This window comes from Chanodichthys erythropterus, chromosome 12, assembly GCF_024489055.1.
Source record: "Chanodichthys erythropterus isolate Z2021 chromosome 12, ASM2448905v1, whole genome shotgun sequence".
In the NCBI taxonomy this organism is placed as follows: domain Eukaryota; kingdom Metazoa; phylum Chordata; class Actinopteri; order Cypriniformes; family Xenocyprididae; genus Chanodichthys; species Chanodichthys erythropterus.
In genome coordinates, this window is record NC_090232.1 from 55,516,938 (window position 1) to 55,589,026 (window position 72,089).

At 40.2% G+C, this 72,089-nt stretch overlaps 5 protein-coding genes and 1 pseudogene across 8 annotated transcripts in view; 4 read left to right on the plus strand and 2 right to left on the minus strand.

Moving 5' to 3' along the window:
* The window catches only part of LOC137031997 (uncharacterized), a 932-nt gene extending 547 nt beyond the window's left edge, over positions 1–385 (plus strand). The window contains exon 2 of the mRNA XM_067403429.1: positions 1–385. This exon is cut by the window's left edge and continues 300 nt beyond it. Coding sequence (XP_067259530.1) covers positions 1–369 — 369 coding nt within the window. The 3' untranslated portion in view covers positions 370–385.
* A 7,758-nt stretch (positions 386–8,143) lies between these two features.
* Positions 8,144–13,626, plus strand: LOC137032490 (F-box only protein 44-like; annotated as a pseudogene).
* Positions 13,627–25,736: 12,110 nt separating this feature from the next.
* LOC137031993 (protein GPR108) lies at positions 25,737–36,923 on the plus strand. The gene is made up of 18 exons (XM_067403421.1): positions 25,737–25,977; positions 26,467–26,583; positions 26,660–26,710; positions 26,787–26,872; positions 27,958–28,040; positions 28,110–28,246; positions 28,408–28,470; positions 28,554–28,655; positions 28,725–28,858; positions 32,053–32,128; positions 32,483–32,556; positions 32,651–32,768; positions 32,851–32,981; positions 33,063–33,106; positions 34,739–34,788; positions 34,879–34,962; positions 35,320–35,441; positions 35,519–36,923. The coding sequence occupies exons 1-18, from the start codon at positions 25,885–25,887 to the stop codon at positions 35,604–35,606; spliced, it is 1,653 nt and encodes a 550-aa protein (XP_067259522.1). The 5' UTR covers positions 25,737–25,884; the 3' UTR covers positions 35,607–36,923.
* Positions 36,924–38,298: 1,375 nt separating this feature from the next.
* Positions 38,299–43,093, plus strand: soul5l (heme-binding protein soul5, like). Its single transcript, XM_067404252.1, has 8 exons — positions 38,299–38,348; positions 40,029–40,265; positions 40,342–40,426; positions 40,497–40,617; positions 40,701–40,840; positions 42,413–42,576; positions 42,819–42,913; positions 42,998–43,093. The coding sequence occupies exons 1-7, from the start codon at positions 38,299–38,301 to the stop codon at positions 42,907–42,909; spliced, it is 888 nt and encodes a 295-aa protein (XP_067260353.1). The 3' UTR covers positions 42,910–42,913; positions 42,998–43,093.
* Positions 43,094–43,230: 137 nt separating this feature from the next.
* Positions 43,231–49,075, minus strand: wu:fk65c09 (keratin, type I cytoskeletal 47 kDa). Of its 2 annotated transcripts, XM_067403423.1 has the most exons (8): positions 48,100–49,075; positions 47,818–47,900; positions 47,517–47,673; positions 47,243–47,404; positions 47,044–47,169; positions 45,719–45,986; positions 44,156–44,343; positions 43,231–43,342 (listed from the first exon to the last, which is right to left on the minus strand). In XM_067403423.1, exons 1-8 carry the CDS (start codon positions 48,658–48,660, stop codon positions 43,337–43,339), a joined length of 1,551 nt encoding a protein of 516 aa, XP_067259524.1. In that variant the 5' UTR covers positions 48,661–49,075; the 3' UTR covers positions 43,231–43,336. The 2 variants fall into 2 exon arrangements, with proteins under 2 accessions (XP_067259524.1, XP_067259523.1); XM_067403422.1 differs by lacking the exon at positions 43,231–43,342 and having other exon boundaries at positions 43,375–44,343.
* A 12,820-nt stretch (positions 49,076–61,895) lies between these two features.
* Positions 61,896–71,374, minus strand: LOC137031992 (calmodulin-regulated spectrin-associated protein 3). Of its 3 annotated transcripts, XM_067403418.1 has the most exons (13): positions 69,161–71,374; positions 68,713–68,852; positions 68,443–68,536; positions 68,310–68,355; positions 68,172–68,230; positions 67,885–67,915; positions 65,866–67,726; positions 65,572–65,690; positions 65,195–65,493; positions 64,881–64,932; positions 64,667–64,785; positions 63,735–63,853; positions 61,896–63,651 (listed from the first exon to the last, which is right to left on the minus strand). In XM_067403418.1, exons 2-13 carry the CDS (start codon positions 68,830–68,832, stop codon positions 63,349–63,351), a joined length of 3,222 nt encoding a protein of 1,073 aa, XP_067259519.1. In that variant the 5' UTR covers positions 68,833–68,852; positions 69,161–71,374; the 3' UTR covers positions 61,896–63,348. The 3 variants fall into 3 exon arrangements, with proteins under 3 accessions (XP_067259519.1, XP_067259521.1, XP_067259520.1); XM_067403420.1 differs by lacking the exons at positions 68,310–68,355; positions 68,443–68,536; positions 68,713–68,852; positions 69,161–71,374 and having other exon boundaries at positions 68,121–68,222; XM_067403419.1 differs by lacking the exons at positions 68,310–68,355; positions 68,443–68,536; positions 68,713–68,852; positions 69,161–71,374 and having other exon boundaries at positions 68,133–68,210.
* Positions 71,375–72,089: the final 715 nt, after the last annotated feature.

Consider the following 72,089-nt stretch of genomic DNA (forward strand, 5'->3'; position numbering starts at 1 on the left):
CAAAGAAACCGGTACGTTGTAGTATGGGACAACGTGAGCTTTCATCGTGCAGCCCCAGTCCAAAACTGGTTTGCTGACCACCCAACATTTCTCGTGCAATACCTCCCACCATACTCACCATTTCTGAACCCCATAGAAGAATTCTTTTCGGCATGGCGGTGGAAGGTATACGACCGGCAGCCCTTTGTGCGCATGCCTCTTGTGCAGGCCATGGAAGAGGCATGTGATGAGATTGATGTGGGTGCAATTCAGGGATGGATAAGGCACTCAAGGCGCTTCTTCCCTCGATGTCTGGCAAGGGAAGATATTGCCTGTGATGTTGACGAGGCGTTGTGGCCAGACCCGGCTGTGCGGCAAGATGCTGCCTAATTATTTTTCTTGCCTTTTTTTTTTTTTTGTTTTTTTTTACTGTAATATATTTTTTTCAGAAATTTTCTTTTTCAGTTTACTTTTTTTGTAAGAATATTTTTGTTCAGTCCCATGTCAATATATCTGCTGTGCTTATGTTGTACTGACTTGTTTACTGTAGTGAGGGGAAAAAAATAAAAATGTTGCAACAGCATGTGTGTGTATCTGCAAATATTTCTGTGCATGTGAACAATCTGATACATATTTTAGTATTATGGCAAAGCATACTAAAGATGGGGGTGCTTTTCATTATGCCCAACAGTGTGTAGGTGGTTAGGCAAAAATCTGGTAATATGAATGAAGTGTGTGCCATTTCATGCAAAAGTTTGATTTTGATAATGCTCTGTGTAGTTTCGGTTGCAGTGCTTCATTTTGCAGGATATATGAGGTATTTTGCAGTTTGGGTGTGTGGTTTTGTGAATTGTGTTAAGTGTTTTGATAAAACCAGACTAGTTTGAAAAATTGTGTGTTAGCAATTGGAAAAAACTGTAAAGTCCCAGTGCCACTGCTGTTAGTTTTAAACAAAAATACTGTCTGTATAAGAGGCTAATCATGATATTGATTACAGCACAAAATTGTAGCTTAATTTGACAGTTTTGTTCATTTATTTATTGTCATTATTTTAATTAGTATTATTCATTCACATTAAAGTCCCAGTGCAATGCACTTAAAAATTGTTTGAGTAATTACACATCAAATATAAACATTGTTATAAATCAAAATACAACCATGCACCATTTAGAAAAAAAAGAGAAAGCTTAAATATCTAAATGCCAAACCATGTGCCAAACACTTGTGTGAACTTCCTGTTCCTGATTATTTTCAGACTGAACCCTGTCGGAGAGCTAGAAGAAGGAAACGTCTTTCAAACCAAAAATAGAGTCGATTCCAATGAGAAGAACATTTATATATTTCGAATTAAAACTGTAATTTGTCTTAAAAAAAACGGTCACAACTTTCACATAACGGTAAGTGCATTAATGGGCTTCTGATATCATATTATTGTACAGTTTTCATGTCGCTCTCATGTTAAACTCAGCGGACATTTTATGGAGTTGTGATGCCCTTAAAATTTAACAAAACAAGTTCATCTTCCGGATTATAACGATATCGAGCTCCTGGGATTCTGCTTTTAGTTGAGATTAATGTAAGGATTCTTTACACTCTGAAGTTTACAAAGATCCCAGCGAACAGAATTTTGTTATAAGAACATTCTCTAAATATTCAGTGTTGGTTCTGGGAACATTAAAAACATCCAGTTTTCTTGACGTTAAAGGAACGTTTTTATAAGGTATAATGTTCCTCAAACGTTCTTTCAACTTAATTTTGATCTAAAATTCAACATTGTAGGAACGTTGATTTATAACATTACTAGAACATGAAAATGTTCAGTTTCCTTAACACTCTGAGGTCTAAAAACGCGTCGGCGCGTTTTGCAGTTTTTTTTTCACATTGCAGCAAAACAGACTTCAAATACTCCGTCATTTTTTGTCATAGAGACATAAGTAATATATCAATTGAAACTATAGAATGTCTTCTTTTATTTATATACACTCAAAGTAAAAACAAAATGTTGTGCTTTTTGTAAAATAAAGAAAACTAACATGATGCGTGATCTCTCCTCTCCCTCTGAACGAAATCCAATCTGATAATTCTCAGAAAATGAACTGTAACTTACTGAATACTAATCACAGAAAAATTAAACTTATGTCTAAAAAAACGTTAAGATGTCAGGTTTTAAATCATGTAAGTCAAATCGAAAACAAACCTTCTGTGTTTATGTAATCTGTATGAAAAGAGAGCCATGTCAGAAGACTGTGATTCAGCTCATTATCCGCTAATGCGGCCACGCCCACGGAGCCAGCGCTATTCAGACGCAAATTCAGAGGCAATACATGCATTCATCATCTCAATCGTGTTTTTATTGTCTTGAAAAGTGTTTATATGGATGTAAAAGTCATGGTTAGCGATCTCTAGAAGACATGCAGTTACTTCCTGTTTACTTTTCTTCTATGGATGAATTTTAGATGAGTTTTTGTTTCTTTAGCGCCCTCCTGCTGCTGTATGAATTGGAAACTCCATTCATGGAATAGCCTCTTCTTCTTTTAGATGAATTTGTGGACTAAAAATGCACAGAGCGCCCTCCGACTTCAAGGATGAATTGAAAACACCAGCGCTCATAGTAATGACAGTGAATATTAAATAAAAATAACTCCTCTGTATAGAAAATTGACATAAACATATGAGAATCCAATGTTTCTCCAAGTGTGCATGCTTTTAAACTAAAAGCCTATATTCAGACTCTTTGCATCACAGAAATACATTATATTTTAAAGTATAATATAAAACTATTACTTTATATTGTAATAATATTTTTCTGTATCATATAGCATGATGAGCTTGAGACATTACAGAAGGTTTTTTTTCACAGCCTACCTGACTGAAAGGACTCATTAATATGCAAGTCATTTCAGCTCATTACTATCCAATTCTTTTGTCTTCTCAGGTGAGAATGGCCCATTTTCAGTGGTGATTCACGCCTCCTCGCATACTGTGTTTCTTGGCAAAAAGTGTCTTACAAAAACTAAATCAATATATTGTTTTATATGAAGGAATAGGCAGCATAATTTTTACGTAATTTTGAAGCAAAAACTCTAGTCTACAACCTCAAATACCCTAAAGTATTGTAAACACAGATTTACTATACTTTTTTTGGCCTTATTTCAGTGACTTAAGTTTTTTGTTTTTTCAATTACCACGCATAAACATTATTCCTTCAAAAACACAAACATGTACATACATGTTCCTCACATATTATTGTAGCGTAGTTTGTGCTGAAAACAGTGTAATGACACTTTTGTCATTAATATGTTAATGAACAACTGAAAAAAGCACAAATGTCAGAGCATGTCAAAACTTCTCCAAGCCCCAAATCAGCCTCAGACTCCAGAGGGTTAATGTTAGTAGAATGTTATTTAAAGGTTAGTATGATGTTCCTGAAACCTTCTTTCAATCATTCAAACACCTGCTGTGAACAAACACTGAAAGAAAGAGAAATAAGAACACAAACTACAACTTTCTTCAGCCACAGCCTTAGATGAACTGAAGATAAAAGACATTAAATCTCTGAAGATCTGATTCAACAACTCCACAAACAGCATTACCAGCTTCACTTATTACTAACCAGACTGACTTTATTTCTGTCACACGTCTACAGAAGATCTTATTGAGAATTAACTGAAGTTTAGATGTTTCGTTTGGGGTCACCATCACGGAGATCAGTGTTTGTTTTAGTTGAGCTCTTGACCCTTGACTGTTATAGAGTTGCATGTTTTCTAGAAAACATTTCTGCATTGATAAAGAAGATCAACATGTCTGTTTTAATAACAGACAAATTAATGCATTAAAGTGGTTTAATCAACTGCTTTATTTTGTAGTTTTGCTTTTTTTTTGGAATTGAAATTTTGTGAGAAAAACTCAAATGATGTGATTAAAACATTTGTAACACTGAAGTGATTTGTGTAATATTATCCAAAACTATTTAAAAGTGAAAATCGTCACACTTAGACATCGATCGATGAATAGAAGATCGATGATGACACAGAGATGTATTTTTGATGGCTACAAAAACTCTATACACTCCTGTCAAAGTTTGTGATATTTAAAGGATGAAGCCTTTAATAATACCTCATGTGAAAAAATACTAGTGTTTTTGACCCATAGTAAAATATTTGAACTTATTTGTTGTGGTAATTGTATAGTTTCTGTAATACACTGTTAAACCTTGCTGTAAGAAACCACCAAATTCTGACAGTAAACAATTTTCCATTAAAACACTAATGTAGAAAACAATGTATTCTGGGGAATATTTGACGTTTTCCTACATAAGTTCACTAATAGAGTGAATGAAAACACGTGTGAATGAATTCAGACACTGATGAACATCCCATAGAATATTTAATATATTATAGACTGATTAAATAGTCTATAATATTATTACAATAATCAGAGGAGCACCTGCACCTTTTTCACATAAAAAAAGAAAGAAAGAATGAATGTGTTGGAATAATATGATTAGGGGACTTTCTCAGTTTGTGTAAATCTACTTAGGGTTCAGAGAATTTATTTTGCTCCATATTCATTTCACACAAATATGTGGCTTTGTTTCATTAATACAGTATATGCTTTTTTCTTTATTTACCCTGAAAGAAGGGAAGTGAAATGTGACAACATGCCCCATAGGTGGGGTACATTGTAACATGACCATATGACACTTTAAAAATGTTATGAAAAATATACAAACAAACTAAAATATTTTGTCAATAAAAGACAATTATTATTTTTTTATTAAAATACTAGCATTTTTTTAGAAATGCAAATTTAAATAACTTTGTAGTTTGACAATGAATACACAGCACTAGTCAAAACAATAAACAGATGAAGAAACATTCAGACATTTAGAAAAATACAGAGCTGAAGAAAACACTCCCACACAGACTCACACACGTTTCTTGAAATATGTTCTAAATGTTCAGGTTCTTCCTCAGTTTTTATTGCCCTTCTTTCGCCACAATTGAGGCTTTTAATTTTGTTTTATATAACAGGTGCTTGCTATAGACCTTGGTCAGGATAGACACCATATTGTATTGTATGTGCATGAAAACAAAGCTGTGAGGGACAGACCGACAGTCTTTACAATGATGTGTGTGTATAATGGTCATAGATCGCATGTAAGTTTCAAAACTGTTTAATGGAGTTTTTGTCTACTGAAAGTTTTTTGGTTTTATGTATGATTTGTTTTGTCTGTTTCTGTATGCAGGTTTAAAGTCAGTGACTCATTATGGAGAGTGAAGGGAGCAGTGAGGGATTTTCTTCTTCAGAACCCAATCGTGCGTCTCTGAAGAGTGATCAATCCATAACTCCTCATAATTTCAGTGATGAACCATAGACCTTTGACCCCAGGTGAGGATAAACATGTGTGATTTAACAATGTGAGACAAAAACACATTGAGTGCACACAGAGAGATGAGATGATTTTTTTGTATTTTTTCATATCTGCAAACAAAAGAAAATGAACACTGATTGCTTTTACAGCTTAACACTAGAAGTCCCAGAGATTTGTAACCCTCCTTTAGCCAAGTGGATGCTAACTGGCTAGTCTTTTGGCTATCATTAGCATCAATTCATGTGTAAATATGGTCATTACCTTAGCAATCTGCAGGGGGGTTGGGGGTGTGTGTGTGAATGGTTGCTGGTGGCTTGTTTGTATGTGTGGGGGAGGGAGGGCTGCTAAAAGCAGAGAACTTGATTGACCATGGGCCGGTTTCAGAAAGGAGGCACTGCAAAAAATGCTGTTCTTACTTAGAATTTTTGTCTTGTTTTTAGTCAAAATATTCTTAAATCAAGAAGCATTTTCTTGACAAGTACAAATTATTTTCTTGTTCTCAGGAAAAATAAATCAAAATTGAGTACTTTTTCCTTAAAACAAGCAAAATAATCTGCCAATGGGGTAAGCAAAATAATCTGAGTCCAAACTGAAAACAAGATTATTTAGCTTATTCTTGGTTTGAAATAAGATTATTTTGCTTACCCCATTGGCAGATTATTTTGCTTGTTTTAAGGAAAGACTTACTTAATTTTGACTTATTTTTCCTGAAAACAAGAAAATTATTTTTACTTGTCAAGAAAATGCGTCTTGATTTAAGAACTTTAAGATATTTTGACTAGAAACAAGACAAAAAATCTAAGTAAGAACAGCATTTTTTGCAGTGGGTTAAGTGAAAACTCTGAGTATGTTAACCCTGAAATGAGGGAGTGCAAGTGATGTTTAAAAAGTTAACTCACTCATTCACACTGCAAAAATGCTTTTCATACTAAGTATTTTTTTATCCTATTTCAAGTAAATTAAAAAAAAAAAATCTTAAATCAAGATGGATTTTCTATATGAGAAAATTATATATGATATTTAGTCTTGTTTCCTGGGGGGATCTAAATTAAGTGCATTTTACTTAAGTAAAATGATCAATATCTGCCAGTGTGGTAATAAAAATAATCTTAATCCAAACGGAAAGTGTTGGAGTGTCTACCCAGGTGAAAAAAAAAGTGCAGTAAAATACACTTTATTTTAGTACACTTTTACACTTCCATAATGTACAGTGCTCTATTTCCGTGCACTTATTTTGTACTTAATATACTTAAAGCTCTTCTTTAGTACTTCTTAAGATAGTCTTAAGAAAATCTAAGTGTACTCAACTGTGCTATTTTGAGACACCATGAATTTGAACTAAAATGTGCTTTTAACATACTATCTCTGTATAGAAAAATTTATTTAGTTACCACTTGTAGTACACTTGAAGCCATCTTTCAAACACTTTTAAAAATGGACTTATGATGTATTTCAAATATAAGATTAATATATAATGAATATATACAAAATGTATTTATAATATATTGCCAGGCAGTGCCAGGATTGTGAGTGATTGCTGGAATGTACTCACTCACTTTTTAATATTATTTGTAAATATGTGTACAAATGGTTGGTTTCTTTATTTTATTTTGTATATTTTTTATCAATAGATCTCAGCAACAAAGGAAAAAAAAAACAACATGTGTGTTGATTTCTCCCTAAGATGGCAAAGTGAAACACAAATTTCCTTGAAGTGGCTCAGCATGGCCCCACATTGTTTACATAACAAAAGCAACTGTTCACAGCTGATTAAGGATATTAGCCTAAAGACTTCCAGCCCATCGGCTGTCCTGCGGGTTTTATAGGTAGAAAAGCCAAATGGCTGCTCTCTGGGACTTCTAGTGTTAAGTAAATTCAGTATTGATTCATTCGGTTGTAAAAATCAATAATTAGTTAATGTATTTATTTATCAGCACTGGAGTAAACGGTGATGTCATCATCCAGATCAGTTCAATTCTCATACAATGGAGTCAATGCAGTCAGATCAAAACACTGAATATCAAGTGTCCCCGACTAAGCAAGCCAAAGGCGACAGAGGCAAGAAGCCAACTGCATGATTATGATTCAGGTCATAACCCATGTAGAAGGCGATGTTCTCGTGACCCTGCGCAATGTTCCCTAAAGGTTCTCTAAAGGCGACAAACATTCAGAACCTTTACAGAACATTCAGGACGTTCTAAAACATCTTTTGGTACTGAAAGTGCTGCAGTTCAAGGTTCCTTTATATTTATATGTAAATATACATTTACATATATATATCTTCCAAGGGGTTTTTTCCCTCCTAGGACTTTTTTCCCAGTGCTAGCACGCTGGGTTTTTCTCCTAGGGGGTTTTTTCCACCCCTGGAAGTCAGCCGACATTGGCTTAATGTAGCACCATCTTGTATATGTTACATATTACCACGCTTGTTTGTACAGTTTTAACCACTTCCCTTTTTTTCTGTGCTTCTAATATGTAAAGCTGCTTTGAAACAATTACCAATTGTAAAAGCGCTATATAAATAAATTTGACTTGACTTGACTTGACTTTAGGGGAACTTTCCATTTTGGTTATTTTATGGTCACATAAGAACGTTAAAAAGACAACATTTGGGAAATTAACAGAATGTTCCCACACTGTGCTCTGTTGGTCACTTAATAACATTCCTTATGTGAGTTTCAGGGGACGTTCTATTTTGGTTATTTTATGGTCGCGCGCGAATGTTACAAAGAGGACATTTGGGAAGTTAACAGAACGTCCTATAGTAATAGTGCCCTAAACATTCCCAGAATGTCCCGAATGTTTCCTGAAGGTCCACCAAATAACATCACCCAAACCTTCAAAGAACTCCACATCGTGACCGTCTCTGATGTCAGGTGACGTCCTTGACACCATGCCCTTGTCAAACAATCCTAAACGATTCCAGAAAGAAGGTTTCTAATTAGAATTTCTATAACATTTTGGAACCATTCCTATATTATTCCTACTCAGAACTTGTCTCAAAGACATAAATATAATTTCTGGGAAAGTGTTCGAAGGATTTGGTTCTTACTCTGTTCATTTTCTTTGCAGCATCTTGTTTACTGAGGCACTGTACACCGTAAAAAATAAATAAATAAATAAATTTAAAAAAAGAATCTTTAAAAGAAAGGATGAAATGCATGAAATTAAAGATCTTTCTTTTTATTTATTCAGAACAACTTTTGATAAATCCTTCAGATTATATTGATAAATCTGATCTTCTGCTGTAGAATCACAGTGCTGATGTAATCAATAATGTCAATCTAACTCAGAGATTGGGCTCTAAATGAGTTCAGTGATTCAGATCAAATAATGATTATGTGAAAACATAACCAACACCACCTGATCATCATTTCCATTTGATTGTCTGGATGTTATAACTCAGTTACAGCAGCCAAACAAAATTTAACATTATAAAGTCAAGGGTCAAGAGTAACTAAAGCAAACACCGATCCCCATGATGGTGAAAATTGTGATTTTCTCCTTTGATTCTGCTTGTTATCATCAGGTATCTTCAATAATGCTCAATCATCACTTAATTATCTCATTAACTTTAACACCGCTTCAGTGGGTGGAATAAAAAATATGGCAGGACTTTTACTTTCTGACCCCTGGACTATACACCTCTGCATTTAGGCTATTTTCTGGAAAATGACTAATATTACCCAGAATGCACTGTTTTCTACAGAATAATACTGTTTTCATGGAAAATGGTATGTTATTGTCAGAATTTGGCCATTTTTTACAGCAAGGTTTAACAGTGTAATTTTAAGCATATTAGTTAAAATGACTGCATATTTTTAGATATTTAGAGTATATTTAGTGTTGGAGCCATTTTAAAGTGGAACATGCACCAAAGAGCTCACCTCTTCACACTTACATGTACTGTATATATATGTAGGCACATAATGAAACAAAACTTTAAAGAATGAAAAAGTTAACGTCAGCCTGTAGTGAGATTATTTGTGTCTCAGTTGGTTTATCATCAGAATATGTAATGTAACTTCTCTGTTTCCACCCACAGGTTCAACTTGCTAAAAAATCCTAGAGCCGAAGGTGATTCACATAATTAAGTTTGTTCATTAAGTGTCACTATTTAATGAATGAATTTTTGCTTCAGATAATGTCTCTTTTTTGATGTTCTTATCAGATGGACTCCGAGGATGGGAGATTGTAGAAAATGGAGGTGATGGCTGGGTGACAGAAAACAGCAGGAAACCACATCCAGACGACAGGGTCACCAAATGTTTTATAACATCTTACTGGTATGTTTGATATTTTAGATCCTTCAAGAAAATTTTGAGCCTGTTTCTGTTCAGTCCATGTTAAAATATGAAACTGAATCGGTCATCAAGCCAATCCACACATGATAACTTTGTCCTCAGGTTATGTTTGAAGCGACAGCTGATTGATTTGAAGAAAGAAGGCTACGGTGATGCTTTCATGGATCTGCAACCTCATATCAGAATATCAGACTGGTGAGTGTTTGCTGAAACTCCATTTAACTCTACAGTATCAGGTGGTGAACTTTTATAGTGCTGCACGATATTGGAAAATAAATCTTTTTGTGATATTTTGTTTTTGTAGTATGTAGTGGTTAAACGGATCACTGTTGATCCGTGATCCGTTCGGATCAAGCCCTACGGTTCGGGACGCATGTGATTCACGGATCATTTGCAAGTTTCAGCGCAATAGAGTGAACAGGTTATCATATGAATGTGTTTTGTATTGCTAGTTTACACATTAAATAGATATAAAACCATTCAAGAGCGTGAAGAGACAAAAGAGGATTTAATCCGGTATCGCACGCCACGCTGTCAGAGAGAGAGAGAGAGAGGCGTGTTCCAGATAGCTCGCAAACTCTAAATTGATTTCTCTTTCGCGTCCTCAATGCACTTGGATGGTCACATACACGCATTATGTCAGTCAAAATTAGTGATGGCCCATTTCGAAACACATGCTTCATGAAGCTCCGAAGCTTCATGAATCATTTGTTTCGAATCAGTGATTCGGAGCGTGTATCAAACTGCCAAAGTCACGTGATTTTAGTAAACGAGGCTTCATTATGTCCTCACTGTTTCGAAACATTTCAAAACAGTTCGAAATTTCAGTGGTTCACCGGTAGAGGGCGATGATAAAGTTAACCCATGAATCATGCAGATTCACTGAGAAGCATTGAACAAGTGTCTATGGGTTTTACCTGATCTCTGATCAGTTTTATAAATTTGTAGATGTTTTAATTAGACATTAGAATAATTAAAATGAATAATGGTAGTTATTAATCTCTTATTGGCCTGTTTAGCTTGAGCCATGGAACAGAGAAACAAGCCTTAAAAATTGATAAAAGAACAGATATACAGTCACTCTATATGTAGCCTAATCTTATTAGAGAATTAGTTAATTGCATTTAATAGATTTTACTTTCAATAAAACATTTGCAATAGATTTGTAAAAGGTGTTTTTACTGCATGTTTAGTTTGAGTTTTGTTGCATTTACACTCTTTTGACCACTAGGGGTCACCGTGGAGTCAAGTGTCAGATTGTTTCGAAGCCTCGAATCATCACAGCACATTTGATTCAACTGCTTCAGTGTTTCACGAAGCCTCGCTCTGCCCATCACTAGTCAAAATACCCCTCTCGACAAGTATTCTCGTGAACACATTCGGTTATGTCTTAATTGAACAAGGTGAGAATTCAGATGTGTATCTATCGGATGTGTGCGTGCATGTCTTACTCTTAAAGTGACAGCAACATAAATACCTGCTGTTGTCTGTCATGTAAATCAAACAACAAAACACAGCATTAACAAAGATTAATCTATATTACATTTACACAGTGAACGGTTTCATTTTATATTTAATTATTACATTTCTGTACATGAAAATTAATACTACAGTTAGAACTTATACTTCATTTGTAACTTTATGTTGTATTTATCTATGCTTGTAATTGGTGTACAGTATTTGTTCTTTTTACAGTCTATTCACTTGCCTTTAATGATGTATCAGTTAGGCTAGTAGTTTTTGCTGTGGAATCAGATTAGTTAAAGTGGGCCAAGTAATACATGCAAAGTTAAGTTACCCTCAAACCCCTAATTTTTTTTTTTTTTTTTTTTTTTGTGCTGATCCGAAAAATGATCTGATCCGAGACTTCATAACCGTGATGTGATACGAACCGTGAGTTTTGTAATCCATTGAACCACTAGTAGTATGCATAAGATTATAATTGCGGTATTATGCATGAGGAAGCATCACTTCTCTCGCCTCGTTTCTTGTCATTCAGAGACATATCGTTGGTGTTCGTTTGCTCAGTGCTTCAACACAATGTGTTTTCCTGAGACACGACCAGAGCAGAGGTTTGTGTGCATGTGGATTGTTTTGCTGTAATCTACCAGCACAACTGGAAAATATGTTCGCGTGAGATCGCATTACAGCGGAGAATTCAAATGTCATAAAAGTGTGGTTCATCGCCTCTGCCTGCTCTAGTTGCGTTCAAACACGCGAACCGTAGGCTGTTTCCCTCAGCACAGCAGCACATGAGTGTTTGTTTTCATGACCCTTTAATACGTTAATTTTAGGTGAACTGTCCCTTTAAGTGTTAAATGAGTTCTAACAGTAAAGCACACTGTCTTATCTGCAGGTGTGCTCCTCGAGCTGACTGTGGGAGTGAGTATCAGATCTGTGTAGAGCTGCTTGATCAAAATAAAAGCCCCATCAGAGCCTGTAAGTCTGAGAAGGTTGTGTTTCAGCAGTGGAATGATGAGCCGTGGCGTCAAGTGAGTCGAATAACACACACCGTCAAATTCTTCTTCAGTACTCAAACTTAGTCAAAGCGCTGTTGTCCCTGTGTTTGTTCTGCTTTATTTCAGGTGACTCACGTCTTCAAGGATTATGGACCTGGTGTTCGGTTCATCCGTTTCACTCACGTGGGAAGGATACGCAGTTCTGGAAGGGCTGGTATGGAACACGGATCACTAACAGTAGTGTGGAGATCTGTCCACCTGCAGAGAGGTAGAGTTTCCCAACATGATTCCTGTACGTTCCTAAATTTAACAGACACAAAAGAGATCTTCAGATGAGGAATTCTAATGATGCCTTAATCCAGTGTTTCCCAACCACTATGACTAGTTGTCAGGTGTGCCGTGGAAAATGATCAAATTCCAAAAAATAACTAAATATAAATGCTACAATGAAGAATATTATCACGCCATCGGGCCAAAACCTTGTATCTCTATATTTCATCATTTTTGTTTTATAATATTAATGCTATAATAATATAATCTTTTTATTAATTGTATAATACAAATAGTAATAATAAACTTTTGTTAACATTTGGATTTTATAAAATTACTGTGCAAAGTTTTTTTCAAGAATTAGGCTGGCATACTTTTTGCTGCTGAATTATTGTCACGATCACCGTCTGTTCCTGTCACTCCCCGGACTACACTTCCCACAATTCTCCCTGTCAGTCACATGTTCACTTCACACCAATCACCTGTTGCCACATCCACCCTAGCACACCACACTGATTACCACACCCAGCTGCAGCTCATTAACAGGACTATAAAGGACTTCCATACACACCACCTCACCGCAAAGTATTGTTTAACTGTTGTTGCAATTCCGAGCGTTTCCCTGTATTCCTTGTCTGCCTGTTCCCTGTTGCCGTTACTGCCTGTTCCCTGTTTTTTGACCCATTGCTGCCTGTCCTGATCTTTGCCTGTCCCTTGACTACGATTCTGCCTGTTCCTCACTGTTCCTGGTTGTTCCTGTTTTGACCCTGCCTGTACGACCACTCTACTTTAATAAACGCTGCACTTGGATCTCCAGCCTGAGTCACCCATTCACAACAGAATACTTCGCCACCACCAAGATCCAGCAGCTACCGTGAGTGTTCCTGTCTCAACAATTATGAACCCATCTGCCAAGTTAATAGGTCTCCGTCAAGGGGACAAATCCATTGAGAACTATGTCATGGACTTTATTGAACTGGCACCGTTAACCTGTTTTAATGAGGAGTGCCTAATGATATTTTTTCGCGGTGGACTATCTGACCCGCTCAGTTCTGTCATGCCGCTACACGATCCAAACGGGACGTTGGAACAGTATATTGAACAGGCTTTACTACTGAGCGGATCTCCTTTTACTGTGGGTGTCGCAGAAGAACGCGACACCATGCTTAATCACGTAATGGCCGCCGCATCAAAGAACACTCACAAAATGGTGGTCACCACAATAACAACACCAAGTCAAGTCAGCACTGATCGCCTAGAGCAACGTCACGTCTCCGCTGATCGCCCAGAGCAACGTCACGTCTCCGCTGATCGCCCAGAGCAACGTCACGCCTTCGCTGATCGCCTAGAGCAACGTCACGTCTCCGCTGATCGGCCAGAGCAACGTCACGCCTTCACTGATCGCCCAGAGCTACGTCATGCCTTCGCTGATCGCCCAGAGCAACGTCACGCCTTCGCTGATCGCCCAGAGCAACGTCACACCTTCGCTGATCGCCCAGAGCAACGTCACGCCTTCGCTGATCGCCCAGAGCAACGTCACACCTTCGCTGATCGCCCAGAGCAACGTCACGCCTTCGCTGATCGCCCAGAGCAACGTCACGCCTTCACTGATCGCCCAGAGCTACGTCATGCCTTCGCTGATCGCCCAGAGCAACGTCACGCCTTCGCTGATCGCCCAGAGCAACGTCACGCCTTCGCTGATCGCCCAGAGCAACGTCACGCCTTCGCTGATCGCCCAGAGCAACGTCACGCCTTCGCTGATCGCCCAGAGCAACGTCACACCTTCGCTGATCGCCCAGAGCAACGTCACGCCTTCGCTGATCGCCCAGAGCAACGTCACGCCTTCGCTGATCGCCCAGAGCAACGTCACGCCTTCGCTGATCGCCCAGAGCAACGTCACGCCTTCGCTGATCGCCCAGAGCAACGTCACGCCTTCGCTGATCGCCCAGAGCTACGTCACGCCTTCGCTGATCGCCCAGAGCAACGTCACGCCTTCGCTGATCGCCCAGAGCAACGTCACGCCTTCGCAGATTCGCCCAGAGCAACGTCACGCCTTCGCTGATCGCCCAGAGCAACGTCACGCCTTCGCTGATCGCCCAGAGCAACGTCACGCCTTCGCTGATCGCCCAGAGCAAGGTCACGCCTTCGCTGATCGCCCAGAGCAAAGTCACGTCGCCGCTGATCGCCCAGAGTCACGTCAGGTCTCTAGATCAGTCCGGGAGCGGAGAGGGTTGCGTTCCAGTGTGACCGATCGACCATTGATTTCAGTCCGAGCAGCTGGCATCCCCAAGTCTCCGTCGGCCGCTTCGCTCTCAAGCCCGGTGGCCACTTCGCTCTCCGCACTCAAGTCTCCGCCGGCCACTTCACTCTCAAGCCCGGTGGCCGCTTCGCTCTCAAATCCGGTGGCCGCTTCGCACTCAAGCCAGCCGGCCGCTTCGCACTCAAGCCCGCCGGCCGCTTCGCACTCAAGCCCGCCGGCCGCTTCGCACTCAAGCCAGCCGGCCGCTTCGCACTCAAGCCAGCCGGCCGCTTCGCACTCAAGCCAGCCGGCCGCTTCGCACTCAAGCCAGCCGGCCGCTTCGCTCTCAAGCCCGGTGGCCACTTCGCTCTCCGCACTCAAGTCTCCGCCGGCCACTTCACTCTCAAGCCAGCCGGCCGCTTCGCTCTCAAGCCCGGTGGCCACTTCGCTCTCCGCACTCAAGTCTCCGCCGGCCACTTCACTCTCAAGCCCGGTGGCCGCTTCGCTCTCAAATCCGGTGGCCGCTTCGCACTCAAGCCCGCCGGCCGCTTCGCACTCAAGCCCGCCGGCCGCTTCGCACTCAAGCCAGCCGGCCGCTTCGCTCTCAAATCCGGTGGCCGCTTCGCACTCAAGCCAGCCGGCCGCTTCGCACTCAAGCCAGCCGGCCGCTTCGCACTCAAGCCAGCCGGCCGCTTCGCACTCAAGCCCGCCGGCCGCTTCGCACTCAAGCCCGCCGGCCGCTTCGCTCTCAAGCCAGCCGGTCGCTTCGCTCTCAAGCCAGCCGGTCGCTTCGCTCTCAAGCCAGCCGGTCGCTTCGCTCTCAAGCCAGTCTGCCGCGTTTCTCTCAAACCTGCCGGTTGCTACGCTCTCAAGCTCGCCGGTTGCTACGCTCTCAAGCTCGCCGGTTTCAACGCTCTCAAGCTCGCCGGTTTCAACGCTCTCAAGCTCGCCGATTGCAGTGGACTTAAGCACCCTGGACGCGATGGACGAAATGGCTGCTTTGCCAGTGCCCACGGGCAAGATGGCCGCCCCTGCGGTGCTCAAGGATGCAGGGGTTGTTCCAGCCATTGAGTCCGCTCCAGCCAGTGAGTCCGCTCCAGCACAGCCTGCTCTCCTGGTCTGTCCTGTCTTGGCCCAGAGGGCTGTGCTCACTTTTTATGTCTTGGCTGTCCTACGTGCGTTGAGGAACTCGAGCTCTATTGCCGTCCCGGAGCAGCCCGAGCCCGCTGCCGTCCCGGAGCAACCCGAGCCCGCTGCCGTCCCGGAGCAGCCCGAGCCCGCTGCCGTCCCGGAGCAGTCCGAGCCCGCTGCCGTCTCGGAGCTGTCTGCTCTCCCTGATACGGCCATGGAGGCCGTCACCGAACTGCCCGCTCTCCTTGATAAGGCCACAGAGCAGCCTTGGTCGGCCCTGCCACCACCGCCTGGACCATTTGCTCTACCGCTGCCGCTCAGGCCATCTGCCCTGCTGGCGCCACCCGAGCTCCTTGCCCATGAACCCGCCAATGCCTCCCTTGATTTCCCCAAGAACTTTTTGGGGGGGGCAGTATACCTAGGGGTGGGGAGCTTGTGGGTGGGGACCCTGCTCAACCATGGCCTTTAAGGGCCTCTGAACTACTATGGCCATTCATGGACTGTAGGCCACTAGGGCCATGTATGGACTCTATCCTGCCGTGGCCGTCCAAGCCACCTGACCTGCCGTGGCTGTCCGAATCCCCTAACCTGCCGTGGCCGTCCAAGCCACCTGACCTGCCGTGGCCGCCCGAGCCACCTGACCTGCCGTGGCCGCCCGAGCCACCTGACCTGCCGTGGCCGCCCGAGCCACCTGACCTGCCGTGGCCGCCCGAGCCACCTGACCTGCCGTGGCCGCCCGAGCCACCTGACCTGCCGTGGCCGCCCGAGCCACCTGACCTGCCGTGGCCGCCCGAGCCACCTGACCTGCCGTGGCCGCCCGAGCCACCTGACCTGCCGTGGCCGTCCGAACCACCCGACCTGCCGTGGTTGCCTGAACCACCCAACCTGCCGTGGCCGCCCAGGCCACCTAACCTGCCGTGGCCGCCCGAGCCACCTGACCCACCGTGGCTGCCTGAGTCCCTGGGGCTGCATTGGAGATCCCGTTCCCGGCTACTGTTAGATCTCCAATGCACCCACCCCCCCCTTCCTAGCTGTTCCTTTACGTCGGGAGGACGCGCCTTCCGGGAGGGGGGCGTTATGTCACGATCACCGTCTGTTCCTGTCACTCCCCGGACTACACTTCCCACAATTCTCCCTGTCAGTCACATGTTCACTTCACACCAATCACCTGTTGCCACATCCACCCTAGCACACCACACTGATTACCACACCCAGCTGCAGCTCATTAACAGGACTATAAAGGACTTCCATACACACCACCTCACTGCGAAGTATTGTTTAACTGTTGTTGCAATTCCGAGCGTTTCCCTGTATTCCTTGTCTGCCTGTTCCTTGTTGCCGTTACTGCCTGTTCCCTGTTTTTTGACCCATTGCTGCCTGTCCTGATCTTTGCCTGTCCCTTGACTACGATTCTGCCTGTTCCTCACTGTTCCTGGTTGTTCCTGTTTTGACCCTGCCTGTACGACCACTCTACTTTAATAAACGCTGCACTTGGATCTCCAGCCTGAGTCTCCCATTCACAACAATTATATACACACCTAGTTTATTCATTTATTTATTGGTCAGCTTATGATTATATATTTTTATTCATTTGTTGTTTTCTGGATTGTCAAAGAGTGACCATTAGTTGCACAAATACAGATGTATACTCAGGTGGAAAAAAGTACATTTCTATAATATACTTAAAGTGCTCTATTTTCGCACAATAATTTTGTATCAAATATACTGAAAATTCTTCTTCAGTACTTCTTAAAGGGATACTGAAAATTCTGTCATCATATACTTCATGTTGTTTCAAACCTGTATGAATTTCTTTCTTCTGCTGAACAGAAAGGAAGATATTTAGAAGAATGTCAGTAACCAGACAGTTTCTGGTCCCATTGACTTCCATAGTATATATTTTTTCCTAAATTATGATTTTGTTTTTATTATTTTTCAGCAAATAACTCAAAAGTTAACTCAAATTTATTGTACATTCATTGTAAAGTTCAGACTCTAAGCTTTCAGATGACACCTATTTTGTAAGTATCTAGGCAGGGGTTTTGAAAAATATGATTATTAATTTTTTCATAGCTTCAGGCTTAAGGGGTTAAAATTAGAACTTATTACATTTATTAAAAATAATAGTTAATGTTTCAAATGTAATGATATTTAATACTATTTCTTTATATTATTTTTTACAACAGTTTAGACCTTCTCTGACAGTTCCCCTCTGCTTCAAACTGACATTTCCAAAGACTGACTTAATATATTAAAATTATATTGATTTATTTTTTTTAATAAGTAGACTGTTAATTGCAATAGCTAGCTGAAAAAAAATATTGCTAAACACAGAACTTGACTTGAGACTATGATCACAGGGACTGAATTCTGACTGTACTCTTGATGTATATCTGCATTAATGTGTGTTTATAGTGTGGATCATGGAGGAGAGCTCGAGACGACAGCAGAAGTACGTGGGTCTTCAAACACACACATGGAAGAGCCTCAGATGCATGATGTTCTTCAGGTTCTGTGTGAAGAGAGTCTGACTGGACTGAACTGGGAGTCTGAATGGAGCGAAAGTGCTTATGATGGAGAGTTCAGAAGTACAGCAGAACTACACAAATGTAGGTCGACACACACAATCATTTAGTGATTTGATGTTGATTTGTCTCATTTAGTGAAATGTTTCTCTCTTCTTGTGTTCAGATGCCTGTGATCTCACACTGGATCCAAACACAGCAAACTCTCGTCTCATTCTGTCTGAGGAGAACAGGAAGATCACAAATGTGGAAGATCATCAGCCGTATCCTGATCATCCAGAGAGATTTGATGAGGTTTCTCAGGTTCTGTGTGGAGAGAGTCTGACTGGACGCTGTTACTGGGAGGCTGAATGGAGCGGACATGCTGAAATATCAGTGACATATAAAGGAATCAGCAGGAAAGGAGCGAGAGACTGTTGGTTTGGATACAATGACAAATCATGGAGTCTGTACTGCACTGATTATGGATTCACTGTCCATCACAATAATAACAGCACTAATATACCTGACATTGATTCGTCCTCTAAGAGAGTAGGAGTGTATGTGGACTCTGTCCTTCTACAGCGTCTCTGACACACACACACTCACACACTTACACACATTCAACACCACATTCACTGAACCCCTCTATGCCGGATTCAGGGTTTATCCTGATTCCTCAGTGTCTCTGTGTGACATTAAACAGCTGTAACTGTTTAAACTGCCCTGACAATCATCTTGTCACAGTTAAAATCCTCCACATTCAATTAAATATCATTTCCTACCATTTCAGAGAGAAATGTAGTCACACGTTGATCTGCCAGTCGTGGGTCTTTCATGCAGAGAACTCTCCTCATGTTTGCATAATGAAGCATTTAAAAGTTAAATCACAATGACATGTATTTTACAATGACAATAAAATTATTATTATTATTATTATTATTAATAAACATCTTTTCGTCAGTTTAGATACTGATTATTAATCACTAAAGCTCCTTTATCTTAACCGCTCTGCTTAACCGTCGCTCTCACACATCCATCATGTTTGTCGTTTTTTAACACTTTTTATTCGTATTTGTAGTTCTAATAGAATCCTCGTCCACAGCGCAATGTGTTATGGGCAATATTAGCCGTTTGAAGTGTGCACGGATCTGCACTTCAAATTCTAACTGGAAAAAAGTAGAAGTATCTTTGGAATACTCATTTCAACATACTACGATTTGGGACATACTAATTATTTTTTCTGATACTATTTAGGACGGATAGTATGTGAATTGGGACGCAGCAATAGTCATCAAATCTCACAGAATTACATTTCTACTGATTCATTTTTAATTAAAGATTTCATTAACAGCTAGAAGTTAGAAATCTAGGACCCACTTTATATGAAGTGGCCTTAACTACTATGTACTTACACATAAATTAATCATTTGATACAATGCACTTATTGTGTACATACATGTTTTTACATTGTACTTATATTTTAAAAAACACCTGCATGTAATTACATCTGTAATTAACTTCTGTAATTACATTTATAATTACACTGTTGACCCATCCCTTACACCTTACCCCTACCCTTACACCTACCCATACCACCAAACCTGTCCCTAACCTTACCCGTATACACCTCAACAGCAGCAAGTGTTTTGCAATTCAATATGAACACAATAAATACATTGTACTTATTTTTTGATGTAAGTACATAGTTGTTAAAGGGTCCCACTTTATATTAAGTGGCCTTAATTTGTACAGTCTAATTAATGTATAAAATAATATTCATGTTCTTTTGTCTATTTTCTATTCTATTTTTCCTGGTATTATCTTTATTTTTTAACAGATCATTATTTATTTTATCCTGTATGTTCAGATGGCATTGAACATACTATTGATACATGTTGTGTTGTATATAAAGTTGTATATCATTAATGTCATTTTTTACTGTTTGTGATAATTCACTGATTGTCTCCCTGCTGTCTGCTCACATGCTCTGATAATAATAGCTTTTGTAGGACTTTATTTTGATAATTTGTCAAAAATAAATCTGTTACATCGGATTGTGTTACTTATAACTGAATAAAAAATAATATTTAACATTATTAATATTTTCTATTTTCTGTCCAATTTTAGTAGTCGCTGTGCGAGTAAACCTCACTCCTCTGATCTCAAAAGATGCTCTAGCAACTGACGGTAGAGGTTGCAACCTTTAGCTTTGTTGTTAAAGTGTCCGAATCCTATGCCGGAGACCCAGGTTTGAGGCCTGCGCAGAGTGGGTCAAGTTGGACGTGGGTATCATATAATCTATGATTATAATTGTGTATTTATTTGGTTTAATGTTTTATCTGTCTCTTCCCTGTGCCTTTGTTGATACCAGATTAATGCATTCACATATCTGTCAGACACTCGGTTAACTCGTATCGCTCATTTACTGCCCTCCTCAGATCAAAGTTTGAACTAATTGTTATATACTTGCACTAGCATATTGAATATGACAATTAGTTCAAACTTTGACCTGTGGAGGGCAGTAATACACTTAGCAGTGTCTACACTGCTGGAATTCTAATACAGAAGAAGAAGAAGAGAGCTAGTTCAAGATGAGCATTTGTGGTTAAAATGTATATAATTTTATTTTTTATTTTTTTGAAAATGAGCAATGATTTCTCTAGATAAGACTCTTATTCCTAGTGATGGGCAGATCGAGGCTTCATGAAACACTGAAGCAGCTGAATCAAATGTGCCGTAATGATTCGAGGCTTCGAAACAATCTGACACCCGTCTCCACGGTGACCCCTAGTGGTCAGAGCAGTGCAAATGCAACAAAACTCAGGCCAAACCTATGGGCCAAACATGCATTAAAAATACACTTTAACAAATGTATTGCAAAAGTTTTATTTAAAGCAAAATCAATTAAATTGAATTAACTAATCATCTAATAAGATTAAATATAGAGTGTCTGTATAATTTGTGTTCTTTTATCAATTTTAAAGGCTTGTTTCTCTGTTCCATGGCTCAAGCTAAACAGGCCAATAAGAGATTAATAACTACCATTATTCATTTTAATTATTCTAATGTATCATTAAAACATGTACAACTGTATAAAACTGATCGGTAATCAGGTAAAACCATAGGGTAAAGCCCTAGACACTTGTTCAATAGTTCTCAGTGAATCTGCATGATTCATGGGCTCACTTTATCATCGCCCTCTGTTGGTGAACCATTGAAATTTCGAACTGTTTCGAAACCGTGATGACGTGATGAAGCCTCGTTTACTAAAATCACGTGACTTTGGTAGTTTGATACACGCTCCGAATCACTGATTCGAAACAAAAAGATTCATGAAGCTTCGGAGCTTCATGAAGCAGTGTTTCGAAATCGGCCATCACTACTTATTCCTCGTATGGGATCATGTAGAACGCTTTGAAGCGGCACTGAAACTGTAATTTTGGACCTTCAACCATTTGGGCTCCAGTGAAGTCCACTATATGGAGAAAAATCCTGGAATGATTTCATCAAAACCTTCATTTCGACTGAAAAAAGAAAGACATGAACATCTTGGATGACATGGGGGTGAGTAAATTATCAGGAAATTTTAATTTGAAAGTGAACTAATCCTTTAACGTTATCTTATTCTGCTCGCCTTCAGCAAAATACATTTGTGGCAAGCAAGTGCCATTAGTACTGAAGCCTTGGAAACAAAACCAAAAAATTAAAAGTGAGGAGAGCAACATTATGCATTTTGCCACCTTCACCTGTGCCGTCGTTACTAAGCAATGAGGTAAACATCTGCTGGTTTGGGGGCAGTGGGGGCAGGGGAGGGGGGAGCAATCGAATTCGGGTTCGAGCCAGGCAATCAAACCAAGTGTGAAAGCACCCTAAAAGCTGCATTATATCAAACTTTTTTATTATGTTTAAAGTGGTAAACTTTGGTTTCCCTGAATTATGATTTTTAATACTTTAAGCAATTTTCTTAACTAATCTAGTTTTATTTTCAAAGTTTTACAATGAAACGTTATTGCATTAATCAGTTTTTAATGTTTTAGGCGTTTTAGAAAAATGAAATGAAAAATTAAATCAAAAAAATAATCAAACATTTAGAAAAACTAAATCACAATTTTCCCTGAACAGATACTAAACAAAATAACATGTAATTTACTAGCCTTGAGGTTCTGACAAAATGTAAATTGCTGCAGAATTAAAAATGTTTCATTACAGTTTTTTCCAATTGCTAACACACAATTTTTCAAACTAGTCTGGTTTTATCAAAACACTTAACACAATTCACAAAACCACACACCCAAACTGCAAAATACCTCATATATCCTGCAAAATGAAGCACTGCAACCGAAACTACACAGAGCATTATCAAAATCAAACTTTTGCATGAAATGGCACACACTTCATTCATATTACCAGATTTTTGCCTAACCACCTACACACTGTTGGGCATAATGAAAAGCACCCCCATCTTTAGTATGCTTTGCCATAATACTAAAATATGTATCAGATTGTTCACATGCACAGAAATATTTGCAGATACACACACATGCTGTTGCAACATTTTTATTTTTTTTCCTTCACTACAGTAAACAAGTTAGTACAACATAAGCACAGCAGATATATTTACATGGGACTGAACAAAAATATTCTTACAAAAAAAGTAAACTGAAAAAGAAAATTTCTGAAAAAAAATATATTACAGTAAAAAAAAAAAAAAAAAAAAAAGGCAAGAAAAATAATTAGGCAGCATCTTGCCGCACAGCCGGGTCTGGCCACAACGCCTCGTCAACATCACAGGCAATATCTTCCCTTGCCAGACATCGAGGGAAGAAGCGCCTTGAGTGCCTTATCCATCCCTGAATTGCACCCACATCAATCTCATCACATGCCTCTTCCATGGCCTGCACAAGAGGCATGCGCACAAAGGGCTGCCGGTCGTATACCTTCCACCGCCATGCCGAAAAGAATTCTTCTATGGGGTTCAGAAATGGTGAGTATGGTGGGAGGTATTGCACGAGAAATGTTGGGTGGTCAGCAAACCAGTTTTGGACTGGGGCTGCACGATGAAAGCTCACGTTGTCCCATACTACAACGTACCGGTTTCTTTGATGGTCTGCATCATTCATACGCTCTGGTGGTATGAGAATGTTGTGAAGTCTGTCCAGAAATGTGAGAATATGGGCTGTGTTGTATGGTCCAAGTTTGGCATGACGGTGGAGGACACCATGCATATTGGAGATGGCAGCGCACATTGTGATGTTCCCACCACGTTGGCCAGGAACATCTATAATGGCTCTGTGGCCAATGAGGTTTCTCCCTCTTCTTCTGGTCTTTGCTAGGTTGAACCCAGCCTCATCTATAAAGATGAACTCATGTGGGATTGCATGAGCATCCATTTCCAGTACTCCCTGAAAACAAAGAACAAAAATCACTCAATATGGTGTTATCCAGTACACTGGGAAACAATGTTGTGTGTAGTGTACTGCAGTCAATATAGTACTTACATCCACATATGCTCGTCTGAACTCTTTGTTTCTTTGAGAGTTTCTCTCAAACGGCACCTTATAAAGTGGTTTCATTCTGATTTGGTTTCGCTTGAGAATGCGAGCCAATGTGGACAGACTAACTCGTTGAATGTTGTTGAATAAGGTGTTGTCTCGGATGATGTGGCTTTGAATTTCTCGTAATCTGATTTCATTATTTTCCAAAACCAAGTTTACAATGGCAGCTTCCTGTACCCCGGTGAACATTTGGCCCCTTCCTCCACCATGGTGTCGTCTCTCAGTCCTTTAGAAAAAATAAAATAAAAATATATATAGGGCTTGGACAATGCAGCCTAAATACTTTCCCCCACAGTAGAGTACATTGTACAGGAAACTTGTACAGTTCATGAATGGCTGATGTCATACACTAAGTAAACAGGTGTCACCCAACTGATACACTATGACATGGGGTATACTACATGTGTACTACATGAAATTTTGGTTACATACCTGTTCTCCAGTCTAAAGGTCCGGATGACAGCGGCGACAGTAAAACGGCTCAAGTTTGGCTGCACTCTCTGTCCAGCCTCACGCATTGTCAACCCATGGTTGATGACATGATCTACTAAGGTTGCTCTGATTTCATTTGAAAGTGTTTGTCTTCTTTGGCCATGAACTCCTCTACCTGCTCTACCCCTACCTCTCACTCTTCCTCCCCCTCTTATTCTCAACCTCCCTCTTCCTCTTCCTCTTCCTCTCTCTGCAATGTCTTCCATTGTTGTTGTAAAAAAAAAAAGGTTCTCACCTGTGGTCTTTTCATAGTGCTTACATCCTGATTGAAGTGTTAACAATTAACCACTGAGGTGTTTGGCCAGGTGGCACATGTAATTGGCCAATTAGCTCATGTAGTGTCATTTTGAATGGCAGTGTTTTGAAATGGCAAACATGTGACTTTATGTCAGATTGTTGTGTCTTATGCAGAGAACTGTATTTAGTGAATTTAAAAAGTGCTATTTTGAAATGCAAAATGTGTGTAAAACAGAAAAGGTGTTTAGACTTTTGGAGACTTGAGAAGAAGTTTTGCTCTCTGTGTGTCAGTTTAAATAATTGTGCTGTGCATGTCATTTTAGTGTGTTAGCAATTGGAAAAAACTGTAATTTGAATGAATTATTTTTTAAAAAAAAAATCAGTTTGATGAATGATTCAAAAGCTCATAAAGACTTCACTTGTTTCATTACTAGATGAATCAGCGTTTTTGAACGAATCTCTTGAATGAATGATTAATAGCAAGTGCATTTTTAACATTCATTTGCCGCCACCTGGTGCCATAACGACGTCATTGATACAATCTTTATTTTTTTAAAGGTGATTTGCACTTTTGATGGCTACTGTTTGCGAACTATAAATGTTTATCCCAGTACTTCTATGATAATGTGAATATTTGTAAGGCAGAAATAATAATACGGTGGCTAAAGGTTTAATACAGAGTTGTCATTAGAAATAAGATTGCGTGTGTGTTTGAATCGAGATTGCAATCTTTAAATGATTAATCAGAAATTCAAACTTGGCAGGACGATTTTTCATAATTTAACTTGCATTTGTTTTCTCGGTCTCCTCAGATTGCAATCATCACATAATTTCGAGAAAAAAAATTGTTTTAACAACGTTTTTTTAATCTAAATTTAAAATATCATGCTCACTTTACGATTTAAAATAGTCTAGAAAATCTGAAAATATTTGTTGCAACACATTTATAATTTATTATGATTCTGTTTGAATGAATATTGGTCTGGCTCGGCTCCGGACAGCTCTCCTTTATAACACACCATCAGCTTTATTCATGCTATTTGTGTAATATATAACACAAAAACATAATGTTATAAATGTAAATTACAGTAAAAAAAGAAGATTTTTTTACCTTGTGAGACGAAGCGATGATGACGAGCGCGTCCTCCAGCCAGAAAGGGCGCCAGAGTGCTGCGCGCCGCCGCGATCGGTGATGACGTGTATGCGCTCACGCGTCCCGGAAGTGAAGGTGTAGCTGGAAAGAGTTTGGAAACAAACTAGCGATCGGATGAGTTCATGTCAATCCTTTGACGGACAGGCTAGTAGTTGACAGCGCAGTGATTGACAGACAGTGTGTGATGATGTGTCGCTCCGTCGCCGCGTGCGCGCTGATGCTGTTGATCCTGACAGTGTCTGAGAGCGGCGCGAGGATCCACCAGCTCAAACTCAAGGTCTGTCTATCTGTTTGTTTCACATTTCTCATGTGTCAGCCCGTGTAATCATGTGTTATTCATAGTCGTTTAATATTTGACCTCATTTATCTAGCTTATTTTACACATATTTGATGATTTGTCTTATTAACTTGACATATGTAAAGATTTATTCATTAAATTTTCATTTATTTCCCTGATAGCACAAGTACATCTCGGAGACGTCTATTTGATGTGTATGTTTAAGTTTGAAAGAGGCATTTTTTAGAGTGTTAGCTCATCTGCAATACATCTATAGTGCGTTTCCTGTCAGATGTCAAATAGACGTTTAGAAGATGTCTTTAAGATGTTTATGACTTATAATGTATGTAAAATTGACATCTTAAAGATGTTTGTAAACAGCAGATGATTTCCAGATGAAGTGATCTTTAACAGACGTCTTGCAGACGTACGTGTGATTATCTGGGTGTCACTTACTACTTTTAAACTCTCTTGTTCTCTCTCCCTCAGAATGAGACTCGCTTCGTCGTCCATTTGAACACGTTCGGTTATTTCGCTAACGGCACTCTGGACGTCCACCTGGTGTCTCTGACTCTTCCGCCGGCGAAGGGCGAATCCCGTCTCCCGGTAAGCGTCCATCCGTCGGTCTCTCTGTGTGTGTGTGTGTGTCATTCACTCATCAGGGTTTCTCTGTGTGTTTCAGGTGGGCTTCAGTTTGGCTCGGTCTCGAGTGAACGGGATCCTGTCCTTCACCGTGAGTGTCCTCTCTCTTCTCTTTCTCTCTCTGATGGCCGGTTCGTCCTCATGTTTGTGTGTTTGTCGTTCTTCAGGCTGAGGAGATGGAGGAGTGCCTGCTGTTGAAGACCAAGAGTGATGATGAACTGATCCTCTTCCTCATCGACACTGAGAAGCACAGGTGAGTCAGATCCGCTGATGAGGAGAAACTCTACTGGAGGCCACAGCGACAGCGTTTGACAATGTGCAGAAAAGTTTAACTATACAGACGCCAGTGGGAGTGAAGTTTGATCTGTAACTGCGATTTGTTTCTGGCCACATACATACATGGATATTAAAAAAAAAAAAAAACGATGAGCTGAAAATCAGAAATAGTTGCATTTAGAGTGATTCATTATTTGGCAGACACGTTTATCCAAAGTTTCACATTTTATTACGTTCACGTATTGCTCGAGAATCGAACCCATGATCTCAGCGTTGCTCTGCTGTTTGAGCAATTTTCCCTCTTGAATATTCAGCATGAAAAATTATTTTACTGTCCAGTTGGTTTAAATGTTGTTTTTCCGACACTGTCTGAATTTTATGGAGCCCGTTTCTGCCACATGATGAAAAAACACCATGCTTTGGTAAATAATTATGACAAAAATTCAAAGTTATGAGTCAAAATTGACATACTAAATAGGTCAAAATTATGAGATAAAAACAAATAAAAAATTGATACAAATTCAAAATGTTGACAGTCATAATCATTAGATTAAAAAGGCCAAATTGTGACATTTACTTTGACATAATTGTACACATAATTTCGACTTATTTGTCAAATTTCAACTTCTCATTATTTTGACTAATAATTTTAACTTTTTATGTCAGTTTTGACTTTAAATCATAATTTTGACTTTCATGTCATAATTTTCACTGTCATTTTATTTTTTTGTCATGATTTTGACATTTTGTGATAATTTTGACTTTTTAAGTCACATCTTGCCTTTTTATCATAATTTCAACTTTTGTCATAATTAGCAGTTAGTGTGTTATAATGTTGACTGTCACAATTTTCACATTTTCTCACAATTATTACTTCTTAAATCACAATTTAAATGTCAATTTAAACTTTGTATGTTGTAATTTTAACTTTTCCTCTCATAATTATGACTTTTTTTGTTATTATAATTTGCAATAGTGTAATTTTTCATTTAATGCGTTGGAAATAGGCGTGTGTAGAATTAAGCGTGACACTTCCTGTGACATCTGTGATTGTGTTTGCAGTGTGCACGTGAAGCACATGGGTTCTTCTGACCTTGTGATGGTGTCCAGGCTGAAGCCGGAGAAGACCACGAATGAAGTCAAAGGTAAAACAACCACGTGTCTGAAGTGTGTGTGTGTGTGTGACGGGTGTTGATGATGTCTGTGTTGCTCAGCGAGGAGGAAAAGGGAAGAAGCACCAGTCGACGGAAAGCCAAAAGATCAGAGTGATGATGGGACAGAAAAACAGAAAGATAATTCACAAGTTCAGGCCAAAGTGACGGCTCCTGTCAGCAGCACCGTTAGCAAGCCGGTACGTCCCTGACAGTAGTGTCATCATTCTGCTCATTTTCCATACTTTCCATACAAGTTTATTCTGTTCAGACAGATGGTATTGTTTGTATTTGTGCAGGTCTCAAAAAGTCTGGCATTTGATTTCTAAAAGCTTGTTTTTGTCATTTATTCCTGAATCAGGTGGAGAGTTTGAACGGGAAGACGCTGGAGCTGGAGCAACACGGAGAATCCTACAACTTCAGCGTGAGAAACCGCTCTCAACATCCTTTCAAGTACACAGGTCTGATATCAGGCAGCTCACGGTCTGCTTTCTCTCCCGCTCTCAGTTTCGTCTCATCATGAGCGCGCACTCACAGGGCCTGTACAATCTGGACTTCCAGAACTGCAACAACATGAGACAGAGGACGCCGAATCCATACTCTCTCCACGTAAGTACTGCAGTCCTGACAGAGCCGTGCGTCTGATGATCAGGATCAAACAGTGTGTGTGTGTGTTAGGTGGAGATCACGGAGAAGAATCCCAACGGTTATCTGTCGGCGTCTGATATTCCCCTGCCGCGCCTCTACATCTGCATGGCGGCAGTCTTCTTCACCGCCGCTGTGGTGTGGACGTACACACTGCTCAAGTACAGGTACACACACACACACACACACTCGGTGGTATATGTGACCAGTCACGGAAAGTAGGGACACAAGTCGGTTCTGGGGCATTTTGAGTTATTCACAGATTCTGAAAGTGTAGTCTCCAAGCTTTCCAACGAAATCTGATCTCTATAGGGAGAAAAACGCATCTAAAGTTGCAGTTCTCACCTGTTCTCACCTGCTGGGATTGACAATAGGGCTCATTTACATCTGATTTAGATAAACCATACCCCCTGTAAAGCTGCATGGACCGCATACTATTAATAATAAAGGTTAATGTGCATTATAAATGTCAGTAATTTATCTTTTTTGACTTTTATAAAAATGATTTAGAGGCTGAAATATGTGACTTTTTTTGTCAACTTTATTTGAACTTGTGCATTGTAGATTGTTGTAAGACAAAATCTGCCCATCATTTTTAATGTTATTATTTTAATGCTTATGTAAAGAAAAAGTATATATTGATGCTAATTTTATTTGTTATTTGCTGGTTTTCCACATGAAACTTGGTGAATTGACTTTTTGAACAGGATTCTGTGATAACCGTGATCATTTTGGTCACTATAATCATGAAATTAAATGTTCTCACCTGAGAAGCCTGTTAAAGAAGAATAGGCAATCCAGAAACTAACTGGACTAACAGAGGCCAGAGATCGCTAACTATGGCTATTCAAAACACTTTTCAAGACAATAAATACATGATTGAGACGATGAATGCATGTATTGACTGAATTTGCGTCTGAATAGCGCTGGCTCCGTGGGCGTGGCCGCATTAGCGGATAATGAGCTGAATCACTAACGCATCATGTTAGTTTTCTTTATTCTTCAAAAAGCACAACATTGTGTTTTTACTCTGAGTGTACACAAATAAAAGAAAACATTCTATAGTTTCAATTGATATATTACTTATGTCTCTATGACAAAAAATGACGGAGTATTTTAAGTCTGTTTTGCTGCAATGTGAAAAAATCCTGCAAAATGCGCCGGCGCGTTACCCGACTCCAGAGAGGTAATGTCTTATTATGCCGCTTTCATCGTCTACAGAATCAGTGAGCGCTTGTTCATAAGCATCCGGCTTGTCGAAGAAGTACTTCAAAACATTTTCGGTGTAACGGCCACGGTTCTTCATTGAATTTTGATATCAGCTAGAGCCGGCCAGGGCACTGCATAATAAGTAGCCACACTTCCCAGTATGGAAATACACACAGACATGACACGCCCCTACTGCGTGCTAGAATCTCCGAAAAACACGGAAAGGCTTCTTCATGATCTCAACTAACAGATTCTGCAAAAAAACGAAAATCACCAATTTTGAAAAAAAATGCTTCTTTCTCATTTTGCTCAAAAGTTGTGCTGCCGACTTGTGTCCCTGGTTTCCGTGACGGGTCACATATGTACTTAGATATAAATTAGTGCTGTCAATACATTAAAATATTTGACAAAAGTGTGCAATGAATCACATACATCTCGTGAAATTAAGTATACATCATTTATCTTGATTAACACATTTCTTTTGTCATCATCTGTTATATCCAGCAAAGTAAAGCCTCAGATTTTCTCTCAAAAATGTATTTTCTGCAAGCATTTTGTAAAGGTAAATTTAGGTGTTTTTCCAACACTTGGAGACTCCAAAATGACACATAATAACCAAATGACAAAATAATTCATAAATTTGCACGCACCAAAATACAAGAACACACTATGCTAGGCTAGCAAACAGTATAAAATAAAATGACCTCAGGTATCCAGCGCTAGTTTCAACAACATTGTCATGCTTCCTTTGAAGCTGCAGTGAAAAAGAATAGGTAATAATCAGTTTTTTATATTCCACTATATTAGGGCTGGACGATATGGCAAAAAAATAAGAATTTTTTCCAGAATGATTGACCGATTTATGATTTTAATTTTTATTTAATTTTAATTAGTCACCTTAAAAACTTAACTACAATATGACTTAAGTAACGTTCTCTTTATTAACAATCTGGTTAAAAAAAGTTCCATCCCAAGTGGAGCACACATGAAGTGATCAGCATGGTGTAATGTAAAACTATTTGTTAAATATCTTTGCAGAAATATGCCTTAAATATGAAGACAAATGTTGTACAAACTTATCTTAAACACATCCTATATATACTCAGAAATAATATAAAATAAGAAAATGCTAAATATTTCTTAGCCAAAAAGTAACAGCAATTAATAACACCAGTAATATGATGTTATTAACAGCAAATGCTTAGTAAAACCAGAAAACAGCAGCAGCTTTCAGCCTGTCACCATAATGCAAACACGAAATATAAAACATATACAGGTTTTTACATTTCATTGCACTATTTGTCCTATTGTTTTTATGTTTGGCGGACATATTTAGGTGTTGCACTTGTCTCATGTCTTTTGCAGTGTCTCGACCATGAAACGGCATTGTAAAAACACGGCGGTCAAGTAAAAAAAAAAAAGCTCAACTCGCGTTTAATAACTTTGCCTTTTTCCACTGACTGCGTCTCATTTTTATAACGCAATAATGCATTTCTGAATGAACAGCCGCTTAAGAATAGAGATGTGTCTACGTTCATAGAGCGTCACATGAGAGGCGCGCCGGCGCCATCATGAGGTCGGATCATTTTATTCTCCTAATAAGGTTATCATTGCTGTATTATCAACATGTCTAATTGAACACTTTCTAACATTTTTATTCAAAATCGCGATTTCTCGATTTAAAAAAAATAATAAAATTGAGGCAAAACATAAATTCGAAAAAAATCTGAAAAATCGCCCAGCCCTACACTATATTGACTTCGTCAGCTAAATTCACTGTTAGATTAGATCGATTACACTAGCTATTCACTCCAAACAGAGCATGCTGAGGACATCTGCTGGTTAAAGCTGTGTAAATGCAACAAACCCTTTGAAACCGCAGCGCGGGAGATTAGAATAAACAGAATGTTATCGTTCGATCTTTATAGTTGAACGGGCCTTTCAGAATAGAAATTTCCACCTACTAGGGTTACTTGTGCCATTGTAGATACTCCTGACTAAGATCATCTGTGTGACGTAAATGACATTAATGACGCAATTGCTTAATGTGTGTGTGTGTGTGTGTGTGTGTGTGTGTGTGTGTGTGTGTGTGTGTGTGTGTGTGTGTGTGTGTGTGTGTGTGTGTGTGTGTGTGTGTGTGTGTGTTTGACAGGTACAGTGTGTTTAAGATCCACTGGCTGATGGCGGCGCTGGCGTACACTAAAGCCGTGTCTCTGCTGTTTCACAGTGTAAGTACAAACACTCTCAATCAGTCTTACTCTAGTGTCACTCATATACTATCATAGTTTTTGTTATTTTAAATTAGATTTTTAGATTTTCAGATCTGTTTGCAAATTATTTTTGTTGTTTTTGTCATTTTTATGTCTTTATAAGTTTTTTAGTTTTTAGTATATATATATATATATATATATATATATATATATACCTGCCTTATTTACTTTGTATTTAGAAATAAATATAAAATGGCAATATTTGCTATTTTTGATATTGGATACACTGTATTTGTGTTGATGTTCTTGATTCTTGTTCCTGCTCTTCTTGTGACACGTGAGCTCACAAGTGTTCGCTTGTCTTCCTCTCAGATCAACTATCACTTCATCAACTCTCAGGGTCATCCTATCGAAGGCTGGGCCGTCATGTACTACATCACACACCTGTGCGTATCACACCTTACTTTCCTTTAGAAACACTGTACCAAAGCACATGATCTCAGAGTCGCAGTGTTGATCATCATGTGATGTTTGTGTCAGGCTGAAGGGGGCTCTTCTGTTCATCACGCTGGCTCTCATTGGCACCGGTTTTGCCTTTGTTAAATACATCCTGTCGGACAAAGAGAAGAAGATCTTCATGATTGTCATTCCTCTGCAGGTGTGTGTGTTTGAAGATGTTTTCCACGTGTTTATGATTTGATGTCAGTGATTGATGTCGATTTATTGATGGGTCGGTGCAGGTTCTGGCTAACGTGTCCTATATAATCATCGAGGAGACGGAGGAGGGAGCGAGTGAATACACTCTCTGGAGGGAGATCCTGTTCCTGGTGGATCTCATCTGCTGCGGAGCCGTCCTGTTCCCTGTCGTCTGGTGCGTGTTTGTGCACAAGACTCGTGACGTGCTGCTATTTTGTGAAATTTGACGTGTTTTTTATGATTCTGTGTTTAACAGGTCAATCCGGCATCTGCAGGAGGCTTCTAACACGGACGGAAAAGGTGTGTATGACAGGAACTGTGTGCGTGTGTTTGAACCCACTACATGGTGTGTGTGATGGTCTGTTCACAACAAAAATAATAACTATAACTATATATGAAGTTTCCACACCACAACTATAAGGATAACGGTATTATTGGAAACACTGAACATTAACAGCCAATCAGAATCCATCCGAGTTCAAACATTTAAAGCAGCAGGTGACAAAACTGCAGTGCGCACTTATGATAAACAATGTTATCATTCACTGGAATGGATGCTTATAGTTATTGCTATAGTTATTATATTACAGTTATCTGAATAGTTAACATTATAGTTAATATAGTTATCACTACAATTACCTATACCAATAACTGTAAAAGTTATCAGTATGGTTATTGCTAGTCTTATCATTGTTACAGTTAACGCTACAGTTATCTGTATAATTATCTGTACAGTATCGGTATAGTTATCAGTACAGTTCTTATTATCGGTACAGTTATTACAGTTATTATTATCGGTACAATTATCATTATAGTTACAGTTATCCATATAGTTATCGGTACCGTTATCAATATAGTTATCTGTACAGTTATTGGTGCAGTTATTAGTATAGTTATCATCGGTACAGTTATCAGTGTAGTTATCATCATTGGTACAGTTATCATCGTTACAGTTATAGTTATAAGTACAGTTATCATTATCGGTACAGTTATCCATATAGTTATCGGTACAGTTTCATTATCGGTACAGTTAGTATAGTTATTGGTACAGTCATCATTATTGGTACAGTTTCATTATCAGTACAGTTATCAGTATAGTTAGTATAGTTATTGGTACAGTTATTATCGGTGCACTTATTATTATCGGTATAGTTATCGGTATAATTATTGGTAGAATTATCGTACAGTTATCATCACGGTTATCGGTATAGTAATCAGTGTAGTTATCAGTGTAGTTATCAGTATAGTTATCGGTACAGTTATCATTATCGGTACAGTTATCAGTAAAGTTATCGGTACAGTTATTATTATCGGTACGGTTATCAGTAAAGTTATTATCGGTACGGTTATCAGTAAAGTTATTATCGGTACGGTTATCATTATCGGTATAGTTATTGGTAGAATTATCGTACAGTTATCATCACGGTTATCGGTATAGTTATCGGTACAGTTATCATTATCGCTACAGTTATCTGTAAAGTTATCGGTACAGTTATTATTATCGGTACGGTTATCAGTAAAGTTATTATCGGTACAGTTATCATTATCGGTATAGTTATCAGTATAGTTATTGGTAGGATTATCAGTACAGTTATCGTTATCGGTACAGTTATCAGTATAGTTAGTATAGTTATTGGTACAGTCATCATTACGGTTATCATTATCGTAATCAGTATAGTTATATGTATAATTATCGGTACAGTTGTCATTATCGGTACAGTTATCAGTATAGATATGAGTACAATTAAAGTTCTAGATATTTGTAAAGTTATTATTATTAGGGGTAGTCATCAGTATAATTATCTTTAAAGTTATTGGTGTAGTTATAGTTAATTGTTGTTGTTATAGTTATAATCGGTATCGGGTTTTTAGTTAAAGTTGTTTGTATGCTATTTCTAAATACTCAGTGCTTGTGTGTATGTTCTCTTGTAGCTGCCATGAACCTGGAGAAGTTGAAGCTCTTTAGGCATTATTATGTGATGGTGAGGCATTTCATCTGTACTCGCATTTACTAACATTTATTCAGATCATTTAGCTAAAACAGGCTAAAACCGGTTTCTGTCTGTCCTCAGATCGTGTGTTATATCTACTTCACGCGGATCATCGCTATACTGCTGAAGGTCACTGTGCCGTTCCAGTGGCAGTGGTGCCAAGAGGTAATCACGCTAAGGAATATTAATGTGAGCATTTGAGGCTCAAAAATAACTTTGACTCCTCCCTAACCAGAAGTTGATCCATCAAGGGCTGTTGAACCACCACAAAAATGATGATTTGGGCCATTTTACAGCTCAGATAACATGGAGAATAGAAGAGTTAAAGTGCATTAGCAAAAGCGCAGACTTTGCTTTTCTGCGTTTAAACTCTCTGAAGTGCATGGCTGCATTTAATGGAAGTTTGTTTCCTCAAGGGAATGACAAATTAAAAATGTTTGCTTTTTTTTTTAAGTAGAAAATATTCTGTGGAAATTAATCTATTGAACACTCCTTTAAACCTGGTGTCATTTCATCTTGCAGTTTTTAGTGGAGGTTTCTACTCTGATCTTCTTTGTCTTGACGGGATTCAAGTTCCGTCCAGCATCAAATAACCCGTACCTCCAGCTGCCTCAGGACGAGGAGGACCTGGAGATGGATGAAGTGTAGGTCTCTCTCTTTCTCTGTCTCTGTGAGTTCAGTTCAGTGTTCAGTGTGTGACATTTCTTCTCTCCGCACACAGTGTAACAGAATCGGGAGCGCTGGAAGGCATCCACAAGGTGAAGAAAACGTCTAACGGCCGAGAGAGACAGAGAGAGGTTGCGTTGTGAGTTTCATATCGAAGAGGGTGGAGCCTGGACTTTAAACTCCTCCCCTTTCAAAGGTTGCTACCATGGTAACCACAGACTCGCTATGCAAGTGAAATAAGGACGGAATGGGGAAAAAAAAAAAAACGTGTGAGGATAAAGTGCACCTGACGCGATTTCCGTCAGATCTCCATGAGAGAACGAGCTGATTTTCCCATACGGACTCTGGGACGGTGGTGATAGACCGGATCTTTTGCTTTGGTTTACAGTAATGATATGGTCACTCTGCTCTATCCGTTAATTTGTTTGCTAATTTTTTTTTGTTTCATTCCAAAGATTTACAATCATTATACTGGATGTGCTCAATTAATTTGATTTTAGCCTTCTTTTATTTCCTATTATTTAACCAATGCTGTTTTTTTTTCTGAATTGATGCTACTGTTTGTATATCATGGTTTTGTGTAAAATATTTTATTAGACTGCTGGAGATTGTTGTTGTTCATAAAACAGACACCATCAGTTATGCTGAAGATTTGGAGAAAGATTTGCCTCAGATAGATGGAATAGGTGGATTTTCTGCCATTAGACTGCAAAAAATGCTGTTCTTACTTAGAATTTTTTTCTTGTTTCCAGTCCAAATGTCTGAAAATTCTTAGATCAAGAAGCATTTAAAATTAAGTCAAAATTAAGTGAGTTTTTCCTTAAATCAAGCAAAATAATATTAATCCAGACTGAAAACAAGATTATATACCTTATTTTTGGTTTGTCTGCCCCATTGGCAGATTATTTTGCTTGTTTTAAGGAAAAACTCACATAATTTTGACTTATTTTTCTCAAGAAAAATGCTTTTTGATTTAAAAACTTCAAGATATTTTTATTAGAAACAAGACAAAAACTCTAAATAAGAACAGCATTTTTTGCGTATTTCACCAGGGTCTGCGACTGTCAACATTTATATTCTATTCTTGATGAAGCCGAATGTTTCTGAGATTTTATCAGTCATGCGATAACGATTCGTACCAATAACGATTTGTCCTTTGCGTCTTTGGAGTAGGTTGTTACCTAATATTTTTCTGATGGCTCCATCTACCCCATTTATATTACAGCTTGAAATGTATACTGTTATAAATGAAGGACTAACCACTGTTACACCGCGTATATACTGCTCATGCGCAAACGTTAAAACCAACGGTCTACACTGAAAGCGCTCAGAGCTTCAGTCGTTGTAATACCAGTCGCAGTATAGACACGGTTAAAGGATTAGTTCACTTTCAAATTAAAAGTTCCTGATAATTTACTCACCCCCGTGTCATCCAAGATGTTCATGTCTTTTTTTCTTCAGTCGAAATTAAGGTTTTTGATGGAAACATTCCAGGATTTTTCTCCATATAGTGGACTTCACTGGAGCCCAAATGGTTGAAGGTCAAAATTACAGTTTCAATGCAGCTTCAAAGAGCTCTACATGATCCCAGATGAGGAATAAGAGTCTTATCTAGAGAAACCAGCTGACATTTTCTAATTTTTTTTTTTTTTTTTTTTTTTAATCATAAATGCTCATCTTGAACTAGCTCTCTTCTTCTTCTCTATTTGAATTCCAGCAGTGTAGACACTGCTAAGTGTATTACTGCCCTCCACAGGTCAAAGTTTGAACTAAATTGTCATATACAATATGCTAGTGCAAGTATATAACAATTAGTTCAGACTTTGACCTGAGGAGGGCAGTAATACACTATTAGAATTCCAGCAGTGTAGACACTGCTAGAGAAGAAGAAGAGCGCTAGTTAGAGTTATGCATCATGAGCATTTATGGTTAAAATGTATAAAATTTAAAAAAATAAATAAAAATAGAAAAGGGCCAATGGTTTCTCTAGATAACTCTTATTCCTCGTCTGGTATCGTTTAAAGCTCTTTGAAGCTGCACTGAAATTGTAATTTTGACCTTCAACCGTTTGGGCTCCAGTGAAGTCCACTATATGGAGAAAAATCCCGGAATGATTTAATCAAAAAACCTTAATTTCTTTTCCACTGAAGAAAGAAGAACATGAACATCTTGGATGACATGAAGGTGAGTAAATTATCAGGAAAATTTAATTTGAAAGTGAACTAATCCTTTAAGACTTGAGAACTTCTCCAGAGCGTCACTCCAGATTTTAGCCAGTTTTTCCCTCCTTCTTCTTCAATGCTTTTAGTCTGGCTAATATTTCCATAAACTGTCAGAGAAATAAACTTCTCCTGCTTGATTTTGCTGGTTTATCGTGTGAATTGTGTTCGAGTTTAAAATAAATCAAATAACTTAAACCTCGACTCGTTTCTTTGGCTTGTAAACATGTGAGGTAAAAGTTTACTTACCACTTCAGCGCGCGCCTCACTCGTCCCGTGCACGAGCCCACGCGCGCGCGCAGAGGGTCGTGAACGCGCTCCGGTGCTGATGTGATCCGCCCAGTTTCATCTCCGCCGCTGCTTCAGATAAGACACAATGTAAGTATAACATTATTTGGTTTTGTAACACATTAGTGTTAAAGCTTTGAGGATTGTTGTAATTCACTGAGTTTGAATGAGCAATTCTGCGATGAATGCCTGAAATCTGCCTTGATTTGGGCTGTGAGGGAGTACTCTGGACTGGATGATGTTTGAGATGAATAATAATATTTTATAAAAGATTTTTCACATCGCTAAAATGTGCATTTATAAACAGCTCAAATGTTTAATGACCGGGATGTTGATGATTGATGAAGGTGTTTCGGGTTTAAGTTTCTCCGCAGTGCGGCAAGAAGAAACTTTCGTGTGTGTGTGTGTGAGAAAGTTTCTATTCTTGGCTTTTCTCAGGGACACTAAATGATACAGCAGAATTTTCTCTTTCTCTCACATTTCAATTAGTTTAATTATTAACAATGAATACATTTTAGTGTTTCCTAATAATTTAGATGAAAATGTTAATGAACTTTCTGGAAAGTGTTCTGTACGGAAGCCCATTTCTGGACAAAAATTAAATGCTGCTTTTGTAAATCATAATTATGAGATGAAAGGTCAAAATGACATTCATAATTGAAATAAGTCATAATTATATCTTATAATTATGACTTAGTATGACCATTTCGGCTCAAAAGTAGGATTTTATGACAATTGATAATTTTGACTTTTTGACATGAATATGACGTCCTAATTGCAATTTACCAAAGCATGATTTTTGCTTTCTTTTGAGGCAGATATACGAGTCCACTTTTCATTTTTCAAAATTTTTATTAAGAACAAACTTTATTTTAAACAAACCTGCAACTTGAAAGATATGTTAATCCTCCAGAAAACATATTTTCCCAAGCCATTCTTGTTCCACCCCGTCACGGACAATATGTATGCCATTGGAGTAGTAATACAAGATATATTTTTTAAAAATCTAATGTTTTCCTAATAGTAAAATGTCCCTTTTTTGGAAACCTTCAATAGAAAGTCTGTAATTTAATGTGTATATATATATATATATTTTTTTTTTTTTTCGTTGTTTTTGTTGTTGTTTTTTTATTATTCATAGATTTTTAATCTTGAATTTGACATTTCAATGGCCTCATTGTACTGAAAAAATGAATTCACTTCAAAAATACAAATAAAGTTAAATGAATGTTGAATGATGCTCTTGTTGTGTGGACTGATCAGATAAATTTATGTAAATAAAAACTAATAAATTGATAAAAAACAGTATTTTGCATGACAGGGTGGTAGGTTTGAGCCCTGCCTAACATGAAAAAGCAACAAATAAACAATGTAAAAAAAAAATATATATATATACGTAGTTTCCTGCTGCTGTTGTTGTTGGTGGCTATAAGTGATGTCACTTCGGCTTTGTGATGTCATTTAAAGCAACAGTGCATTATTTATAGATAAAACAAGTTAGTGTGACGGAAACTGAGGGACGCGCACAAAAAAAAGGTTTATTGTGAATAAATATATCTTGTGTAAACAGGGACACGCATACTGTATAATCCTGAAAATAGTATATGTTTGAAAAAAATATATAACTTGGTGATATTTTAGATGCAAATGTCATGTTGGTTAACACAGATGTGAAATTGGCCATGTAATAATGAAAAAATGATTAAAAATAGTACGCTAATCTTCAAAATCATATGTTAGAAAGAACACTTGAATTAATAACTCTAAGCTCAGTCCATTTCAGTTAGTGTTGTAATCTCGCATTATAAAACATACTTCTAACGTGTGATTTTGCTTTGAAAACATGTTTGTTTCTGTTACAGTCACATGATTCGGCTAATTATTGATGAAATATTGAGCTTGACGAGGCGATATAAGCATAATGAAATACTGATAGAGATCAGAACTTCTATTTCTTTCTTCTAATCTACACAAAAGAACATTTATTCACAGAAAGTCTTCAAAATACCATCTTGTGTTCCACAGAAGAGAGTCATACAGGTGAGCGATATTAATAAGACCGGGAACAGCCCACAAGAGCTGCAGTTCTGGAGATGCTCTGACCCAGTCGTCTAGCATCACAATCTGGTCCTTGTCAACATTACGCTTGCCCATTTTTCCTGCTTCTAACATCAACTTTGAGGACAAAATATCTGTATGTCTGTGTGACGGATTGTTGTGTGTTTCCAGGGGTCTGTACGGTTTGGCGCTGCTGTCGCTGCTGTCGCTGGAGTCTCTGGCCGTCAGCAGCGTCGGGTCAGATATTTCACATCATTATTAACCCCTCTGTGGACGGCAGCGGGACATTAACCTGTGTTTGTGTCTCTCTCAGCCCCAGTAACTCGTCCAGCAGTTTCTGCACCGAGTCTAGAGAGTGTCTTCAGTTTGATCTGATCTGCAGGACACACGAGTACGAGGTCAGACGCTCTGATCCGGTACGTTATGAATCCATACGTGAGCTGAATCTGAACGCGTGTGTTGGTGCAGGTGCGTCACTACTCGTCCTCGCGCTGGGTCTCTACGGACGCGGAGGCGTATTTCCTCGGTGTTGGTGCCGCCATGGCCTTCAGACGCCTCTATCATTACATATCTGGAGCCAATGAAGAGGGTTTGTGAGCGTTCATGTCATAACCGTGCTGACAGACGACGGCAGCGACTGACACAGCTCTCTGTGTGTGTGTGTGTGTGTAGGTGTGAAGTTTGAGATGACGGCTCCGGTGCTTGTCGAAGTTCCGGAGGAAGTGAAGATGTGGGAACCGGCGATCTACACGCTCAGCTTCCTGTTGCCGTCAGCCTATCAGGAGCGTCCGCCCACTCCCACCAACGACAAGGTGAGCAGAGCCGTGGGGGAGCGTGTGGTCCGGCCCCCTTCTGGATGTGATGGGTGGAGCTAGAAGGTCTGAACACACCCATAACCCCACCCATTAGATCAGCAGAGGTCAAGCTCCACCCATGACATCCAGACAAGGGGAACTGGGCGATATTTGGCTCATCATGTGCTCATCTGTAGTGACATTTTTTTTCCACTGCTATATTTATTACAATAAAACATTTAGTTAATAAATACTGCTGATTTCTAGTTGTGGCATTTAGAACTGCGTAAGGCTGAGTTCATTTGAACAAATGATTAAGAGCAAACTTGTTTTGTGCCTTTTTATTTATATTTTAGTATTTATATTAATATTTACTATTTTATGTTAGTGTTTACTGTAATATTTTAAATATTATTATAAATAATTAAAAATACTAACAAATATTAAAATAAAAATATTTTAAATATTTGTTAGTATTTAATTTCATGTTTAATTTTATTTTAATGTGTAAAATATTTGTATTTTATTAAAAATATTTTAACATTTTTATTTTAGTATTTATATTCATATTTAATATGTTAGTACTTATTAAATAAAAACATTGTAGATAAAATATTTTTACTTTAAAATAAATACTAACAAAAATATTTTAAATCATACATATTAATGTTCAAAATATTTATATTTTAATATTTGTTCATATTTTTATTTTACTTATATTGTTGTTTATTTTAGTATTTTTATTATATTTATTTGAATATTTGTTAATATTTTTAATTTAGTATTAGTTAATATTTATTTCAATGTTTAAAGTACTTTTATTTTAATATGTAAAATATTTGTATTTTATTATTTAAATAATATTTTTGAACATATATTTGTTAACATTTTATTTTATTATTTATATTAATATGTACTATTTTATGCTAGTATTTATTTTAATATTTAAAACATTTGTATTATTTACGTTAATATTTGTAACATTATATATATATATATGTATATATAATGTATATATATGTATATAATATACATATTTATAAAAATAATTAATATATTTGTATTTATTTTAATGTTTAAAATATTTGTATTTTAATATGTAACATATTTGTATCTTATTTAAAAATATTCATTGTATTTTAGTATTTATATTAATGTTTAATATATTTGTTTAATATAAATATGAAAAAGATTTTTTAACATTAATGTTTAGTTTTCATTTTAATATTTTTATTTTAATATTTTATTATAATATTTTTAATATGTAATATTTTTAATTTGTAACATTTTTAAATGTATGTATAATATAAAATGTGTATGTCAGCAGGGGGCATCTTGAGCTTCAGTTTGAGCGTCACATGATCAGTGACTTATTTCATTACATTTGATTAATCACACAGAAATTGAGCAAAACCTGGAAGACTTTAATTTCACATTATTTTTAATCCTAAAACGTTATTTCAACTTTTAAACACTAGTTTATAATAATAATAATAAAAAGCATCAGATTTTCAGCGCGCTCTCAGACGTTTGTAAGTCATGTGATAGTGATGCGTTCAGTGAGGTCATCAGTGTGCGTGTTTGTTTCAGCTGTATTTCACGGACATGCCCGACATGGACGTGTACGTGAGGAGTTACGGCGGTTGGATGCTGTCGATCACGTCTCGACTCCACGCTCACCTGTTGAACAGAGCGCTGACCAGGGCCGGCGCGCGCTACAACCACACACACCACTACGCCGTGGGCTACGACAGGTGTTCAAATCAATAATACTACTGAATATTAAGTCTTTTAAAAGTGTTTTTTTTTTTTTTTTTTCCTCAAAGAAATGCTGCTAACATACTGTCAGTCCAGATCCGGCCCACATCTGGGCCGTGTGGAAGCCACATGTACCAGATATGGGCCAACACTATGTTGCTGTCTGGATACTTATTAATATTTTTGACTTATTAACCTACATGTTGCTATTTAATTTAACTCTGTGTGTGTGTGTCAGTCCTCTGAAGTTGTTGAACAGGCATAATGAGGTGTGGTACGTGGCTGAAGGAGAGCCGGTCTGCGGATCAGACCCGACCGACGCACCCTAAACAGGTGACACAAACACACTCTCGGTGTGAAACTCCAGCCGGATGTGTCTCAATACTCTAACTGAATGTCCTTCTGTTTCTCTCACAGGAAGCAGATGAGCGTTCTCTGTATGAGTGTGAGAGTTTGTGACACACAGACCTGCTGTAATATTATAATGTCATGAAACATCCAGACTGACCCTGCAATAATCTGCTTCAGCTCAATAACTCAGATGTTAGTGTCGTGTGCTCATAATAAACCTCAGCTGACTGCTTGTGTTTGTCTCTTTGTATTGGTCTGTAAAAATATTATTTGACTCAAGAATGTGATAACACTCAGTGGTTTGAGGGTTTGAGTTTATTGACGCAGACAGAAAACACACATCAGATTGTGATTGGTTAAGCGTTCGATGACATCACTTGGCCCTCGAAGACCCTCCAGAGGACTTTATTTCTGCAAAAGACCAAACAGACACAGGCATCAAATCACACACCGTTCTTTCTCTCGTATGTCGTGTGTGAATGTGCAGCCTTACAGCTTTCAGCCTCGTTCTCACCATACCACACTGACATTACATCAGTCACGTTATTTTATTATAATCATGCAATAAATGAGAAAACAAAGTAACTCGAGTTACTCATTTAAAAAAAAGGAACTCAGTTGTAAATTTAAAAGTAATGCAGTACTTGTTACTTGAAAAAAGTAATCCGATTACATGACTCACATTACTTGTAATGTCTTACCCCCAAACATATATACGCATATATTATAATAACCGCAGGGTTATTATAATATATGCGTACTATATATTATTTTATTTTAGCTAGTGGCCAAGGTTTCGTTTCTCATTTTCTTTTAGTTTAACTTTAAATATTTAACTTCAGAGAACTAAAAATAGAATAAAATCAACTATATAGACTTTTAAAAAAAAAAACTAAAATGACAAAAACAAGAAAATTACTACATTTTTAACTAAACTAAAATGAAAGTCGAAAATATTAAAATAAAAAGCAAATTCAAAATATCACTAAAGCTATACCAGTATATGAGCGATAGTAAAACGCCACTGGTCTGTAGTAACTGCAGCTCTTTGTACTTGATCTTCATTGACAGATCAGCTGAAGACCTCAAATCTACTTTAATTAGCAGCTGACAAACTTAAATTACATCAGCGTTGTGAATATGATTTCATACACATTTATAAGACATTTTCAGGCAAGAATAATCCAGATCTGATATAAACAGATGATGACGGACAGATCGTACCTCATCTGCTGCATCCACTGTAGCCACGCCCACTGCATCCACTGTAGCCACGCCCACTGCATCCACTGTAGTCACGCCCACTGCATCCACTGCATCTGCTACTGCCCCGCCCACTGACACTTCTAGCGTCACGCTCGCACTGGACTGCACGTCAGAAGAGATGAGGGCGGCGATTCCACCGACGGGACCTCAACCAATGACAGAACAAGGAAATGAGCCAACACTTCAGAGGCGGCATGTGATGTAACGCATTTTCATACCAAAATAATGTTGAATTGAACTTTACTTTGTGTATTCTTTTATTGCATTCAAAAGTTCAAACAACTGTTTTAAAAAGACTGAAGTACAAATAAAAACAGATCTTTAAGTATTTGGTGTTTTCATCTCATTTATGACTTTAATTTGACTTTTTATCAAAATACGACTGAATAAAAGTCATTGTTGAAAATTGACAATTCATAATTGATATGTCAATTTCTACTTTTCATGTCATAATTATGATAGTCAACATTTGAAGAGGATCAAAACAGTTCAAAGTTTTCCAAAGAAGAAAGTTTTAGGACAACTTTGATGAAAGGTTTTGATCCTACTGTATATTCTATTTCAAACTTTTACACACAATTATGAATTTTTAGGTCACTATTTCTGTTTTTCATCATTCTCAACTATTCATCTCATGATTATGACAGTAAATCATAATTTTGACTTTTTAAGTCATAATTTAGAAGTTTTTTTGTCAAAACTTTTCATCTCATAATTATGACTTATATTGTCATAATTTTAAAAAAAGTGAAAATTATGACATACTAAGTCAGAAATTCACAGTTTTTTGTCATTATTCCAATTTCCAATTTTCTTATAATTATGACTTTGTCAGAATTTCTAAATTTTTTGTCAATTTCAACTTTTTGTCCATTTTAACTTGGAGTCAAAAGTTCGACCTTTTAAGTCAATATTTTGACCTCATAATTATGACTTTCAAAAGAACTCCAATTTCCAAGTTTAATTCCAACTTTTCATCTCATAATTTCGACTTTATAATAAGTCATTATTTTGACTTACTTTTTATGTCAATGACTTAATTTATTATGTCATAATTTTGAAGTTTTTTGTCAAATTTCATCTAATAATTATGACTTGGTATGTCAGAATTTTGACTTTTTAAAATGATGACATTTCAACAATTTTTGTCAATTTCAACTTCTCATCTGATAATTACGACTGTATGTCATAATTTTGATTTATAATTTAATTTAAGTCGTTATTTCAACTTGTTATTATAAGTCATTAACATAAAATGTAGAAATTATGACATGTCATAAATCTCATAATTATGACTTAGTGTATCATAATTTTGACTTTTTAAGTCATTTATTTTTTTAATAATTCCAACTTTTCATCTCATAATTACTATTACTTTGTATGTCATCATTTTGACTTTGTTATTTTCAACTTGGTATGTCATAACTTCGACTTAAGTCATTTAAGTTTTTTTGTCATAATTCCAACATCTCATCTCATAATTATGACACAGTATATCATAATTTCCATAACACTGCTCACCTGCAGGGGCCGACTTGAGCATGGGTGCGATAACGGTGATGCCGCTGAACTCTCCGGCGCCCTCCAGCAGAGCTTTATAGGTGCTGATCTCACGCTCCAGCTGCACTTTGGTGCTCAGCAGCAGCTGGTAGTCGCGGCTCTGCTGCATTGCGTTCTCACGCACCGACGTCAGCTCTCCCTCCAGACTGCCGGCCAGCTGACTCAGAGAGAAGATCTGAGACTGATACTGAGCCTGAACCTCCACCAGACGCTGCTCCACATTCGCTTTCTGCATTGGCACAAGCAGCAGCATTCAAACTCATGGCACACTGAGCACAGGCACAATCCAGATATCAGTGTGATACTTTAATAATCACAAAGAAGGTCCTTTACATGACACTACTGTATGTTTGTAGTGTAACAGTTAAGGAAGTCTCTTCTGCTCATCAAAGCTGCGTTTATTTGATCAAATTTACAGTGAAATGTTATTACAACTTAAAATAGCTGTTTTCTATGTGAATATATAGTAAAGTGTAATTTATTCCTGTGATCAAAGCTGAATTTTCAGCATCATTACTCCAGTCTTCAGTGTCACATGATCCTTCAGAAATCATTCTCCAAGAAAAATGTTTTTAAAAAATTTGACATTTTGAACATTTTCATAACTTAAAAGGAACGTATGGAAAACATATTTTTGTAAGCTGTGAAGGCAGTGCTGTTTTGAACATTAGTTTCACAAACAAATGTTTTAATTATAGTATAATATTTTATTAAATATGTCAATTTTGACTTGTCATAATTTCAATTTCAACTTTTTATGTCAGTTTTAACTTGTTATAATTTTGACAGTATATCTAAATTTATGCTCTTTAAGTCAATATTCCAACTTTTTAAGTTAATTTAAAAGTTTAAGACTTTTAAAGTTTAAGTTAATTTTGAGTGTGTCTGAATTTCGACTTGTGATGTCAATTTCAACTTCATAATTCATAAGTGTTTTATGTCTATTTCCACTTTCTAAGTCATATTTTGATTTAATATGTCAATTTCAAATTTTAAGTTGATTTCGATTTATCATGTCAGACTTAAAAGGAATGTAAGCAAAACATCAAACATATTTTTGTTGAACATTTTTTAAATTTTCTTACAAATAAATAAAATAACTGTAATTTTTTGTCATAGTTTTTACTTCATTTCATGTCTTAATTTTGGCTTAGTATAGCACTAGGTTTTGAGTGTTTCACAAGCAAACGTTGGAACTGTTAAAATGTGTCTACACTGCAGCATATTCTGGTAAAGTTGAACATGTTAACACACATAACATTAACTGGTGTGTGTCGCGTCTGCACCTTCATCAGTACGGAGTCCAGCTGCGCCTGCAGGCTCAGGCTCTGTTTGCGGTTTTCTGTGATTTCCGAGCTGCCACTGATAGTTATCTCTGTGATCTCAGTCGTCTCCTTCTGCTTTTTCTGCAACTGAACCACAGCATCCGTGTCAGTAAAACACCCCGGAGCTCCACGTGAGCGTCTCACCTCACTGTGTTTGTACCTGTTTGGTGTACCAGCTCTCCAGCTCTCTGCGGTTCCTCTCGATGACCATCTCGTACTCCGAGCGGATCTCGGCCAGCACTCGGGACAGATCCGTGCTCTCGATCTCCTTAATATCCACCGTCACGGTGCCGGCCATGTGCCCGCGCAGGGAGATCATCTCCTGAACCCGAGGGCAAAGGTCACAGCACTCAGTCAGTTGACTTTACACATCCACAGAACTAGACAAATGCTTGTGGGTGAAACAGTGAGTTTGCGCTGAAGCGTGTCCTCACCTCGTGGTGAAGTTTTTTGAGATCGGTGCACTCCTTGTCCAGGGCCGTGAGCTCCTGCTGTAACATAATGTTGGTGGATTCGTACTCCTTCTTCAGTGTCTTCAGACCTGCGATATCACTCTCCACAGACTGACGCATGGCCAACTCCGTCTCGAACCTTCGCGACACGGTCAAATGATAATAAACCTGAGCTTATAGTAGCTTATAATAAACCTGTGTGACTGAAAACAGCTTTGAATGCGGCTCATCCAGTCAGAAACTAAATTAAGCAGCTGATGCTGCAGGAACAACTCAAACTTACTTCATTCTGAAATCATCTGCGGCCAGTTTGGCGTTGTCCATGGCTAAAGAGATGCGCGTGTGCTCCTGAATGAGAAACAGAAGCTGGAGGAGAGAATGAGAAGATAATGATCAGATACTTAGCAGCTTATTTTAACACTATTTTATCACTATTTGCTATTGTTATACTGTATATGTCTTTGTATTGCCATTACTTTGTGTTGCTATAGTTCTTTGGTAATATTGTGTGTAAGCCAACAATGTATTTTTCAAACTGAAATTGAAAGAAACGCATGCTGAGCACCTTCTCCCGCAGCGGCATTATCTGGATCTCGTAGGGCTCCAGGTTGAAGCTGGTGTGGACTCGATTTGCAGTGAACGCACGGAGCTTCTCGTTGAGCTCATGGTTTGTGGTCTCCAGGCGCTTGACCTTCTCCAGGTAGGTCGCGAGACGATCATTCAGAACCTGAAGCAGCTGTTTCTCATTGATAATGTTGGACATGGCTTCAGAGAATGAACCCGAGCCCGCCCTGAAACTTGCCCTGAAACTTCCACCTGCGGCTGAGAGAGCGCCCCCAACCGTCCTCAAACCACCCGAGAGAGAACCTCCACTCACCCCAAATCCAGACCCTAAACCTGCCCCAAAACCAGACCCGAAGCCCAACCCAGCGCCGGACCCCAAGCCCAACCCAACGCTGGATCCGAGGCCCAAACCAGCGCTGGATCCGAAGCCTAACCCAGCGCCGCCCTGCAGGCCCCCGGCCGACTGACTTCCGAAGCTGGAGAAAGTAACAGGAGCCATTGAGTAACTGCTGGATGTGGAGTGAGACCTGCCGGAGAAGCGCTGAGCTCTGGAGAACGACATGTCAACGGTGAAGAGACGTGATGATGTCAACAGAGGTGCCGGTGTGTGCAGTGCAGGACGGTGGAGAAGCCCGTGGTTTATATCTGCTCTTCGTGTGCGCCACTCCCTCAGTGACGGGCCCCTGGGGACAGAACGGTTTCTAGAAATAATGACATGCAAATGTTAAAAGAGCTCTTTGATGAGGGACCATGAGAAAAGTGAGGAAACATCTCTGAGGAAAAGCTGAATTCATGTGTGCTCATCTAGGCCTGCTACAGTTAGACACACAAAAACTACACAACAAAACAGATCCAGTGAAGTCACACTCACTGGCGCAGTGGCACACATTTCATTGATTTTTGAAAAGCTAGAAGACAAAAATTTCCATTGCAACTAAATTAAAGGTGCGCTTACATTTACCTCGCTGTGCGGCAAAATTTTGCGGGTGAAATCTAGTCATGTTAATAGGAATCCTTGTCTCTGTGTTTGGGACTTTTAACCCTCTGGAGTCTGAGGCTGATTTGGGGCCTGGGGAAGTTTTGACATGCCCTGACATTTGTGCTTTTTTCAGTTGTTCATAAACATATAAATGACAAAAGTGTCATTACACTGTATTCAGCACAAACTAGGCTACAATAATATGTAAGGAACATGTATGTACATGTTTGTGTTTTTGAAGGAATAACATTTATGCGTGGTTATTGAAAAAACAAAAAACTTAAGTCACTGAAATAAGGCCAAAAAAAGTATAGTAAATCTGTGTTCATAAGACTTTAGAGTATTGGAGGTTGTAGACTAGAGTTTTTGCTTCAAAATTATGTAAAAATTATGCTGCTTACTCCTTCATATAAAACAATAGAGAGATTTAGTTTTTGTAAGACACTTTTTGCCAAGAAATACAGTATGCGAGGAGGCGTGAATCACCACTGAAAATGGGCCATTCTCACCTGAGAAGACAAAAGAATTGGATAGTAATGAGCTGAAATGACTTGCATATTAATGAGGCATTTCAGTCAGGTAGGCTGTGAAAAAAACCTTCTGTGATGTCTCAAGCTCATTATGATATATGAAACATACAGAAAAATATTATTACAATATAAAGTAATGATTTTATATTATACTTCAAAATATAATGTATTTCTGTGATGCAAAGAGTCTGAATATAGACTTTTAGTTTAAAAACATGCACATTTGGAGAAATATTGGATTCTCATATGCTTATGTCAATTTTCTATACAGAGGAGTTATTTTTATTTAATATTCATTGGCATTACTATGAACGCTGGTGTTTTCAATTCATCCTTGAAGTTGGAGGGCGCCCTGTGCATTTTAGTCCACAAATTCATCTAAAAGAAGAAGAGGCTATTCCATGAATGGAGTTTCCAATTCATACTGCAGCCGGAGGGCGCTAAAGAAACAAAAACTCATCTAAAATTCGTCTGTAGAAGACAAGTAAACAGGAAGTAACTGCATGTCTTCTAGAGATCGCTAACCATGACTTTTACATCCAGATAAACACTTTTCAAGACAATAAATACACGATTGAGATGATGAATGCATGTATTGACTGAATTTGCGTCTGAATAGCGCTGGCTCCGTGGGCGTGGCCGCATTAGCAGATAATGAGCTGAATCACAGATTTCTGACATGGCTCTCTTTTCATACAGATTACATAAACACAGAAGGTTTGTTTTCGATTTGACTTACATGATTTAAAACCTGACATCTTAACGTTTTTTTAGACATAAGTGTAATTTTTTTGTCATTAGTATTCACTAAGTTACAGTTCATTTTCTGAGAACTATCAGATTGGAGTTCGTTCAGAGGGAGATGAGAGATCACGCATCATGTTAGTTTTCTTTATTTTACAAAAAGCACAACATTCTGTTTTTACTCTGAGTGTATACAAATGAAAGAAGATATTCCACAGATTAAAATGGTGTATAACTCTTAATTGTATGTGCAACAGTGACGGAGTATTTTGAGTCTCTTTCACACTGATAAGAAAAAAACCACGGTGGTATCGCCGGCGATACCGTCAGACCTCAGAGTGTTAAGTGAGGACAAAAAAGTTACCGAATTCCCCGCGTTCACCAACAGCTTGTTATGAAAGTGACATCACTACACTACTGACAATCAACCTATTTCGGCAGCAAAATTTTGCTAAAATATCGCTACTGACCGAGTCATCTTTATAAAAGCTGAAATAATATTTCAATGTCTGAGAATGTCTCACATCACAGGCCATTCCACTGAACCAGTGATATATTCTTGTTGTAACTCTTCAAAATTAAACTTTATTTTTTTTATCTTTTTTTCAACACTGAATCCAATAATACACATATTCTAAGCAGAAGATGGATGCATGTTTGTTCAGTCCTGTTAACTAAACTAATGTGCCATTTAAAAAGCATGTTTGAAAGCATGTCAATTAATTCCTTTGTTTTCCCCTCAACAAAGTGCTTATTTAAAAAAAATAAAAAAAAAATAAATAAAAAATTCAAAAAATAAATAAAAAAGGTTGGTTATGTTTTAAATAATTGGTATTTGTGACTAAAGAAATCACTATATATAAAGGCATGGTGTATTTTAATAAAAAACACCCACAAAGCCATTTGTTCACTTTAAAGAAGACCGAAGCCTCGATTTTATTATTCCATTTAATGTATTAAACAATTGTATAAATGATGGACCAAACAAAACTGATAAAAATGGTGGTTTAACTTTATTTAAAAAAAAAAAATAGTAACAGGAACGAACACTGGGTAACTGGGATTAACATTTGGTAACAGGAACGAACACCAGGTAACGGGGATGAACACTTGGTAACAGGAACGAACACCAGGTAACGGGGATGAACACTTGGTAACAGGAACGAACACCGGGTAACGGGGATGAACACTGGGTAACAGGAACGAACACTGGGTAATGGGGATGAACACTTGGTAACAGGAACGAACACTTGGTAACAGGAACGGACACTGGGCAATGGGGATGAACACTTGGTAACAGGAACAAACACTGGGTAATGGGGATGAACACTGGGTAACAGGAACGAACACCGGGTAACGGGGATGAACACTGGGTAACAGGAACGAACACTGGGTAATGGGGATGAACACTTGGTAACAGGAACGAACACCGGGTAACGGGGATGAACACTGGGTAACAGGAACGAACACTGGGTAATGGGGATGAACACTTGGTAACAGGAACAAACACTTGGTAACAGGAACGAACACTGGGTAATGGGGATGAACACTTGGTAACAGGAACAAACACTTGGTAACAGGAATGAACACTGGGTAATGGGGATGAACACTTGGTAACAGGAACGAACACTGGGTAATGGGGATGAACACTTGGTAACAGGAACAAACACTGGGTAACAGGAACGAACACCGGGTAACGGGGATGAACACTGGGTAACAGGAACGAACACTGGGTAATGGGGATGAACACTTGGTAACAGGAACGAACACTGGGTAATGGGGATGAACACTGGGTAACAGGAACGAACACTGGGTAATGGGGATGAACACTTGGTAACAGGAACAAACACTTGGTAACAGGAACGAACACTGGGTAATGGGGATGAACACTTGGTAACAGGAACAAACACTTGGTAACAGGAACAAACACTGGGTAACAGGAACGAACACCGGGTAACGGGGATGAACACTGGGTAACAGGAACGAACACTGGGTAATGGGGATGAACACTTGGTAACAGGAACGAACACTGGGTAATGGGGATGAACACTGGGTAACAGGAACGAACACTGGGTAATGGGGATGAACACTTGGTAACAGGAACAAACACTTGGTAACAGGAACGAACACTGGGTAATGGGGATGAACACTTGGTAACAGGAACAAACACTTGGTAACAGGAACGAACACTTGGTAACAGGAATGAACACTGGGTAATGGGGATGAACACTTGGTAACAGGAACGAACACCGGGTAACGGGGATGAACACTGGGTAACAGGAATGAACACTGGGTAATGGGGATGAACACTTGGTAACAGGAACAAACACTGGGTAATGGGGATGAACACTTGGTAACAGGAACGAACACCGGGTAACGGGGATGAACACTGGGTAACAGGAACAAACACTGGGTAATGGGGATGAACACTTGGTAACAGGAACGAACACCGGGTAACGGGGATGAACACTGGGTAACAGGAACGAACACTGGGTAATGGGGATGAACACTTGGTAATAGGAACGAACACTTGGTAACAGGAACGAACACTGGGTAATGGGGATGAACACTTGGTAACAGGAACAAACACTTGGTAACAGGAATGAACACTGGGTAATGGGGATGAACACTTGGTAACAGGAACGAACACTGGGTAATGGGGATGAACACTTGGTAACAGGAACAAACACTGGGTAACAGGAACGAACACCGGGTAACGGGGATGAACACTGGGTAACAGGAATGAACACTGGGTAATGGGGATGAACACTTGGTAACAGGAACGAACACTGGGTAATGGGGATGAACACTGGGTAACAGGAACGAACACTGGGTAATGGGGATGAACACTTGGTAACAGGAACAAACACTTGGTAACAGGAACGAACACTGGGTAATGGGGATGAACACTTGGTAACAGGAACGAACACTTGGTAACAGGAATGAACACTGGGTAATGGGGATGAACACTTGGTAACAGGAACGAACACCGGGTAACGGGGATGAACACTGGGTAACAGGAATGAACACTGGGTAATGGGGATGAACACTTGGTAACAGGAACAAACACTGGGTAATGGGGATGAACACTTGGTAACAGGAACGAACACCGGGTAACGGGGATGAACACTGGGTAACAGGAACAAACACTGGGTAATGGGGATGAACACTTGGTAACAGGAACGAACACCGGGTAACGGGGATGAACACTGGGTAACAGGAACGAACACTGGGTAATGGGGATGAACACTTGGTAATAGGAACGAACACTTGGTAACAGGAATGAACACTGGGTAATGGGGATGAACACTTGGTAACAGGAACGAACACCGGGTAACGGGGATGAACACTGGGTAACAGGAATGAACACTGGGTAATGGGGATGAACACTTGGTAACAGGAACAAACACTGGGTAATGGGGATGAACACTTGGTAACAGGAACGAACACCGGGTAACGGGGATGAACACTGGGTAACAGGAACGAACACTGGGAAATGGGGATGAACACTTGGTAACAGGAACGAACACTGGGTAATGGGGATGAACACTGGGTAACAGGAACGAACACTGGGTAATGGGGATGAACACTTGGTAACAGGAACAAACACTTGGTAACAGGAACGAACACTGGGTAATGGGGATGAACACTTGGTAACAGGAACAAACACTGGGTAACAGGAACGAACACCGGGTAACGGGGATGAACACTGGGTAACAGGAACGAACACTGGGTAATGGGGATGAACACTTGGTAACAGGAACGAACACTGGGTAATGGGGATGAACACTGTGTAACAGGAACGAACACTGGGTAATGGGGATGAACACTTGGTAACAGGAACAAACACTTGGTAACAGGAACGAACACTGGGTAATGGGGATGAACACTTGGTAACAGGAACAAACACTTGGTAACAGGAATGAACACTGGGTAATGGGGATGAACACTTGGTAACAGGAACGAACACTGGGTAATGGGGATGAACACTTGGTAACAGGAACAAACACTGGGTAACAGGAACGAACACCGGGTAACGGGGATGAACACTGGGTAACAGGAACGAACACTGGGTAATGGGGATGAACACTTGGTAACAGGAACGAACACTGGGTAATGGGGATGAACACTTGGTGAACGAACACTTGGTAAATGGAAAGAACACTTGGTAACAGGAACAAACACTTGGTAACAGGAACGAACACTGGGTAATGGGGATGAACACTTGGTAACAGGAACAAACACTTGGTAACAGGAACGAACACTGGGTAATGGGGATGAACACTTGGTAACAGGAACGAACACTTGGTAACAGGAATGAACACTGGGTAATGGGGATGAACACTTGGTAACAGGAACGAACACCGGGTAACGGGGATGAACACTGGGTAACAGGAATGAACACTGGGTAATGGGGATGAACACTTGGTAACAGGAACAAACACTGGGTAATGGGGATGAACACTTGGTAACAGGAACGAACACCGGGTAACGGGGATGAACACTGGGTAACAGGAACGAACACTGGGTAATGGGGATGAACACTTGGTAACAGGAACGAACACTGGGTAATGGGGATGAACACTGGGTAACAGGAACGAACACTGGGTAACAGGATGAACACTGGGGATGCACACTTGGTAACAGGAACGAACACTGGGTAATGGGGATGAACACTGGGTAACAGGAACGAACACTGGGTAATGGGGATGAACACTTGGTAACAGGAACAAACACTTGGTAACAGGAACGAACACTGGGTAATGGGGATGAACACTTGGTAACAGGAACAAACACTTGGTAACAGGAACGAACACCGGGTAACGGGGATGAACACTGGGTAACAGGAACGAACACTGGGTAATGGGGATGAACACTTGGTAACAGGAACGAACACTGGGTAATGGGGATGAACACTGGGTAACAGGAACGAACACTGGGTAATGGGGATGAACACTTGGTAACAGGAACAAACACTTGGTAACAGGAACGAACACTGGGTAATGGGGATGAACACTTGGTAACAGGAACAAACACTTGGTAATGGGGATGAACACTTGGTAACAGGAACGAACACCAGGTAACGGGGATGAACACTGGGTAACAGGAACGAACACTGGGTAATGGGGATGAACACTGGGTAACAGGAACGAACACTGGGTAATGGGGATGAACACTTGGTAACAGGAACAAACACTGGGTAACAGGAACGAACACCGGGTAACGGGGATGAACACTGGGTAACAGGAACGAACACTGGGTAATGGGGATGAACACTTGGTAACAGGAACGAACACTGGGTAATGGGGATGAACACTGGGTAACAGGAACGAACACTGGGTAATGGGGATGAACACTTGGTAACAGGAACAAACACTTGGTAACAGGAACGAACACTGGGTAATGGGGATGAACACTTGGTAACAGGAACAAACACTTGGTAACAGGAATGAACACTGGGTAATGGGGATGAACACTTGGTAACAGGAACGAACACTGGGTAATGGGGATGAACACTTGGTAACAGGAACAAACACTGGGTAACAGGAACGAACACTGGGTAATGGGGATGAACACTTGGTAACAGGAACGAACACTGGGTAATGGGGATGAACACTGGGTAACAGGAACGAACACTGGGTAATGGGGATGAACACTTGGTAACAGGAACAAACACTTGGTAACAGGAACGAACACTGGGTAATGGGGATGAACACTTGGTAACAGGAACAAACACTTGGTAACAGGAATGAACACTGGGTAATGGGGATGAACACTTGGTAACAGGAACGAACACTGGGTAATGGGGATGAACACTTGGTAACAGGAACAAACACTGGGTAATGGGGATGAACACTTGGTAACAGGAACGAACACCGGGTAACGGGGATGAACACTGGGTAACAGGAACGAACACTGGGTAATGGGGATGAACACTTGGTAACAGGAACGAACACTGGGTAATGGGGATGAACACTTGGTAACAGGAACGAACACTGGGTAATGGGGATGAACACTTGGTAACAGGAACAAACACTTGGTAACAGGAACGAACACTGGGTAATGGGGATGAACACTTGGTAACAGGAACGAACACTTGGTAACAGGAACGAACACCGGGTAACGGGGATGAACACTGTGTAACAGGAATGAACACTGGGTAATGGGGATGAACACTTGGTAACAGGAACGAACACCGGGTAACGGGGATGAACACTGGGTAACAGGAATGAACACTGGGTAATGGGGATGAACACTTGGTAACAGGAACAAACACTTGGTAACAGGAACGAACACTGGGTAATGGGGATGAACACTTGGTAACAGGAACGAACACCGGGTAATGGGGATGAACACTTGGTAACAGGGAACACTGGGTAATGGGGATGAACACTTGGTAACAGGAACGAACACCGGGTAACGGGGATGAACACTGGGTAACAGGAACGAACACTGGGTAATGGGGATGAACACTTGGTAACAGGACTTGGTAACAGGAACGAACACTGGGTAATGGGGATGAACACTGGGTAACAGGAACGAACACTGGGTAATGGGGATGAACACTTGGTAACAGGAACAAACACTTGGTAACAGGAACGAACACTGGGTAATGGGGATGAACACTTGGTAACAGGAACAAACACTTGGTAACAGGAACGAACACTGGGTAATGGGGATGAACACTTGGTAACAGGAACAAACACTTGGTAACAGGAACGAACACCGGGTAACGGGGATGAACACTGGGTAACAGGAACGAACACTGGGTAATGGGGATGAACACTTGGTAACAGGAACGAACACTGGGTAATGGGGATGAACACTGGGTAACAGGAACGAACACTGGGTAATGGGGATGAACACTTGGTAACAGGAACAAACACTTGGTAACAGGAACGAACACTGGGTAATGGGGATGAACACTTGGTAACAGGAACAAACACTGGGTAATGGGGATGAACACTTGGTAACAGGAACGAACACTTGGTAATGGGGATGAACACTTGGTAACAGGAACGAACACCAGGTAACGGGGATGAACACTGGGTAACAGGAACGAACACTGGGTAATGGGGATGAACACTTGGTAACAGGAACGAACACTTGGTAACAGGAACGAACACTGGGTAATGGGGATGAACACTTGGTAACAGGAACAAACACTGGGTAATGGGGATGAACACTTCGTAACAGGAACGAACACCGGGTAACGGGGATGAACACTGGGTAACATGAACGAACACTGGGTAATGGGGATGAACACTTGGTAACAGGAACGAACACCGGGTAACAGGAACAAACACTGGGTAGCGGGGATGAACACTTGGTAACTGGAACAAACACTTGTTAGCGGGGATGAACACTTGGTATCAGGAACAAACACTGGGTAGCGGGGATGAACACTTGGTATCAGGAACAAACACTGGGTAGCGGGGATGAACACTGGGTAATGGGGATGAACACTTGGTAACAGGAACAAACACTGGGTAATGGGGATGAACACTTGGTAACAGGAACGAACACCGGGTAACGGGGATGAACACTGGGTAACAGGAACGAACACTGGGTAATGGGGATGAACACTTGGTAACAGGAACGAACACTGGGTAATGGGGATGAACACTGGGTAACAGGAACGAACACTGGGTAATGGGGATGAACACTTGGTAACAGGAACAAACACTTGGTAACAGGAACGAACACTGGGTAATGGGGATGAACACTTGGTAACAGGAACAAACACTTGGTAACAGGAACGAACACCGGGTAACGGGGATGAACACTGGGTAACAGGAACGAACACTGGGTAATGGGGATGAACACTTGGTAACAGGAACGAACACTGGGTAATGGGGATGAACACTGGGTAACAGGAACGAACACTGGGTAATGGGGATGAACACTTGGTAACAGGAACAAACACTTGGTAACAGGAACGAACACTGGGTAATGGGGATGAACACTTGGTAACAGGAACAAACACTGGGTAATGGGGATGAACACTTGGTAACAGGAACGAACACTTGGTAATGGGGATGAACACTTGGTAACAGGAACGAACACCAGGTAACGGGGATGAACACTGGGTAACAGGAACGAACACTGGGTAATGGGGATGAACACTTGGTAACAGGAACGAACACTTGGTAACAGGAACGAACACTGGGTAATGGGGATGAACACTTGGTAACAGGAACAAACACTGGGTAATGGGGATGAACACTTGGTAACAGGAACGAACACCGGGTAACGGGGATGAACACTTGGTAACATGAACGAACACTGGGTAATGGGGATGAACACTTGGTAACAGGAACGAACACCGGGTAACGGGGATGAACACTGGGTAACAGGAACGAACACTGGGTAATGGGGATGAACACTTGGTAACAGGAACGAACACTTGGTAACAGGAACAAACACTGGGTAGCGGGGATGAACACTTGGTAACTGGAACAAATACTTGTTAGCGGGGATGAACACTTGGTATCAGGAACAAACACTGGGTAGCGGGGATGAACACTTGGTATCAGGAACAAACACTGGGTAGCGGGGATGAACACTTGGTAACAGGAACAAACACTGGGTAGCAGGGATGAACACTTGGTAACAGGAACGAACACCAGGTAACGGGGATGAACACTTGGTAACAGGAACGAACACCGGGTAACGGGGATGAACACTGGGTAACAGGAACGAACACTGGGTAATGGGGATGAACACTTGGTAACAGGAACGAACACTTGGTAACAGGAACGAACACTGGGCAATGGGGATGAACACTTGGTAACAGGAACAAACACTGGGTAATGGGGATGAACACTTGGTAACAGGAACGAACACCGGGTAACGGGGATGAACACTGGGTAACAGGAACGAACACTGGGTAATGGGGATGAACACTTGGCAATAGGAACGAACACTTGGTAACAGGGACGAACACTGGGTAATGGGGATGAACACTTGGTAACAGGAACAAACACTGGGTAATGGGGATGAACACTTGGTAACAGGAACGAACACTTGGTAACAGGAACGAACACTGGGTAATGGGGATGAACACTTGGTAACAGGAACGAACACTTGGTAACAGGAACGAACACTGGGTAATGGGGATGAACACTTGGTAACAGGAACAAACACTAGTTAATGGGGATGAACACTTGGTAACAGGAACGAACACCGGGTAACGGGGATGAACACTGGGTAACAGGAACGAACACTGGGTAATGGGGATGAACACTTGGTAACAGGAACGAACACTGGGTAATGGGGATGAACACTGGGTAATGGGGATGAACACTGGGTAACAGGAACGAACACTGGGTAATGGGGATGAACACTTGGTAACAGGAACGAACACTGGGTAATGGGGATGAACACTTGGTAACAGGAACGAACACTGGGTAATGGGGATGAACACTGGGTAACAGGAACGAACACTGGGTAATGGGGATGAACACTTGGTAACAGGAACGAACACTGGGTAATGGGGATGAACACTGGGTAACAGGAACGAACACTGGGTAATGGGGATGAACACTTGGTAACAGGAACGAACACTGGGTAATGGGGATGAACACTGGGTAATGGGGATGAACACTGGGTAACAGGAACGAACACCGGGTAACGGGGATGAACACTGGGTAACAGGAATGAACACTGGGTAATGGGGATGAACACTGGGTAACAGGAACAAACACTGGGTAATAGGGATGAACACTTGGTAACAGGAACGAACACCGGGTAACGGGGATGAACACTGGGTAACAGGAACGAACACTGGGTAATGGGGATGAACACTTGGTAACAGGAACGAACACTGGGTAATGGGGATGAACACTTGGTAACAGGAACAAACACTGGGTAATGGGGATGAACACTTGGTAACAGGAACAAACACTGGGTAATGGGGATGAACACTTGGTAACAGGAACGAACACCGGGTAACGGGGATGAACACTGAGTAACAGGAATGAACACCGGGTAATGGGGATGAACACTGGGTAACAGGAACGAACACTGGGTAATGGGGATGAACACTTAGTAACAGGAACGAACACTTGGTAACAGGAACAAACACTGGGTAGCGGGGATGAACACTTGGTAACTGGAACAAACACTTGTTAGCGGGGATGAACACTTGGTATCAGGAACAAACACTGGGTAGCGGGGATGAACACTTGGTATCAGGAACAAACACTGGGTAGCGGGGATGAACACTTGGTAACAGGAACCAACACTGGTTAGCGGGGATGAACACTTGGTAACAGGAACAAACACTGGGTAGCAGGGATGAACACTTGGTAACAGGAACGAACACTTGGTAACAGGAACGAACACTTGATAACAGGAGTGAACACTGGGTAACAGGAGTGAACACTGGGTAACAGGAATGATTGTGTGTGCATGTGTGTGAGATTTCTGTGTTGAAGGGAAAAGAGGAGAGAGAGGAGAAGAGAGAGGGAGGGAGAGAGAGAGATGTTGCGGGTGTGTTTCACTCAATCCCTTTCCAGCATGCCGTGGGTGGTGTTTCTGTCAACTGCATAGTATAGGTTCACTCCATTCTTCTACAAAAGAAAGAAAAAGACAAAAAAATTAAGTCACTTCGTTGTGGACTAGCTCCCTGCAAGTATGGCATTCACACTGTAAAACTAATCCTAAAAATGTACAAGTAATTTCAACTATAAAACTCATGATACAGGTTAATAGTATTATATCAACTAATATTCACACTATTAAATCAACATTTAGTGGCTGATCACATTGTGATTGACCTTCTCAGTCATAGTTACAATTTCATCAAATCAGAAATTTAAAATAAAAGGACTTACTTTTGGTCTTCTCATGGCCTGCATAAGATCCCCATGATGCAACTTGCTGTTGAAAATGTGTCTTGTGGAATGTTCCAAGTTTTTTAGAGGGGCCGATGTGTGAGGGTAACAGGACTGAGTGAAAACCTGGGGACACGACTAAAATGTGTATTTTCATATAACATTTTTATATAACATATTATGGTTTCTTCCATATTATGGAAAAAAAATAAAGTACAGATGGTATCATACCAAGTCACACAACAATGTAATAAAATAAGATTTCTGAAAGTGATTAATGATTAATAATTATATTACATGATAAAGTTTAGGTTTAGATAGCGGAGACATGTAACACCCTTTTTTCTTTTTTTTTTTGAGTTAGATTTCAGATATATATTTATACATACAATGCCACCCATTGGGTGGAATGGACTCACAAAGACTCGAGCACAAATCCTGGAGGTTCTTCTGTCTCATCTGTTCTCACCTGTCTTCACAATCTGCTCATTAAACAGGCAAATTAATCATCGCTGTGAGGATTAAACAAAACTATGTAAACGCAAAGTGTGTGTGAACCGCATCTGTCAGGATTCTCATCAGCATTGGGTACATTTTATATATATATATATATATATATATATATATATATACTGTAAATAAAAGTATTTAACACTGTAATTATAAAAACACACTAATACCAAATATTAGACTTTAGGCCTATTACATTCCTTATGCACAGCATTGTGGACATCTAGTCGAGATAACAAGTTGGTTCAGACACAACTAAACATTTACATTAAACATTATTTATAAGCAACATTCAGGAATCATACCTTTGTTGTCAGCCAGTTACAGGAGCAGGAGTTGAAATGTTAGAAATGATTTTATTGATCTACATGTTCATCACCACATAAAATCATCATCATCATCATGGATCAGGAAAACACACACAAACATGATGTCAAAACTCATATTAGAAAACATTCCAGCAGCCCTTCACACACACACACACACACACACACACACACACACACACACACACACACACACACACACGCGTCCGAAGGGAATCTCTACACACACAGCACACAAGCCACCAATGCTGTATGATTATGATGGAGGTTCAATGGCTTTTTAATACTGATCCAGGATCAGGTTCTCAGAGCTGTGATCCACTGATCCATACTCAGCTCACAAACTCTGTGCAACAGAGTCCAGACACCAACTCCTATGGTGCCTCACAGTCTTTGGACGGCTGGACGTCTCTGGAGGACAGCGAGAGTCATTTACTCCACACAGATTCAGCACATGAGGAACGGAAAGGCTGATGCAATAATGTAAAAGAGAACAAGCAGCAGGAGATCTCTAAAATCATCTAGCCAGTCAGATGATTGACAGTGAAACTGATTCTCACTAAAACTACAGTAGACTGAGATTCAAAATGTGTATCTATAAGAGCAGAGAATATAGAGCATAAAAATGGGAAACAAATGCTGCAAGTGCTTAGTTGGTGTGACTGTCAAGAGATATGTGGACTGAACCGAACATTCACATGCAGAAAGGATGTATGGTTTCTTCAGTCTTTAGTTGCGTGAAAACCTCAGGGCTTGTCTACGTCTTCATGCAGAGTCAGAAAACATGAGAAGGTCTTTCGGTGATCATAAAATTCATTACACAGATTGTTGTGTCATGTGTTTAGTGCTGGTAAGATGTTTAATTTTAGAGGAATGGCACTTATAGTAGGTGTGTCTGGGTCGGAGAGGTTTAAGGTTCGTTCACACCAACAACAATAACTATAACTATGATAACCATAATTCTGAAGTTTTTAATAATCGCTGTAACTCTATGAGAATGTCCACACCACAACTATAATGATAACCGCACAGAGGAAAGATATCACCGAATCACTTTCAGAGTGAATGTTTCCAGCTGATGAACAAAGAAAGATTGACAGCCAATCAGAATCCATCCTGCTTTAAAGAGCTTGAGCATTTAAAGAGACAGACGACAAAACTGCAGCGCGCTTATATAAAGAGAACGATATTGTCCGTTGGTGTGGACGCTAATATAGTTATCATTATAATTATCATTTTAGCTATTGTACATTCAAGTAGGTGCTTATATTGTTAAAATTATTGTTCTTGGTGCAAACAGGTCTTTATAATGGTGGGAGTGGCCTATTTGGGTGTGGCTACTTTTTTAGGCGTGCCGTGTTTCTTAGTGTGCCAGAGATGGGCGGGGATAGTGAAAGCGTCGACACTCATACTCAGGGTACGAGATGGAAGTGTACTGAACTGTTTCCTGTCAGAGCTGTATTTATAAATGGCCTCCACGGCCGACGAGGAAATGACACGCGGGCCGACGCCACACAGTCGATGCAGCTCCTCCGACTGGCCGTCTAGAGTGTAGATGGCACGGAACTGACAGTTGGAATCACGCAGGAGAATAAGGAAGTGGCTGGCGGAGCTCTTCTCCATCTCCTAGAGAGAAAATGGATTGTCAGAATGTGAAAGGGCACGACGGAGTCACGACTGTGGACAAAAAAAGATAAACAGTGACGCACCTCTACGATCTTGTTTTTCTGGGATTCGTTGACCTTGCCAGCGAGGCAGCAGCGTGAGAGCGCGTTGTGAATGATAAACTTGTTGGATTTAAAACTGGGTTCCTTAAATAATTTAGGACCTGAAACAGAAGATAAAACTGTGACTGTGAGTGATAACCACACATATAAAGTAAGGTGCTGATTACAGCCTGCAGGTGGTGCTGTTTCTCAAATCAGGTCAAATCGCGTGGTTTGTCTTCATGCTTACCTGTTCTACACAGTGCAGTTAAACCACTATGACTTCATATGATTATTAATTGGCTTGACAAAATCAACATACTTTAAACAGTACATAAAAACATTACTAGGCCACATCTAGACTACATTCAGATTGCTCTGATGGTTTGTTCTACATCTTTCAACTGACCAGACTATAGAAACTACCAGGCAATCATTCAGGACAGCCTAAATACCTTCTAGAAAGCATTCAGAAAACCTCAGCTAAGTCCCAGTAACCACCCAGAACATCCTAATCATCCGACTGGCCATCTAGGGTGTAGATGGCACGGAACTGACAGATGGAATCACTCAGGAGAATAAGGAAGTGGCTGATCATCCTAATCATCCTATGCCTTGCAATCATTCAGAACAGCCTAGCAATCAGCTAGCAACACTCCCACAAACACTTTAGCAACCACTCAAAAAGCATTATTAACCACACAGCTACATCCCAGAAACCCCTCTGAACATCCTAGGAGGTTCTTAGCAATCATTCAAAACACCATAGCTACCATCTAGCAAGGTGCCCACATGCACTCAGACCACTTTAGTAACAGCTTAGCACCACACAAAACATCCTAGCAACTTTGCAACAGCAACCACCTACAGAGCTACAGATGACTTAAATTGCCTTCATATTTCAAACAGGTTCTTGTCAAGTATCAGCTCTTTACCTGTGTATTCTGGGAGTGAGGCTGGAGAGGAGGCATTGGAGGCTTGCTCCCAGTCTTTCTCTCCATTCTGATTTGCCAGTTTCCCTGATGACATCACCTTTGAGGGTGACTCTGAACGACTGAGTTGTTGGGAGAGAGCGAAAGTGTGTAAGTAAGGACAGAGATGAATAGAAAGCAGAAGATAAGAACATGGCTAAGCAGCAGGGTACAGTACCTTGCTGGTTTTTCAGTTGGTAGAGATCTGCCATCTTTCTGGATAGCTACAGCTGTGTGAGAAAACACAACTTGTTTTAGGAAATGCTAGTGAAATCTTTAAAGCAGCACCGTGTGTAATTTCTGCACCACTAGCACTACCAAACAAGTGCAAAAAATATTTTCAAACAACTTTCAAAGGCTACTCCCATCTGACTTTGCTCGGCAAACAGGTCAAAAGTCTTGTCCAATGGTTGAGCACATGTTGCAGTTTCATTCATTCAGGCAGATAGCAATTATGTTAAGTGACAAGATGCTTGTGATGTGTGTGGTTACCTGTTTTGTTCTTCACTGGCGAGCGTGTGTGAGTGAGCTCATGGTTGTTGTGCGGTTTGTGTGTGTGCTGTTTTTTGCCACTGTGCTTTGCTGGTTTCTGTTTTAGAACCTTCTCTAGATCAGACATTATCTTCAGCTGCTGGCGCCTTTCATACTCTGCCCGTGTGAATGCACCCCGACGCAAGGGTGTGCCTGGGGGCGTGGCCTTTGAAGGAGGGGGTGGGGTGTACGAGGTGGGTAGTGACTGTGAAAGCAGTGGAGTTTGAGAGGCTTGCAGGTCATCCACAGAAGCCTGTTGACTGTAGGAGAAAGGAAAGATCAGTGAGTCCTGAGTGCAGGTCCCGAATGAGAGGGTTTGTATATTTGGGTGTTCTTACCTGTTCTCAGGTTCTTGCCCATATCTTGCCCGTTTCTTGATCTCTTGCGCACGTCTTTGCTGCCTCTCCAACAGCAGAGCCCTTTTCTGGGCCATCTCCTCCTCTGATAGACCCTCCTCCTGAACACCCACAAATACACACGTTACAAACACCCAGACATGTATTCTCTGTAAAGCTGCTTTGAAATGATATGTATCGTGAAAAGCGCTATACAAATAAATGTGAATTGAACTGAATTGAATTGAATTGAATTGAATGTATCATCGACAAATGCACATGCAGTCCTTCACACACCTTGAAGAACACATCGAGTCCCAGCCTGCTCTCATTCTCTGTCTGGTCACTCATGGAATCTGATGAGAATATTTCTGCACCCTGTTCCAGATCTGTGTCATCTCCCACAGTCCCCGCACCCTCGGTTTCATCTTTCACCAGGGCGCTGCTGAGGAGCATGTCGCTTTCAAACGAGCATTCTGACGGTGCTCCCGAACTGCTCCCACCTCCTAACAGTTCAGCTGGGAGCGCAGACGGAGGTCCAGCCTCCAGCTCCAGGGTGAAGATCGGGGTGTTATGGTCACTGGACCCTGATTCTGATGTGCTCTCTTGAGGCTGAGCAGGTTGCAGCGGAGAGTCCTGAGGTGTGCGTGGACCTCCGAATCGCAGTGAGGAGCAAGTCTGCACCTGACACTGGCTTGGAGAGACTCGCCGCAGATGAGGAAGCGTGTCCACATTCTGTGGGGGCGTTAGGACACGTGTGAGAGGCTGGAAGCCGAGGTCCGTGGGGCGGGAGGGACGTTGACGTTTGGGGCTCTTAGGAGCAGCTCCACGGGATCTGCGTGGAGCAGATGATGCTGAGCTTTTAGGGGATCTGGGTGTGTCCAAAGGTTGTCCGGAACGTGATGGAGATCCAGAGGGTGAAATGATACGGGTGGAATCTCTAGAAAGATGAGGGGGTGTAGCAGGGGATTTAGGACCAGCTGGGATGACCCAGGCCTTACCGGAGGCTGGTGTTTTATTTGAGGTGTTTTTTGGAGAACTCAGAGTTTTCTTTCCCATGAGCCTTTGCTGCTGATCTGTAAGGCGCTGCATGTCTCTTTGTAAGGTCTGTAGGGTGGAGCTTAGCTTAGCTACTGCCTCATTATATTCCACCAACGGTGGCTCTTTCTCTACCTCTTTCTTTGTTTCAACAGAGAAGGTCACCTGTTTCTCCAGTTTAGGTGGAGATACATCATTGGTGCTCTTCTTCTGTTCCCCATCCTTTTCTTTCTTCTTTTCCTCCTCCAGTTTCTTCTTCTCCTCCTCCTCCTTCTCTCTTTCCTCCTCTTGTTGAAGTTGCTGCTCCATTTGTGTCAGTCGTTCATCCAGGGTGAGGGACTGTCCGTCGTCTTCCACCTCTTCCCCCTGTTTCTTCTGAAGCTGAAGGAAGGCGGTTTTGCCCAGCCTTTGCCTGTGCTTGGTAAAGATGGCCTCAATCCGCCTCTTTTGAGCTTCAATTGATCTGCGTTTCTCCTCCAGACGTGCACCCAGCTCCTGCGCCTCCACTGCCCCAACAGGGCTCATCTCTGCAGGGCTGCACAATGACGCTACGTCCTGGGACCTGGAATTACTTGGGGATTCTGGTATCATCTTCCTGCGTTCAGCAAAGTTTGTCATGCGACCAGTCTTGGGTCCGTTGGCTGGACTGGAGGAGGTTTTGGGGGAGTTTTCTGGTGTTTCACACTCTACACCTCCATTGTGTTCTTGTGAACCTACCGGTTGCCGTTTTCGGTTCCCACTGCTATTAATCCCTCCTCCTATTGGTCGATACATAATCCCTGTTCGGCAGGGGGCGGAGCTGCTTAGTCTGGCCCCACCCTCTTCAGGTGAGTGGAGGTAAAAGCCAGACGGCGCCCCCTCTGGCCGCATTCGAGGCTCGTTGTGTACTGGACGGCCGGTATGAATGATCTGTAAAGCTTCTTCTATGGTAGGCAACTCTCCTAGAGGAGCCTGACCAATGAGCTTACTCAGATCCTCTGGGGGCGTGTAAGAGCCAGGGTTGGTCACCATAGTGAGGCTATCCGTGCTGACAGAACGGAAGAGAGGGTTGCCCATAACAACATCAACATCACTGTCCAGTGGGAATGGGATACTGAAGGCCACAGCTGAGAGGGGACGGCTGAGACAGAGAAAGTGAAAATTAAGATTAAGATTAAAATTAAGAGTTAGGAGTTAAATAAATTAAAAATATATAAATTATTTAGACTAATAAATCACAGAATTAGTATCATAAAAATGAGATTAGTTGTACTTTCTTGAACTGAAGGACAGACATACCTAATTTGCTTTTTGCTCCAGCCCCGTCCTTCTGCACAACAACAAATGTAAAAGTAATTATTCACTTACACAATGCTCATACACAATGAGCAACATTTAAAACATCAAACTACAAATCCCACAGAAAACATAGCCTGTAGTGTAAAACCCAAACTGAGAATTTAAAGTCCACATGCAAAACTTCACTTAAAACAAGACATTGACACACACAAATACACAGCAAGACATACAAGTACCACAGATCTCACAGGTTGGTCAACACATCCCAGCATGCAGAAAGCTCTCACCGGACACAGAGGGGGACTGAGGCAGGAGCGACTGCTTCAGAAGGAAAGACGGGGAGCCACTGCGAGAAAAACATCAGATCCCATGATGCATTTCAACATCTGCTAACATAATGTGAGTGTTTTGATAGGAGCGCTTACCTGTTGCCACTGATCGGACTCGTGCAGTCGACCAGATCAGATGCGTCTGTAAGACAAGAGAGAGCTCAACTAGGATCTGAATGCACTGTGTGTTTTTGTGTTCACTCGTATGTTTATGTATGTTTATTTCTACCTGTTAGGTCCAGTGTGTGCATGGGTTTGACGAAATCTGGTTTCTGCACTTCCAAGGTGGCAAACAGCTCCGAAAGGAAGCACATAATGTTCACCTTTGGGGTCAAAAAAACAAAACTCTTATATATTGCATTTTTTAAAATTATAATTACATAATATATCTCATAATTCTCAATACCAAGAAGATGCACATATGTTTCGCTGTATGTTTATCTCACTGGTAAATTGGGTAGAGAAGCTGCACCTGCAGAGTAGGCGGGGCATGTCTCACCTGTAAAGTGGGCGGGGCATACAGTAAATCTTCCAGCTGTAGGGGGCAGCAGATCTTCAGGTGACTTTCACAAAAATCTCTGATCAGCTGGAGGTTGTACATACTGTCTGCCGGGGACATGGTGTCCTTCAAACACACATCTACAGACAGAAGCACAGACTAGTAAACTGCATTTCTAAAAATGTGGGTAGTTTTACTTTAGGGCAGGGATGGACAACTCCGGTCCTGGAGGGCCAGTGTCCAGCAGAGTTTAGCTCCAACCCTAATAAAACACACCTGAACCAGCTAATCAAGGTCTTTAGGATTAGTAGAAAGTTATAGGCAAGTGAGTTCTTATCAGGGATGGAGATAAACTCTGCAGGACACTGGCCCTCCAGGACCGGAGTTGTCCATCCCTGCTTTAGGGTTCCGTTAGTCTTCTAGACTGATAGATAAATGTGTGTTTTACCTTCCAGAGGCAGAATCTGAGGGCAGTAGAAGTGAAGCGCAGCAGCGATGGCACAGCCGTTAGACAGATCCTTCACTCCCGACACCACCACGAACACCGGAGTCTGTTTAGACTGAACCTTATCTTTCCTGTAACGGATCTGAGACAGACAGACACACACACACACACAGAAAGCAGGAAAAGAGTTCAGATGTGTTCAAAAGATAAAAGAAAAAAAGAAAGACTGTTCAAGAAAACCAGAAAGGTAAACAGCAACACAAACAAACTGAATCAGATTCACTTTTATTCCGACTCATAGAATCAGTGATTCATTCACTGTTCATTTCAACACTATCAGTGAATGTGCAGCTGATTGAAAAGTGCATCAGAACTCACAGTCCTTCAGTGACTCAGATCATTGAGTGAATGTCAGCGTGCAGGAGTGTTCAGATCCACACACACACACACACACACAGATATATATATATAATCACATGAAACATGTCTGGGTCACATTTAAAAAAATTAATAAAATGATGTTGTACATTAAGTCTATTTTTACTAGTAATAAAATGGTTTTCATTGTAACATTTTCACAACATAAGCACAAATTCTTGTTACTCTAAATGCAATAAATGTCATTATCATAATGTATCTGGATATTTGCAATTGTCGTTTTCTTAATAGTCGAGTCGAGTCAGCTTTATTTCTACAGCACTTCATACAGTACAGATTGTTTGAAAGCAGCATCACAGTAACAAAGATGAAAATAACAGAATCAATGATGCAAACTTCATCAAATGTGAGACAAATTCATTATTCAGCTCAGTTCAGTGCATTAGTGTCGATGTTGCAAAATCTGTCAATTATGAAACTAATTTAAATCAGCTTTAAAGCGTAAATTTAATTTGATATTGATTCTCATTAATGTAATATTGTGCTTTTAATTATCGTATTGCATGTATAGTTTATTAAATAAATAAAAGGTTGTACAACAAGCACTTCTCACAGTTTTGGGGAGTTAACTGCCATAAAAACATCATTATGCAAATTTTGGTGATGAAATATGGGAAATGTTGACAGGTTTCATGAGATTCACACAGGCTCACAGGTGAAGGGGAAGAACAAAACACTGATGTGAGTGTGTGAATATATGCGAGTTTTGCTGGCTTCAGCGTGTTGCAGCGCCATCCAGAGTCCAGCCATGGAAATACAGCAGGTGACAGTGAGAAAACAAACCGTGTAAAACTGGAAGAAAAAGAAAACCGATAATACACTACAAAAAGCATGTGTTTCCTGCAGAGATCTGAGACAGGACAGTGATGACGTCATGCTGATGTGCGTGTGTGTGTGTGTGATGGAGACAGGAGGCGGGCGGATACGTTACCACAGGAGGCTTATTCCCCGACTCCTTCAAACAAAATGCGATGGCATGCTGGGTGCAGTATGGCAGAGAGAGCACACGGGTAAATGCCCTGGGGTCGTCGCTACGGCAACCAGATTCACACACAGTCACATGACAAACAGAAGTAAAAGGGGGCGGGGACAATGCTGAATCCCCACCCCCTGATTCCTACTGGCTGGACCTATATGAGCACACATGTCATTTAATGGAGAGAGTCGAAGGAGAAAGTGGATAAAAGGCCAAGTATTGGTAAATATACACTACCGTTCAAAAGTCTGGGGTCAATATGATTTTTATTTAAAAGAAATTAATACTTTAATTTAGCAAACTGATCAAAGGAGATAGTAAAAGCATATATAATGTTATAAAACGTTTATTCTTTCTATTCATCATAGACAGTTTTCAGCATTGATGATGATCAGAAATGTTTCTCGAGCAGCAAATCAGCATAATAGAATCACGTGACACTGAAGACTGGAGTAATGATATTCACACAGAAAACAGCTATTTTACATTGTAATGATATTTCACTGTTTTTACTGTATTTTTAGCAACCCCAAACATTTGAATGCTACTGTACCCATCAATCAAACACACAATCGATCAGTCAGAATAAGGCACTTCTGTCGGGTACATACAGACAGACACACTTGATAAATGGCTCCAGCTCTGATTTAATATCCATGATCACATTCACAATGAGGAGTCACACGTCACTAAATGAGGCTCAGGCATCAGAGGTGTAATACTCACTGGAACCAGCTTCCAGTACCAGCGCTGTGGGCACTGCAGCAGAGAAACACACCGGAGAGAGAGACGGCCGTCAGCGTCAGCGTGTGTGTGTGTGTGTGTGTGTGAGTGTGTGTGTGTGTGTGTGTGTGTGTTCACTCACAGATGGCTGAGCCGGCTGCAGGTCAGTGCAGGGGTTTGACTTCGGATTATCTTCAACATTAGCGCTTTCCCGCAACTTCTGATTCACCTGCACAAGAAATGTAAACAGAACAGTGCTCTGATGTCACAGGATGTTTAGGAATCACATAGCGTTACTGACATTCGTTGTGACATCAACACATCTACACCTTCGGGTTACAAGTCCAACTCCAACCATTAGGCCACAACTGGATAATTTTACACAATATACCCAAAATTCACAATAAAATAGGTGGATGGAAACCCAGTGTAACCTTGAACACATCTATTCAGATCCTATTTGCCGCGTTCACACTGCAGTTGAATACGGTTTCACTCCACTTCTGAGTTCTGGCTGCAGTGTGTTTGTGCTTCTGCTGAGATCTAGGCCCTGTTTACACCTGGTGTTAAAGGATTAGTTCATTCAAATTATTATCACTCAAACTACTATGTAGTAAACACAGTGCAGCACTTCCAGGTTCTAAGTCAGAACACCGGCTCAGTGTTCCTGGTCACGTGATCAGCACGATGCATGCATGTGATACTGACGCAGGAGCTGGCCAATAATGAGCCGCCGTTGTGACGAACAACATGGAAGCTCTGCACTGCGTTCACTGCATCAGCAGTGTAGGAGAC

Coding starts and splice junctions, on each gene's coding strand:
- LOC137031993 (XM_067403421.1), top strand. CDS start 25,885: ATGATGTGTCGCTCCGTCGCCGCGTGCGCGCTGATGCTGTTGATCCTG. Junction 32,129..32,482: donor TGTCTCTGCTGTTTCACAGT/GTAAGTACAAAC, acceptor TCTTCCTCTCAG/ATCAACTATCACTTCATCAA. Junction 32,769..32,850: donor TGATTGTCATTCCTCTGCAG/GTGTGTGTGTTT, acceptor GGGTCGGTGCAG/GTTCTGGCTAACGTGTCCTA.
- soul5l (XM_067404252.1), top strand. CDS start 38,299: ATGTTGATGATTGATGAAGGTGTTTCGGGTTTAAGTTTCTCCGCAGTG. Junction 40,427..40,496: donor GCAGGACACACGAGTACGAG/GTCAGACGCTCT, acceptor GTGTTGGTGCAG/GTGCGTCACTACTCGTCCTC. Junction 40,841..42,412: donor CCACTCCCACCAACGACAAG/GTGAGCAGAGCC, acceptor TGTTTGTTTCAG/CTGTATTTCACGGACATGCC.
- wu:fk65c09 (XM_067403422.1), bottom strand. CDS start 48,660: ATGTCGTTCTCCAGAGCTCAGCGCTTCTCCGGCAGGTCTCACTCCACA. Junction 47,674..47,817: donor GCAGATGATTTCAGAATGAA/GTAAGTTTGAGT, acceptor CGTGTCGCGAAG/GTTCGAGACGGAGTTGGCCA. Junction 44,344..45,718: donor GCTCAAGTCGGCCCCTGCAG/GTGAGCAGTGTT, acceptor TCATTGGTTGAG/GTCCCGTCGGTGGAATCGCC.
- LOC137031992 (XM_067403418.1), bottom strand. CDS start 68,832: ATGTCCCCGGCAGACAGTATGTACAACCTCCAGCTGATCAGAGATTTT. Junction 68,537..68,712: donor ATGCCCCGCCCACTTTACAG/GTGAGACATGCC, acceptor TTGACCCCAAAG/GTGAACATTATGTGCTTCCT. Junction 63,854..64,666: donor CTCACTCCCAGAATACACAG/GTAAAGAGCTGA, acceptor CTTCTGTTTCAG/GTCCTAAATTATTTAAGGAA.